This window comes from Hyperoodon ampullatus, assembly GCF_949752795.1.
Source record: "Hyperoodon ampullatus genome assembly, chromosome: 6".
NCBI classification, from domain to species: domain Eukaryota; kingdom Metazoa; phylum Chordata; class Mammalia; order Artiodactyla; family Ziphiidae; genus Hyperoodon; species Hyperoodon ampullatus.
This window is the reverse complement of record NC_136919.1, coordinates 113,255,003-113,324,336: the sequence shown is the minus strand read 5'-3', so window position 1 is coordinate 113,324,336 and position 69,334 is coordinate 113,255,003. Positions and strand designations below refer to the sequence as shown.

The following is a 69,334-nucleotide window of genomic DNA, read 5'->3' as shown; positions in this document are numbered from 1 at the left end:
CGAGTGAAATGGTAGAATATTCTTTAGGAAGGCTCTTGCAGGCTCACATTTGGCCATGAATGGAGACTAAGCTCTGGCCACAGACAGCTGATGTCATTCAGTGTCAGGGACAGCCCTGTAATGTAAAATGTAAGCCATTTCTGTCCCCTCCTCCCCCCTGCTTCTTAGACGAAGATTGACCGACAGATGTCAGACAATCAGCACCAGCACGTGGGGGTCAGCCCTGAGCAATCCCCTAACAAGCCCCAGCAGGAGCTGCTCCTTTTCCCACCACCTTTGCTCCAGGAGGCCGATAGGGGGCTGGAGCCTTAAAAAGCTAACTTTCGCGTCTTGTTATAACCTAGTTAGTGATGGGCATAGTGGCAATCCTTCAGTTCCCCTTCCTAGAGGAATTACTTCCTTAAAGGATCAACCTGGGTCCCTTTACTTTGTGATGTAGATGTCTTCTTGCCTGCTGCATCTTGAATCTTTGGAGTTCTCTTACCTAATGTCTCAAAAAGCAGACAGTACAGGTGCTTTACGTTGCCTAGACTGGCATTTACAGTTCTTAAGGATGAATCGATCTTTTCTTCACAAATCAGAAGAGTGGAGCAGAGACCACTAAAGGTAGAGGATTCTCTGGGTGATCTGAGACGCATTGTTTCTACCTGTCTTACAGAAATCTTTTTTCTGAAAGACTAGTAGCCTATTTCAGGCTGGAGAGAATTGAAATTGACAAGTAACTGCCCAGCCAAAGCTGAGATTTTGTCCAGTAGAATTAATTTAACAATATAGGGGCTTCCCTGGTGGCGCAGTGGTTGGGAGTCCGCCTGCCGGTGCAGGGGACACGGGTTCGTGCCCCGGTCCGGGAGGATCCCGCGTGCCGCGGAGCGGCTGGGCCCGTGAGCCATGGCCGCTGAGCCTGCGCGTCCGGAGCCTGTGCTCCGCAACGGGAGAGGCCACAGCAGTGAGAGCCCCGCGTACCGCAAAAAAAAAAAAAAAAACAATACACACACATCTTGGCACCTCCTTGGACTGAGGGTCACAACCAAAAGGGTGGCTTTGTCCCTCAAAGCTGAGGTTCCTTTCTCTTCCTCCTTAGAGGGCTTCCACGTCATCTCTTGCGTGGCCCCTGACCCTCTCTCCCTGAGAGGGGAACAGCACCAGCGCCTGGGCACACAATTGCACTCAGTTCCTGGCTCAATGGCTGGCAAGGGGACCAGGGCTGGGTCCTTCTGATTCACTCCTGGAGTGGTTTTCCTGCTCCCAGAATGAATCCATCCATTCATCCGAGATTGGAATTCTCAGTGGGGGAAGAGACCAGAGTGACGTAGAGCCGTCATGGGAGGCTGATGCCCAAGGTCAAGTTCACCAAGCACATGGGATATGCCAGCCATCGTCGAATAAGGCCTAGGGGTACGCGGCCCATGGTCCCCAGAGGGTAACCATTGTTCTGGGCTAGGCTGGGCTTTCAAAATGTCACAGTGAGAAATGTCCAGTATTGGTGCCCTTTGCACACTGTGGACTTTGCATGAAGAGTGAGAGGTCTTTGTTCTCTGCTTCCTCAGTGCATGCAGCCCGCCCACCGCCTGTTTGTTTAGTGGGCACTTGCTGCCTTCCTGTACCATCTACTCTTCCATCCGTCCACTGACCTGCTTTTCAGCAAGGTGGCCCAGTGGTGGGCTCTGCTCGGAGGAAGGCATTTGATGTTTACATCTCAGATCACTGATCCACCTCTTGGCCCCGAGCCAAGTGCTGCTTTCTTACCCCTCCTCTTCTGTGTCACCCCCACCGTGTGTGTGTGTGTGTGTGTGTGTGTGTGTGTGTGTTGTGTGTCTTTATTCTGGTGTGGAGGGAGAATTAAATGGAATTAAGGATAGTGACCTGAATCTTGCTTAGCTGTCTCCAGGACCCGTAGCCTTCCTTGGAACCACACACCTTCATCGTGATCTTAGGCTTCCGTGACGAGGAAAAAGGAGCACTGCTGGAGGAAATCATCCTGTACCCAGAGGTTCAGGAGTGTGACTCAGAGGGAAGGAAATTAAAGTCAGTGCAGATGAATTGGTAGCAGTTGGAGTGCTGAGTTCAGGCTCTGGTTCCCTCATTCACAGTGTGGCCTGGTTAGGCACCTGATCTTCCTCTGTCTTGTTTTCTCCAATTATAACATGGAATGGATAAGCTCAGCTGATACTTTGTCACCCAGACCTGTTGTGAAAAGAATGGAAACCCTGCGGATGCTATTTTTTTTTTCTGACTCTTCTGGGCTCTTCTGCCCCTTAAATATTGGTATTCCTCAGGGAACATCTTTTTTCTTTTTTTTTTTTACCCCATTCTCACCACGTATACCCTCCCCATCGTCTTCAGGATAAAGGCCTAACTCTGGGCCGTGGCTTATAAGGCCTAACTCTGGGCCATGGCTTATAAGGCCCTTCTGGATCTGGCTGTACCCCCTTCACTCCTGTGTCTAAGCTTTTCCTGGTCTCTCGTGCCCCTGCTCCTCTGTACGTGCCGTTCCCCTGCCCGAAAGGCCCTTTACTCCCTCACCGCCCCACCCGCCATCCCCCCAGGCCAACATCCACTCATCCTTAGAGAGTCCGGGCAGGCTTCAGCTCCTCTGAGGGTCTTCCCTGAACGGCCCCCCACACCCTGCCAAGCTGAGTGGGGTGCCCCTCCTCTGACCACCGTTAGCATCTGTCCTCGAATTCTTGGCTTACTTTTCAGCCAGCCCACTAGTCCATGAGCTGTTGAAAACGGAGGCTGTCTCTTGGTCACCAGTGTATCCCTAGCACTGTTCCCGGCAATCAGTAAATGTTTACTGAATGTATGAATGAGGACTCTATTCCCATTTACTGACTTGCCTTCACTCCGGAAAAAATTTAAGATAAAAATGTGCAAAAGCTACTGGCCACTTCCTGAAGTGAAGAGCCTCTAAGCGTGCTATTGTTAACATGAAGAAGTGGCTTCCGAGGCTCTCTGAGGCTGTCTCTGTTCTCTGCCCTCCCATCCCCCACCCAAACTCCTTTATTCTCGAGCTCCATGGTGCTCCTCTTGTAGTACTCCCACGCTATCCACGTATCACAAACGTGCGCCTCTCTCCCACGTAAAGTCCAGGATCTACAGCTTCTCCATCTGTGTGTACACATACTGTCTTGCACATAGTGGGTACCTAGTCGGTACTTGTCAAATGAAGTGGATGGAATATAAAGAAGGACGGTAACCTGCTGGATCAGAGGGAACCACCCGTGCAGTTGCAGACATCTTCTCGGTGGAGTCTCTTTTCCCTCTAGCATCACCAGTGCTATCTTACGTTCATACAGTGCTTTTAACTCTGCACAGTACTTTCCCATCCAATCTCTGATATCATCCCCACATCTACCCTTTGAAGTTTGCAGTTCAGGTCCGATTATCTCCCTTTGACAACTTATCCGAATTCACTCACCTGGCAGAACTGGAACTGAAGCCTGCATCTCCTGAGTATTCCCTGTGCTTAAACAGGAACATTAGGAAAGTGGAAGACCATTCCCCAGCTGATTGGATCCCAGAGGAAGGTGTCTGACTTTGCTAGGCCGTATGGACACCACCAGGTTGGTAGTGAATTACAGGAAGTGACCAGTTTTCTCAGGTAAAGTGATAGAGCAAGTACTGTGTCCTGCAGACCTCCAGGTATTCTGGACCATCTCAGCTTCTTCCTATTCTGGGGCCTCCCTGCATGGGGCAGCCTTATCACTTGCTTCTGTGACTTTGGACAGGCCAGGCTCTCCCCAAGCTTCTTCCTCCTGTGTAAAGAGCATAGTAATGCCTAGAAGACAGGGACCCCATGAGGAGCCCATGAGATTCTATATTCAACATTGTTTGGGGAACAAATGTAAAACTCTTCTTTCAGCCGTTTGTAACAAGGGGGGAAGGGCCCTTTTCCCGATTTTGGAGTAGCTGGAAAGAGTCAAGTACCTTGAGTCCCACAGCTTCGCAGTCAAAGGTGTTTTCTTGTATATTATACTTTTAAGTAAATGTGTTGAGGTAGCTTTCAAATTGGCAGTTAAACTATTAAAGTTGTTTTCCCAAAACCATTATTATGGTGGCTAATCTATTAAGTAGAGCCCAGTATAGTTTGTTGCACACAGATAGTGCTCAATGAATCTTTGTTGATCTAATGCATATCGAACAGTTTTTAATGTACAAGGGCCTGTGCTAAACACTGGGAGACATTCAAAATGCTTTAAGAATCCATCCTTGTCTTCGGCCGGTGTATGGAAAGTGCCAGAGGTTCACAAGAATGACAGCAGATCACTAAACGTCCCTGTGGCAGCATCAAGAAAGACTTCAGGGCTTCCCTGGTGGCGCAGTCGTTGAGAGTCTGCCTGCCGATGCAGGGCGCACGGGTTCGTGCCCTGGTCCGGGAAGATCCCACATGCCGCAGAGCGGCTGGGCCCGTGAGCCATGGCCGCTGAGCCTGCGCGTCCGGAGCCTGTGCTCCGCAACGGGAGAGGCCACAACAGTGAGAGGCCCGCGTACCGCAAAAAAAAAAAAAAAAGAAAGACTTCAAGCAGAGGATGTGATTTTAACTGAACCTTGACTTAGTGAGCGTGTCCTGTTGCAGTGGGGAACAGGATTGGGGGGGACGTGCAGGTTAGAAGAATGGTGTGAAAAAGGTGTGTGGAGACAGAATGCATGAAGAGTGTTGGGGGCAGGCAGTCAGGAGGCCAGCTTGGGTTTAGTAAATAGTGATTTGGGTAGAAGCTTCATTGATGAAAGCTGGCCCTCTGGTTGGGGCCATATTGTAAGCACTTTCAGTGCCATGCTGAGGAATTGAAATTGAGCCTAGGCTTCTGAAAATTGAAGGTTTTTGAGCAGGGAAGTGGCAGGGCAAAAGCAATGATTTTTGTCAGGTTAATTTGGCAGCGGTCTGCAGGATAACTCAGAAAAGAGAAAGAATGGAGTTGAGGGCGGGGTACCTTGGACAGTGGCTTCCGAAGTTTTTTGACCACAGCTTGCAGTCAGAAATGCCTTTGATATCAACAGACACACAAACACACACACACACAGAGGAAATAAGTTTCACATTGTATGTGTACAATGCACTCAGATATTTTCTACTATGTTCTATTTTGTTTTTTAAAGAATGACCCACTTCAGTTGATTTCATGACTGATTTTGATAGGTGTTTACAATGGAATGATGTGTAACAGTGTGAATGATCGGGGAGGGGTGGGTGTTCCACACACCCTGGTTTGAAAAACACTTATCTAGGAGTTTATGACACATATTCAGACTAGAAGCTTATACCTGTGACTCCAGCCAGGTGAAGATAGTGTTCTTTATTTGGTTGTTTGTCATTGGTTATAAATAAGGAACACAGACGGGGCGGCTGTAAAGAACGCTGCCTGGTTCTGCATAAGAACTTACTGCATAGATTTGAAAGCCGCCAACCACTTTATTTAGAAAAGAAAACCCAGGTGGACAAAAGCCTAAATCAAGACGTTCCATTTATTAGTAATCAGGGAGAGCCGATTAAACCAACATTAAGAAATGAAATGTCATTTCACAGCCATCAGACTGGCAAAAATGGTAAATTTAGCCTGGCAATGCCAAGTACCTGAGGATGAGGAGCGGTGAGAACTGGCATCCGCTGAGTGGGGTGGCGGGGTGGGGAATTGATGCAACCGCTGGGAGGTTTTGCAGTGCCTCACACCGTCAAAGACGGGCCTGCCCCCCACCCAGAGAAACTTCTGCACCTGTGCAGCAGGAGACCTGAGCAGAAATGTCCGCTGCTTCATTGTTTATACATGTCTAGCCTCTGAAGAATGGGAAAATAAAACACGGTGTCATTACGTAGTGAAATATGCAGTGTCAAAATGAATGAAGTGAGCCATGTGTATCAGCAGGGGCAAATCTCAGAAACATAAGGCCCAACATCAAAGGCTAGTTTGGAAAGGATACATTCAATACTGTACTATTTGTATAAAGTTTAGATCTGTAAATCAACACTGTGTTGTGCTTATGGATTCAAACTTATGAAGCAAAAGTATAGGATTAATAAACACTGAATTCGGGGTAGTGGCTACCTCAAGGATAACAGGAGAGAGGGAAGGAAGGAAACGGGATCAGGCTGGAGCACTCAGGGAGCTTCAGCAGTGTCTGTGCTGGTGTACTGCTTGAAGAGTAAGACCTGAAGCAAGTATGGCTCAGCGTTAGAATGTGACACTGCTAGGTGGTGCGTACATGAGTATTTATTGTACGTGCTCTCCTCTATAATTTTCTGAGTGTTTCCAATATTTCTGTAACTATCGTCATGCCTAGCCTGACCAGTGTCATGGCTAAGGCCGACCGCATAGCAGGAGAATTATTGCCTCCTGTGGCCGAAAGCTGGGGATGACCGAGGCAGGCGGGCCTAGAAGTGGGTTTCCATCCCAGCCCTCCTTCCGCTTCTAGGGGCCAAACCTTCAGCAGAGAAGAGGAAACGGTGGAGTGAAAGCTCTTTTTAAGACTCCTGGTTGCTAAGGGACAGAAGTGAGAATGAGATTAGAGCTGGTGCCTCAGCTGGTCTGGTGCTTCTCAGAGTGTCTGCCCTCAGCCACTGTGAACCCATCAGAGTGGAAGGCAGGCCATAGGCGGCTTCTCTCTGGCTTGTTCAGTAGGCAGGACAAGCCTTTCGCCTCGATGTCTTCTGATTCCCTTTTATAAAACGGGAAAACCGAGTTTCTACCTCTTCTTATCTTAGCAGGTTAGAATGAGAGTAGGTAGTAACTTGTCTGTCAAATATTAGGAGTTTCTGGGCTTCCCTGGTGGTGCAGTGGTTGAGAGTCCGCCTGCCGATGCAGGGGACACGGGTTCGTGCCCCAGTCCGGGAAGATCCCACATGCCGTGGAGCTGCTGGCCCTGTGAGCCATGGCCACTGAGCCTGCGCGTCCGGAGCCTGTGCTCCGCAACGGGAGAGGCCACAAGGGCGAGAGGCCTGTGTACCGCAAAAAAAAAAAAAAAAAAAGGAGTTTCTTAAAGAGCTGCCAAAAAAAAAAAAAAAAATCCAAACCACCTCCCTGAATTGCCTTCCTTCCTCTCTTTTCTTGACCTTTGGATGCTCCATCAGCCTCCAAACTTGTGTCACAAATCCTTTCACTACTCACGAGGAAGTCAGCACTCAATTTAAAGCAAATATATTAACTTGGACCTGGTAGTGGTGATTATGGTAGGGACCACTGCGTGCTCCCCAAACAGAAAACAACCATTTCAGGTTTCCTGACCGTACTTACCTCTGTGTAATTTTGTGCAAGTCCCCCATCTGGGCCTCAGTTTGATCATCATCATCAAAATAACCACCACCATCATCTTTACGACAGATACTCCCAGGCTGCTTACTGTAGGCTGGGAACTGTTTTAAAGATTAAACTCATTTAGCTTTCACAGCGACCCTATAAAATAGGTAGATTATGATCCTATTTTATAGACAGGGAAACTGAGACACAGGAAAATTAGGTAAGTTATCCAAGTGTCAGAGCTGGCAGTTGGCAGAGCCAGATCTTGAACCCAGGCAGCCTGGCTCCACAGTCCACCCCCTCATCCAATGCGCCGTCTCTTGGGTGAAATACGGGAGGGCAGCACTTTGAATGAGCTGACATATCGGAAGCACCTAGCACAGACACTGGCAATAGTAGATGCTCAATAAATGGTCGCTTTAATTGGATGATCTAACTCAACATTCTGTGATTCATTCTGTCTTTCCTTTTCAGAGGTCAGCCCGGGGAGCGTGGGGAAGGAGGGATCACAGCTGAGCTGGGCCATTGTTCTGGTCAAGTAACAAATCAGCCAAGTCACAGAGTCGTGCCTTTTATTTTTAAACACACACATACCTCCTCGGACTGGTGGCAAGCGAGAGTGGTGTTGTCTGTGCTCTGGTTCGGGGTCCAGCTAACTTAGGGAAAGGACTGAGGTGGGGCTGGAGAGGCCACAGTCGTAGGCACTGGAAATGGATCCTTCACAGCTCAGGCCATTTCCCCTTCTGATGGGGTCTCTCACGTCCTTGCTTGGGCTGAACTTTCCTTGGCCCCGGGCATTGTGGCCAGCTGGCCCTTCAGAGAGGATGGGCATCCAACAAGCAGCTGCTCTGCCGGAGCCAGCTGACTCTCCATAAACCCTGCCCTGGCCCGGGCCCACTGTTTTCTCTCTCCGATTGTCAAGGTGGTGGTAGCCTTGGTGGGGCCTCAGACCAGAGAAGGCAGCGACCGGAGGATAGAGTGACAGAAGGATGGGGGAGGAGGGGCTTGTCCTTCCAGCCTGCAGAAGCTGCTGCCTTTCGCCCACCTTCCTGCTCTTGCCGAGACAGTGACTCAGGCCCAGACCACTCCCCGGAGAGCCAGGATTTCAGCCACTATCTGCTGCCTCCTACTCTTTGCTCAGCGCTCCCTTCGTTCTCCCCTCCCTCTCCTCCCCCCACGCCCCACCCCCCAAAACTGTGATCTTTGCCCAGCTGGAGATATCGGGACCATACAGGATGGGGTAGACTGAATCATGCCACCCCCGGGCAAGGCCTCGGCCCCTTCAGGCTCAGTAGAAACAAATTCTGGAGGCCCAGTGAAGGCCAGGGCGGAGGGGGTAGGTTTTAGCTTCTCTAAGCTGTCCTTGGTAATGAAGTGGAGGACTCTCCAAAGAAGGCGGGGCTCGGGGGATCTGCTGGGGTGACCGGGGGATCCCCACCCAGCTGCCATCCGGGCCTGCCTCTCTCTTCTCTGCCTCTGCAGTGGAGGGGGTGGGGAAACAAAAGATTGAGAAACCTAGCAAATCGAAAATGCACAAGAGCTGGTTTTGTAAATAGACATTACCCAAGGGCAGGAGTTTTTGGGGAAAGGTTTTCCTGAGACAGACAGAATTAGCCAACTGGCATCCTGCTGCTAATAGAGATATTTACTGTTTGAAAAAGTGTATGTGTAGCTTTGGAGAACATCCTGTTGGCTTTTCTTTATTGTGAAAGAAAATAGAACCCTTTTTCTTCCCCCGTTTCCCTCTGTACACATAGAACTTTTTTTTTTTTCTTTTTCGAGGTGGGGCATGGTGGGGGTTGAAGAAGGGTAGGGCTGAGAGAAATGTTTTCTCCATTTTGTTGCCGAGACCACAATATCCCTCCTCCTGCCCTCTGGTGCTCATATTTATGGCATGGCGAGCAGAACAAAGTAAAGAATCCTACTCCAGGGGCCGGGAGCTCACAGCCTTCATGATGGTTTCCAGAACGTAGAAGTTCTCTGGGGAGCAAGCCCAGTCTCCTCTCTGGATCTCTACGTACCCACCCGATTCCAGGGGGAGAGCCCTGAGGAAAGCTGTGAGAAGGAGGAGGAACAAAAGTCTGGAAGCCCGGTGAGCGGCCCCTGCCCCGGAGCCCCAGCCGTGCCAGGACAGCACCGCTCTGAGATGCTCTGATACTGGCAGTCTTGCCACACACTTTCCAGAGCAGCTGAGGACGTCCTGAGGACATCACTGTGTTCCTGCGGGGGCCTAGACTGCAGGATGAAGTCAAGAGGTCAAGGAGAAGGAGAGGCAGAAGAGTCAGTTGACGTGCAGTTGCTTTGCTCTTTCGTCTTGCCATCTTCCACCACTTCAGTGGCAGAGAATCCGATCCCTCCATCAGGGCACCTGCCCCAGTTTTCTGGCTCTTTCTCTGGCAGAGTGGAGTATATTTGCTATTTGGCAGCCTGAGAATAAACCCAGGAGACTCTTCTCCTTTCATATTTCCTCTCAGGCTCTTGAAAATGTTTTCCCCTGACCCATACTCTGATAACTTCGCCAGGCTTTACTGCCGGTGCCAAAGGCCAGCTCCGTTCTCTCGGTCTCCACTGAATTTACTTTCCCTTGACCCAGGCTGGTACTTGTAGCTGGTGATGCCTTTTTAGGTTTTATTTTACTCAGGTAAGGATTGGGAGACCAAGGACAATGATATTACCTTTCTTTGTTCTTTATATAGCCTGATCTAAGAGTAGCTTTTTTCAGGAACCCTAAATTAGAGTATGGTATTTGATAGGGCCCCTGGGCCAGTAGACTCATTTTACTCATTCGTTTAATCATCCATTCCCTGCTTACTGTGTGTATGAAGCCAGACTGTAAGCTCCATGAGATCATAGAATGAGTCTGCCTTATTCATCCTGATATCCCTAGAACCTCGTGTAGTGCTAGGCATGAAGGAGGCCCCTAACACATATTTACCGACTGTTCATTCAGTAAAAGGTTGAAAATAGCCTTGTGCCTAGTACAGCACTTGGCAGGAGTTGCAGAGAAGCATAACATTGAGTCCCTACCCCTTTGTGTCATAATCAGAAAGCAAGATGTATGCACATCAAAGTTAATTAACCTGTACCTTTAACCAAGCAGAGCTCACTTCAGTAATGAAAGGATGGCTCAGTCTTAGGACATGTATTCACACAGTTCGTCACAGCACTAGGTCATAGGAGAGCCAACTGGTCCACCAAATGCATGCTGAAAAGGCATTGATGTAATTCAGAAATCCAGTCTTTGTATCTTTCACTAAACTAGAAACAGAAAAATATTTCCTTACCATTAGCCTCCTAAATAAACCAGGAGCCCTCTTCGTATTTTATAGTGCAAGATCAAACTCGAAGTATTCTTACTAAAGTTAAAAACATTTTTCTGCAATTTTTAGCCAATGCCGTAATACAAGACAAAAATAGGTATTAAATATTGGGGGGGGCTTCCCTGGTGGCGCAGTGGTTGAGAGTCCGCCTGCCGATGCAGGGGACACGGGTTCGTGCCCTGGTCTGGGAAGATCCCACATGCCGCGGAGCGGCTGGGCCCGTGAGCCATGGCCGCTGAGCCTGTGCGTCCGGAGCCTGTGCTCCGCAACGGGAGAGGCCACAACAGTGAGAGGCCCGCGTACCGCAAAAAAAAAAAAAAAAAAAAAAAATATTGGGGAAGAAGAGGGAAATTTTACAATTATTTTCAAATGATATCACTGTCTACTTGGAAAACCCAATTAGTTCTTTTTTTTTTCCCCAGCCAAATTTCTTGGGCTATGTAGGTTAGGTGTATAGCTGTGGTGATTGGTTGTGGGGTAAATATTTAACACCCAGTAGCTTTCCTGTGTACTAGGAAGATGAAATGAAAAAGAGAATCCATTTATAGTATAACCAAAAATATAAAATTCCATGGAATGTACCTAAGACGTGTGTAGTGCAAAAAAATTCACAGATAAGTGTTACTTTTGGATGTTAATATTTAACTAAATAAATGTAGAGGACCTATGTGAAAAAAACTCTTAAGACTAAAGGACATAATAAAAAGACTTGAATGACTGGAAAGAAATATTTTGGCCCTGAATGAGCAAACCTAATATTTATAAAGATGTAGGTTCTTCAAAAGTTAATCTATAAATATAATGTATTTTCAGTAACTAATATCCTGACTTGGAAGGGGAAACACAGCAGATGATTTTGAATTTCCTCTTAAATATGAAAACAAAATTAAAATAGCCAAGAAATCACCTGAAAAAGAAATGTAATGAGAAGGGATTTGCTTACTAGGTATCAAGAGCTGTTACAAACCTAAATAATTAAATTTGTGTTATTGGCAAAAGAGTAGATAGATCTATGATATAGAGCGGAAGTATTTAATGCTGATAAAATGATTTTTCAAAGAGATTTTTTTAAATTTATTTATTTATTTTTGCTGCATTGGGTCTTTGTTGCTACACACGGGCTTTCTCTAGTTGCAGTGTGCAGGCTTCTCACTGCAGTGGCTTCTCTTGTTGTGGAGCACAGGCTCTAGGCGGGTGGGGTTCAGTAGTTGTGGCTCGCAGGCTCTAGAGCGCAGGCTCAGTAGTTGTGGCGCACAGGCTTAGTTGCTCCATGGCATGTGGGATCTTCCCGGACCAGGGCTCGAACCCATGTCCCCTGCATTGACAGGCGGATTCTTAACCTCTGCGCCACCAGGGAAGTCCCAAAGATGGATTATTTTTTAAATCATGTTAAAACAACTGGTTAGCCATACACTCAAACTCTACGTGGAGTAAAGATTTAAATATAAAAGACAAACCACTAAAATTCATATGGAAATTCAAGGGACACAGAATAGCCAAAACAATCTTGACAAAGAAGAACAAAGTTGGAGGACTCACACTTCCCAGTCTCATAACTTACTACAAAGCAACAGTAGCTAAGACAGTGTGGGACTAGCAATAAAGATAGATATGTAGATCAATGGAATAGAATTGAGAATCCAAAAATAAACCTTTATACTGACAGTCAGTTGATTTTTAACAAGGATGCCAGTTCAATGGAGAAGGAATAATCTTTTCAACAGATGGTACTGGGATAACTGGATAGTCACATGCAAAAGAATGAAGAAGGATCCTTACCTACACCATATTAAAAAATTAGAAAACACAAAAGGCCACATGTTATACAATTCCATTTATGTGAAATGTCCAGAATAGGCAAATCCATGGAGACCGAAAGTGTCTTTGTACTACACTACAAAATGGTGAATGACTGCTAATAGATATGGGGTTTCCTTTTGGGTGATGAAAATGTTCTAAAATTAGCTAGTGGTGGGAATTCCCTGGCAGTCCAGTGGTTAGGACTCCGCTCTTTCACTGCCAAGGGAGCAGGTTTGATCCCTGGTTGAGGAACTAAGATCCAGCAAGCCACACAGCGTGGCCAAAACAAAATTAGTTGTAGTGATGGTTGCACAACTCTGTGAATACAGCAAAAACACCAAATTGTACACTTTAAAAGGATGAATGTTATGGTATGTGAATTACATCTCATAAAGTTGTTATTTAAAATTAATAAATAAAGCAGTTTCTGAGTAAAGGTGACAAATTGTGGGATTTGTGCAGGAGATAAAACTAGGTGTATATAATAATATAATACATATACATCTATAATGTATAACACATTATACATTATAATGTATAATAATGTACATCTATTTTATCTCCCTCAGAAATCCCACACAAAGCACAGTGAGGTGATTTTTTTTAAGTCATAAACCTACCAATTCAGGGAGAATAGAAGAGACATTGACGACATTTGGGGATTGGAATACAGTTACATGGGGTAACTGACTTGGCAGTTCCCAGAAGGCCAGATCGTGAACTGGCATTTAGGAAAACCAAGAACTTACATCACAGAATCCTCAAAGGTTCAGGAACTGGTGACGCCAGGTACCCCTAGAAGTGGGCTGAAGCCGAACACTCAAAACAGGGGGATTGGTTGAAAGCTGCTTATGAATAAGTTGAGAGTCCTACCATCTCCTCCCCAACGCCATTTCACTGGACACTGTCCCCACCTCACCCTAGCAGAAGAATGAAGGGGCCCCACCCCTGGAGAGTGCGAAGCAGGGAGTTTCTCTACTAGGGCACACAGAGGTGGATTTACTGTGTGAAACTAATGAAGCTTAAGCCTCAGGGCCCCTCGCTTACATGGACCTTGTCCAGGGCCCTAGAAGGAACCCTAGCCATGTGTTCAAATGATCCTGTGTTTCTGTAAAGTTCGAAAATGTATTTATACTGCACTCAGCTAAGAATATCTCTGCCTGCCTTTCCTCCTTTTTTCTTTAATTAATTATTTATTGGAGTATAGTTGATTTACAATGTTGTGTTAGTTTCTGCTGTACAGCAAAGTGAATCAGCTACACGTATACATGTATCCACTCTTTTTTAGATTCTATTCCCATATAGCTCATTACAGAGTACTGAGTAGAGTTCCCTGCGCTATACAATAGGTTCTTATCAGTAACCTATTTTATATACAGTAGTGTGTATATGTCAATCGCAGTCTCCCAATTTATCCCCCCCCCCGCTTTTTCCCCTTGGTAACCATAAGGGTGTTTTCTACATCTGTGACTCAATTTCTGAATTTCTGTTTTGTAAATAGGTTCATTTGTACCATTTTTTTAGATTCCACATATAAGCGATATCATATGACATTGGTCTTTCGCTGTCTGACTACACTCAGTATGACAATCTCTAGGTCCTTCTTTTTCTTCGTTATACTACCCTTCCTGTCAGGCAGCTTTGGAGTAGCCTAGACCCTTTTTTGGGGTGGGACAGGATTGGAGGGGGTTGTTGAATTGGGAGTATGCTGTTTTGACTTCAGTTTGTAAAGACATTTTTGGAAAACATAAAACAAGTGAGAAATTCGAGTCCTGAGTTGGAGACGTACAAAGGATACCTTTTTTGATCATCTTCAAATGTATTTTATAGCTAAGAGAAAAATTGGATAAAAGTAGAACACAAAACAAAAGTGACAAAGGTGAGAATGAAATCAATAGATATTACTCTGAAATCATGTAAAGTGCAACAAAACATTGCCACATTGTACCAAAAGCTAGTAATTCATTAAGAGAGTAAGATCAGTTTTAGATAGAAGTGATGATTATCTGATGATCTAGTTAATGAAGAGGAGGAGCAAATCCCATGAACCTACTGCTAAAACATTTAAATTTCTAGTGGATTTAACATGAAAGACATAACAAAGATAACATAAAACTCATAACCCTCCTACTAGGACATCAGTGACAAACCAGTTACTCTCACTAATTCAGGAAGCATTTAAGATTAGTCATTGTACAAGAAAATTTGAAATGTGGCCTGAAACCTTACAGTTTATTTATGAGAGAAACATGAGATTTTCCCAAATTTTACAACAATCCTAAAGTTTATATTATATTTATATGTTACCAGTAAACTGGAAAAAAAAGCTTTTCTAAACTGTCAGTAATAGAAAACAAATTTCAATCAATGCTACTAGAGAAAAGGCTGAATTATTTGTCTTTTCTCTCTAAGGAAATGATTTATCAACTCTGTGTCACATGAAGAGGCAATCATAGACTATGCAGCCAAAAAAAATGTGGAGAAATAAATTTAAAGGTGTGTCAGGCAGATGATTAATAAAAATATTAGGTTATTCTTGATTTTCTGATGTTCATGTTATTTGTCAGCTTTTATAGCTTGTAATTTATAATGCTCTTTTCTCTGTTTAAATAAACATTCACTTTCAGGCCTATTTTTATATTTGCAGTTTTGTAATCTCTTTTTTTTTTAAAGGGCATGCAAAATTGTGTAAGCTTCAGGCCCACAAAACCCAGATCCGCTTCAAGCACAGGTGAGGGCAGGAGGATGAAGTGGAGTGCTGACACACCCTCTTACACACACACACACACACACACACACACACACACACACACACACACACAGCCTCTTCTACTCAGCTCCCAGAACAGTGAGCTGGGCCTTTATTCCCAGTGCAAGACAGTGGAAGAATCTTCTCTAGGGAATTTTACCTCCCTTGGAGAAAAGAGTACAAACTGGCATCAAGGATCCCCCACAGAACTTCTCAGCCAGATCATCCTACACAATAGACAGACATTATTCATGTACTTACAGCTTCTAGTCAGCCTTTTGGTCCCCAGTCATATATTGGAGAAGACAACCAAGAATTACCACTCATCCAAGTGACATGTTTAATATGAAAAATGGAGACTAAAACAAACAAAAAAAGCAACTTGAAGGGAAACTGAGGCTATAAAGGAAGAAGAAACTTTTTTCAAAGCTATCATTAAGATTTTCAGATAAGGCATCCAAGAAATAAAAACAGGGTACCATTAAAAAAAAAAAGGGACATCCTGAAAATTAAAAAGAGCTGTTGGAAATTAAAAACATGGCAGCAGAAATGAAAAACTCTTTAGAAATATTAAAAGATAAGGAAACATTGAAAATAGAGAAATCAGAGGACCAGCCAAAGAGGGTCAGCATCAGAATTATAAGAATTTCAGAAATAAGAAACAGAGAAAATGGGTGTGGGGGGAGTGGTCAATAGCAACAAAGTTTCCTTTAATCCCAGAACTAAAGATTATAAATTGCCAACGCGAAAGAGTCCTGTGTATCCCCCAGCACAATGGATAAAAACAGACCACGAGGTACATCGTTGTGAAATTTTGCAACATGGGAGACACACATCTGACCCTCGAAGCTGGCATGAAGAAGATAAAAAGCAGGTCACAGGGCTTCCCTGGTGGCGCAGTGGTTGAGAGTCCGCCTGCCGATGCAGGGGACACGGGTTCGTGCCCCGGTCTGGGAAGATCCCACATGCCGCGGAGCGGCTGGGCCCATGAGCCATGGCCGCTGGGCCTGTGTGTCCGGAGCCTGTGCTCCGCAACGGGAAAGGCCACAACAGTGAGAGGCCCACATAACGCAAAAAAAAAAAAAAAAAAAGCAGGTCACATACAAAGGTTGGGAATCAGATGGCTTCAGACTTCACCACCACAGCGGTACTGGGAAATGAGAAGCCAGTGAAACAGTGCCTTTGAGATTCTGGAAGAAATCATGTCCAGCCTATAATTCTATACCCAGTCAAAACTAACTCGTGTGAAGATAGGATAAAAAGGGTTTGGGTTGTGCAGTCTCAAAACTGATCTCCCTCACACTTTTTCTCCAGCCAGATGAGGAGTAAACCAAGAAAGGAGAAGACACGGAATCCAGGCGGAAAAGATCCTAGGAGAGAGGCGGAAGGAATCCCTGTGAGGGTGGTGACGGGAGCCCAGAGTGGAGGCAGCCCGTCCAGACCCGAGCAGGTCCAAGGCTCCAGTAGAGACTGCTTCAGGAAGGGAAAATGATAGGACACCTGATACGCATGAATGTATTGAGAGTAGATGTAGACGACTGAGAGAGGATTAGGGATAAACATCTAGAAGATTAAGCATATGAAAGAAAAGGAAAAATTATTTTTGGGGAAACTTGTGCAGCGTTCTTAGTCCTGTATTGCTGTGGAACAGATTACCCCACAAATCAGTGCCTCCCAACAATAATACCAGTTTCTGATTGTCAGGAATTTGGGAGTGGCTCAGCTGGGGGTTTTGGCTTGGGAACTCCACAGTCTCCTGAAGGTTTGGCTGAAGCTGAACAGTCTGCTGGCTGCCACATGCAGGAAGGAAAACAAACCATGTTCTGTTCCTAATAGTGTATTTCGCATTGCTCTAACCAGATCACAGTATACCTCTATTGAGAAGGCAGAGTTGCAAATGTGCCTTTGGGTAATAGGGGTGAAGACCCAAAAGAGGTGTGTGTTGTTTTTGTTTAGTTAAATCTTCCTCTTCCAAGATAAAAAGTCAGTAGCTAGGGCCTAAAACCTAATCATCACAGGGTGGTAATGCACACATTTTTATTTAAAGATGCAAAGGTACGTATCAAAAACAAAACAAACCCAGCCACGTTAGAAGTGCTCATCACAGGCGATTGAGTTTAGGGGAGCCTAGAACCTAACGTTTTACTTAGCAGACATTGTTGCCTTGTTAAACTATGCACATGTATAACTTTGATAAGAGCAAAACTTAGATTAGTAGAAGGAAATCATAAAAGTAAAAAGTAGGTCTAGGTGAAATTTTTCTGTGTTGGGTTGGAAGAGGCAGGTCTTTCTCAGTATGACACCAAAAGAAGAAATCATAAAGGAAAAAGACAGATTTGGGCAGTTTCACTTCATACTAATTAAAAGCCTCTGAACATTAAAAACACACATGTACAAAATGGAAAGGTAAACGTTAAGACAGGAAAAAAAATCCTGGGACTGGTGGTAAATTATTTCAATCCTTTAAAAAATGTAAACTGTTTCAGTCTGTCTCAGGGGCAATTTGGCAAGCAAATCAAAGCCTTGAACCTGCATGTATCCTTTCACCGAGCAATTCCAATACTAAGAATTTATCCTATGTGACTAATCCTTGATGTGCCCAAAGATTTAGCTGTTGTTTCTTGTTTATATTAGAAGAAAAACTTGAGGCAGTTGAAATGATAACGTAAGCCATGTGGGTTACAAAAAGAAAACTAGTGATACAGTTGATTAATGAAATACTAGGTAGCTGTTAAAAGTCAGGCTGATGAAAACTTGTGTATTGGCATATGAAAGCACTCCTGATATATGTTTCCTTTATTTTTTAAAAGTTGTGTAAATATGCATATGCTTACACTGAAATTTGGGGTATTACTTTTCCTCTGGGGTTTTGTGTATTTGTATCTCTGTGTGTGTGTGTTTGTCCTTTATGGTTTTCCAAGTTTTTGACACTGATCAGGTGTTATTTTTATAGTCAAGGAAAAAACTTAAGGGATTTTTTTTCTTCAGTTTATTTGAGAGGTATGGAAAGTGCAAAAAAGAAAACAGTAAATCATATTCTCACCGCCCGAAATTAGCTACTAACGTGCGGCATATCTGCTTCAGGTTTTTTTCTTTCTGAAAATGTTTAAAATATAATTAACACCAACACATTAACCTTGGTTATCTTTTCAATATGAGACTGAGGGCTATTTTGGAGTTTTTTCTTTTCCTTCTTTTCCTTCTTTTCCTTCTCTGTCTTCTCTCTCCCTCTCTTCTCTCTCTTTTAGGCTTTCTGTACTTCTCAAGTTTTCTCTGATGAGTGTGTTTTACTTTTTAAAGAGATGAACTGTAATCAACTGTAAAAGGTAGAATATTTTAAAATGCCTAATAAAGTCGTAGACATTTTGAAGAAGGTAAGCAAGGTTCAGGAGTCAGAACAGCTTGGATGAAGCCAGGAGAAGGGAAAGGTTCCCTCTGGGTGGGGTGGCCGTATGTCCCAGTTGCCCTGGACAGTCCAAGTTTTATGCCTTTTGTCCTGATGAAATTATTAATGACACGTTGGCACTAAAAAATGGACCTCCCACTTTGGGACAGGAAGTTGTTTATAAGGCGTCTAGATTTGGGGGATAAATGAACAGCCACTTGGCTGAATCAGAGTAGTTGTACTGGGTGAATGGGAAGGGAAACTAAAAGGCGGGGTGAGACCATATTATAGAGGCACAGTGACTGCTGGTTTAGGAAGTTCCTCAACCAGTTCTAGGGCTGGCTCAGGAAATGTACAGGGTAAGCCTGGAGCATCTCATAGTCCAGAAAACAAGGAAGTACTAAACAAAACACACACGCACGCATGCACGCACACACACTGATGTGGGTATGTCAGAAAGACACAGGAGCCAACTGAAGGAGCTCCCAGTGGCCAAAGCTGGAACAGTCTGAGCAACAGGATAAAGTAGGATTGGATTATAACCCATATAAAATAAATATCGACGCATTCATACTGCTATAAGTGACTGAATAAATAGAGAACAGAAATCTCCCATGCAGAATCCCAAATAACTTATGCCAATACTCTGCCCGCAAAAAGGTGGAGTATTACTCCTCATTTCTTAAGTGTGGGCTGTGCCCAGTGGTTTCCTTCCAAAGGGGTAGGGAGGCACAGGGGGGAGGGGGAGGGACCATATGGTGGAGAATCCTGGGAAAGGCTGCTTCAGCCCAGTGACCGAGACTCACATCGGCAGTAGGAAGTCGGGTTGATAGCTCGAACCCTCAGTATCGCTCCTTCCCTCCAGAACCTGTAACCGCCAGTCTAGTCGTGAGAAAAATAGCAGACAAGTCCCAGTTGAGGGACATTTCTATAGAGTACCTGACCAGCACTCCTTAAAACTGTCAAGGTCATCAAAAACAGGGAAAGTCTGAAAAAATATCAAGAGGAGTCTGAGGAGACTTAATGACTAAATGGAATGCGGCAACCTGGCTGGGATCCTGGAACTTAAAGGGAACGTTAGGTGAAAACTAAGGGAATCTGAATAAAGTGTAGACTGTAATATTTCAGGATTGGTTTGCTAATTGTGACAAATATGCCATACAAATATAAGATGTTAATAATAAGGGAAACTGGGTGTGGGATATGTGGAGTTAGGTACTGTCTTTACAATTGTTCTGTACATCTAAAACTTTTCAAATCAAAAGCTACTTTTTTTTTTTTTTAAGACATTCTTCAGGCAGGGAGATGGCTTTTGAAGAGGTGAGGTGAAAACTAATCAGAATCATATGATAAAGTTATAGGTGATTGTCAGTAGCTGCAGTGAGATTACAGAGGCCTGGTTCCTTCTACACAGTTCACACGGCCTCTCATTTGTGCAGAAGCACCCAGTTCAGCACCAGCCTCCTCCTGATAACACGGTCCTCTTTCATTTCCAGTCTTTTAACAATGAGCCCTTTCTAAATTCCATAGTATTTTAAGATTAGTTTTTATTTATTTATTTATTTATTTATTTATTTAATTTTATTTTTGGCTGTGTTGGGTCTTCATTTCTGTGCGTGGGCTTTCTCTAGTTGCGGCGAGCGGGGGCCACTCTTCATCGCAGTGCGTGGGCCTCTCACTGTCGAGACCTCTCTTGTTGTGGAGCACAAGCTCCAGATTTGCAGGCTCAGTAGTTGTGGCTCACGGGCCCAGTTGCTCCGTGGCATGTGGGATCTTCCCAGACCACGGCTCGAACCCGTGTCCCCTGCATTGGCAGGCAGATTCTCAACCACTGCGCCACCAGGGAAGCCCCAGATTAGGTATCTTGACCAGATGATTTTTTTCCTGGTTCCTTCAGATACATATGACATATCTGTGTGAAAGAGTATTAAACTGTGAGTAGTAGAGAGAAAACTGGACAAGAAATCGCAACCCTGATTGTTTGTTCTGGGTCCTGTTGCTGAATGACCCTGGGCTAGTCACCGAACCCCTCCAGATCTGCTTCCTCATCTCCAAAATGAGAGGGTTGAACTGGAAAAATTTCTATGGTAACTTGCAGCTCTAAAAATACTGTGATTCTAAATTAAGATTTAGAGAGAGGCTGTGGCACCACAAATAATGGAATCTAAGTTCCTAATCCCTTTGTAGCTAGTCTGTAGTACTAGACGCCACGTTAGAGTCACTTTGAGGACCGCTCTGAGGGCTCTTTAGAATGCTCATTCCGTTCCCCATGTTCTTGGAATGGAGATTCAGTTTAGAATTCAAGTTTTAGGTAAGCTGAAAGGGCTACCTAGTCCAGCTCCTTTGTTTTATAGTTTGTTTAAGATACTAGTCAGAGGCAGAGACCAGGGTTTCTTTCTTTTTTTTTTTTTTTTTTTGCGGTACGCGGGCCTCTCACTGTTGTGGCCTCTCCCGTTGCGGAGCACAGGCTCCGGACGCGCAGGCTCAGCGGCCATGGCTCACGGGCCCAGCCGCTCCGCGGCATGTGGGATCTTCCCGGACCGGGGCACGAACCCGTGTCCCCTGCATCGGCAGGCGGACTCTCAACCACTGCGCCACCAGGGAAGCCCGAAACCAGGGTTTCTGATTCCTGGTCCAGAGCTTTTTATACGGCAACATGCTTCACACAGAGCAGGATCAGTCTGTTCGCAATGCCACCAGGACCTCATTTGCACTGTCACCAAACTGGTCCTTGCGGGCAGTTGCTCACTGTCCAAAACCATTGTGTCAGTCAACTCGAGTCCCTGATTTGGGCAGAAGTAACTGTGGGTGGTGAGGGGGGACTGAGGCCCTCCTGTCCCCTTAACCCTTCTTCTTCAGGTCTGAGAGAGGGAAATGGCAATTTCATCTTTTCTTTCCTTTTCAATTCCATAGCTTACCTTCCCCTGGTAATTACATAGCCAGAGATTATTTGTTTACAGAAGCCACGTGAATCAGCCAGCCCCCAAAGGGTTAACGCTCCCAAATTACGGGGCTGGGTTAACAATAAACAGGATGTCCTCCAGAAATTAAATTTAAACTGCTGTGACTCAGGCTGGCCCATCCTCTCAACCAGATCGTTGTCTGGGGTTATTATCGGTGGTTAATTATACCGCTGGGCTTAGCAGCAGTGTTGGTCGGTACGGGCCAGGCCCGGGGAGAGGGCGTTGTGGAGGGAGGGGCCTGGTGGAGGGGGTGGGGGGAAGGAGAGCAGTGAGAGTGGGGTCCAACCTGCACCCTCAGGGCTCTTCCCTGAGCTGATCCCAGCCAGGGAAGCTTAACTCACTCCTACCTTGGTGGGAGAAGCCCGCGTTTCTGTAGCTGTGGGGATGCACTGTGGCTTCTTTAATTCTCAGAACTGTAGGATGGTAGAATTGTCAGCGCTTGAAGGAAGCTTCTAGATTACCCAGTTGAACCCTCTTGTTTCACAGAGTAGGAAATTAAGTCCCGGCGCAGTCACTTCCTGGCAGCCTGCTCCTCAGGGGTGGAGGCGGGGTTAGCGCTCAGGGTTTGACTCCTTGACCATGACCTTCCTTCCATTACGCCATGCCTTCTTCCATTTCCTTTCCGAGTGGGGAACGTGAGGTGCAGAGCTTCCCAGCAAGTTCAAGGCAGACTTGAGCTGGATTCAGAGTCTTCTCCAAGCTAGCTTTCTTTAGATGTTGTCAGTTCTCGCGGGAAATAACCCAGCCTGACTGGTCCTCAGTGCCCCTACAATTCGTCATCTCTCCCCAGCCCCACAAGAAGCCCTCCACAGTCTGTCTGTCTATAGAGAAGTAGGGAAGCACCTGCTACAGATGATAGTGGGCTTTGCGGTATCTTTTAAAGGCATGTTTTCAAGGATGATAGCTGTCCAGGTGAGCCTGCAACCTCTGACTTCGCAGCTCCTCAAGACACAAGGTTTGTAGTGACTGTTACTAGTACAGTATCTCACCTTTCCTGCCTTCACCTTTGCCATGTATGTAAACATTACAGAGAAAGATGCTCTGGGGCACCTCCATCTGATTCTGTCCATGGGGGACCGTTCTCCTGGAACCCGGCCTGGTTGCTGATGGTCCTAGACCCGCAGGCACGTGGTACGAGTCCCGGGACTGAGGCACTCCTAGCGGGGGAAGTGGCCATACCTCATCAAGTCTTTTCAGCCACATCCTTCCCCATTTCTCCTAACCTTCCTCTTTGACTCTTTGTCTTACAGGATTCCTTTCAAGATTGGGCAGCCCAAGAAACAGATTGTCCCCAAAACAGTGAGTAACCAGTTCTTTCACTCCGAGACTCACGTGGCCTTTGTGTAGAACCAGAGCTTTGACTCAATGCATCGTGGGGCTGGGAAGGCAGAACCCAGGCCTTATTATTCCCAGTTGTGCTGCTCTAGAACCTCACACAGGTGGGGGCTTATAGGGCCCTCCTATCCTGGGACACTTTCCTCCCTCAGGTCAGCCTGGGCCCCTCCCCTTCCTTGGGCAGGTGGAAGAGGTGGGTTACAAAGTGCGGACAGACACCCTGCTTCTGAACAGCCCAGCACTGGGGTCTGGCGTGACCGTCTGCACTTTCCTAAAAGGGTTCCTGAGACATAGGCTCCCGCCAACGACACGTCCCAGGCCTCTGTCTCCCGCCCCCTCAGGCTGCGTAAAAGGCCAGAAAGCCTCCCTGGGATGTCCAGGTCCCCTTCTCTCTGCTGCTACATTCATTCTTAGCCAGGACCCGGAGCCACTCACCGGGAGGGCATGATTGAATCCTACCCCTTTGTAAGTCCACAGTTTTTATCTCTGTTTTATCGCCACAGTGGAAGAGGAGGAGAATCTAGATTCTCAGAAAGTTAGAACTGTGGGACTTCCCTAGCAGTCCAGTGGTTAGGACTCCACCGCAGGGGGCCCAGGTTCGATCCCTTGTTGGGGAACTAAGGTCCTGCAAGCTACGCAGTGTGGCCGAAAAAAAAAAAGAACTGGAAGCCCTTAGAGATCATCCAGTCCAACCTTCTGAGTTTTCCTGATGAGGAAACCAAGGCCCGTGGAGTTGCTGTGACTTTCTAAGGTCATAAACCTAATTCTGACGGAGCTGGAACTAGAACTCAAGTTCGAGGCTCCGTTTCGTACACTTTCCATAGCTTCACGCGAGCTCACTCGGGCTGTGAAGGTCTCCTGAGGTTTTGGAATTCTAGTCAAGAATGGCCTCTCCACAGGACTTCCCTGGTGGCGCAGGGGTTAAGAATCCGCCTGCCAATGCAGGGGACACGGGTTCGAGCCCTGGTCCGGGAAGATCCCACATGCCGTGGAGCAACTAAGCCCAGGTGCCACAACTACTGAGCCTGCGCTCTAGAGCCCACGAGCCACAACCATTGAGCCCGAGTGCCACAACTACTGAGCCTGCACGCCTAGAGCCCATTCTCCGCAACAAGAGAGGCCCCTGCAATGAGAAGCCCACGCACTGCAACGAAGAGTAGCCCCCGCCTGCCACAACTAGAGAAAGCCCATGTGCAGCAACGAAGACCCAACGCAGCCAAAAATTAATTAATTAATTAGAAAAAAAAGAATGGCCTCTCCAACCCCTCACCCACCAATGTGGGTGAGGCTCTTGAGGGTTTAACGTGAGAGACTATATCTGAAGCTTAGCACTGTCAGCCTGCTGGAGGCCCTGGACTGTCATCCCAGCCGCTTATAAGACAGTTCTTGTCTTATAACCTTGGCCCTCCTTAGCTCCGGACTCTGAACTGGGTTTGGTGGGAGAGGAAGTGCAGCACGCATCTGAGCACTGGCTCCATCTTTGGGAAATCCAAAGTGAGGTCACTTAAAAGGCGATGGGTCCATGTTAAAAGGGCCCTCCCTTTTTTTCAAGCAAAGGCAGGCCAAGGACAGACTCCGAGTTTACCTCCCATGCAGAGGCTGACCAGCTGTGGAGGCTCTCAGCTGAAGCGCAAAGAATCTGGGCGTGCTCCAGCCAGCTACAGGAAGTGGGAAGGTGTGGCTTTGAGTCTCCAGAGTTTAATCCAGGGCAGATCTGAAAGGGAAGTGGTTTTGAGAAGGGTCTTTTATTCCCAGCACTCACTACCAAAAAACAAACAAACAAACAAAAATTTCTCCTAACACCCCAACCTTGATGGAAATAGCCTTTGTTCTCCACGGAAAAGTATAGGGTAGCATGCAGTTTCTAGCTTCCTTGCCAGAATTTGTTGCTGGAAAGGTCTCTAGGTCTTTTACTCGAAGGGGTGGCCAGGACTCCCCGGAGGAAGGGCAGATGGACAGTCTCAGTGCCTATGGATGGGCCCACGGCCTCCCTCTTCCCTTCCTGGCATCCGTCGTGTTTGGGATGGAATTGTAGCCCTCTAACACCTGGCATCAGCTCCTCCAGACAGACTGGGCATCAAGGAGTGGTTAAGAAACTGGATTTGGAAGGTCCCCTGCCTGGATTCCCATCCTGGCCCTGCCACGTGTTGTCCGTGACCTCTAGCAAGTTCCTTACCCTCCCTGAGCCCTCATTTTCTCCTTTGTGAAGTGAGGATGATACTACTAGCTCCTATGTCATTGATGTAAGTGTTATGCATCTTACATGAGGTAATGCATATGAAGCACTTAGAACAGTGCCTGGCACATAGTGAGCCCTCAGTAAATATTAACTGCATTATGAGACGATAGCTGATTTGACTCTTAATAAACCACCAAGGACCCAGCCTGTCCCAAGCAGCTGGATTCCCCAGTACAATGAAATGGTAGGCTGGGCCTTTGATCTCTCACAAGGAATAGAGTCCTTTGCTTCCTCAACTCCCCAGAGGCACTGAAGCCTATGTAGCAAGACCCTACCTCTTCGCAGTCTCCCTCCCCTCCCCCGCACAAGCCCCCTCCTGGCCCCCAAACAGGCCGAGGCTGTGCAGTTGTCTCAGCATCTCTGGCAGCTGCCCCCGAATAGGGGTGACGCACTCTATTTTTCCTGTCCAGGCACTCTCGGGGCGGGGAGCAGATGTGGCTGTCTGGGTTATTGGAAGTCGTGGCACCCCTGTCATGGGAAGAAAAGCTCATGTTATCTTCAGGGAGTTTCAGGAGGTTTTTGGCTCAAGGCACCCAACCGTCAGACACAAAGAAAGCATTGTGCGTTTGCCCTCCCCATTCTGCTGTGCCCAGGTTATTAATACAGATTCCAGTATTGTCATGGCTTTGGCTGGAAGGGCGTGTTCTCTGCAGGGGCTGATCACTGGGGCTGAAATGGAAGGACAAACACTCCCCCACTTCCCAGTCCTAACCTTCTGCTTAGTCCCCTCCTGCTGCCCCAGCCCATAAAGGAGCTGGAGCATCTTGGTACGGCAAAGAGAAGCTGTACCTCCCTCTGCAACCGGCATGATGGAAGACTTCGCACATTGAAGCGCAAGGGTTTCCCTGGGTCTCGCACACACCTAGATTCCCAGCTAGGCAGGCACTCTGGAAGGTCAAGGCAGATGGGAGTCCCGGCAGGTCGCGCCTTCACCTGAGAATGGTTTTCACGTGCAAAGTGGAGAGACCCTTTGTAACAAACCAAAGGCAGGCCGCTCTCCACCCTGAGCCGCCCTGGAAGAGGAGCTTCTCAGAAGGCACAGGGCTCCCTCTGCCTCAGGTCCAGTCTGGCTCAGCTTAGCCCCGGGATCAGAGCCTGGCCCTGCCTGCTGGCCTCCCTCTTCCCTTCACCATGAGTGTGAGTGGGTGGGAACTCAGCCCACTATTCACTTAACAGCCACCGAGCTCCTGCCGTGTGGCAGCCTGACCTAGGCCCTGGGGACAAGCGGTGAGCAGCACGGCCCCTCCTGCCACCCTGAGCCTCCGAGAATGTAGGGGTTGCTGAGGCAGTCTCCGTGCTTGAGCCTCCCTGCACTGACCTCGCCAGCCTGACCCAGCCCACCCTGACCTGCCGAGAGTCGTGCACATGTGTTTACACTTGCATTGTTGACTGGGGTCCAGTTGCCTTTATTGGCAAAGGCATCAAGCATCCAAAGATGTTCAGATCTTTTGTATTTGGCTCCTTCCCTCTGCACGGATATACCTTGGAACGAGACTCCAGTGTGTCCCTTGATTCCCTCAGCCGTTGTCTGAGGGCCTAGAATCCCGGTGCTGTGCCTCTCAGATCTTTCCCCTGGGGAGGAGAGAGACCTCAGGAGCAGTGAGCTGTGGAAGCAACCCCCGCGGGCTACCGACAAAGGAGGTGAAGCGTTCTTGACCTTCTCTTAGGCTGTCAGATGGCCTTGAGCTGGGACAGCAGAAGACTCAAGCTCGCACCCCGACACACTTCTCCGCTTCCAGCGTGAGACCCCGAGTTTCTCCTCAGCCGCTTGGAAACCTGCGGTCCTTCTCTGTGCACGTCCCAGCAGTGGCAGCCCGGGAGACCAGGTGTTCCCTGACATCCCACACGGCTCGCTGGGGATTGCGCAAGAGAGCGAGGGAGCCTGGCCCTCGCCTCCCCTCTCGCCGCGCCCACCCCCACCCCAGGGCACCTGTTCTCTGCTCTTGGTCTTCAGGAGACCTGGACCCTGGCCAAGGCATCCTTAATTTCAACTTCATCTTTTCGGCAGAAAAAATACTTGTGCGACTTAAAGACTCAGCTTAGCTGTCACATCCTACAAAGTTAAGAAAGGAAAGGAGACGTGTCCAGCGGAGGGAGGCCCCTCTGTGGCCCCAGGCCCAGGGCCCAGGCTTCACCTCACCTGCCAGCTGACTGAGTGGGCTGTGCCAGAGGGTCACAGACCAGTCTGCCTCCTCAGACCCCCGGTCCTCTCACCGCCCCAGTGGAGGGGAGAGGGAGACCCCGTGTGTAAGCCGGCCGCTGTGCTCTGTGCTCCACACATACTGCTCGTTAATCCTCCAAACAAGCCAGCAAGGCTGATGCTGTCAGTCCACTGCCTTGTCAGCCACCTGAAATTCCCATGGGCTGAGACCAAGGGAAACTGTCCCATTTTATTAGAAAAGAAACCGAGGCTCAAAATGTTGGAAATGTTTCTAAAGCTCCTCATCTAGTATCAGAGTTCATATCTTCTGTCTGCTCGCGCCCCTCCACCGCCTTCCCCCGGGCGCTGTTGAAAACAGGACTAGACTAACTTCGGTACAGACTCCAAAGGGCAGGGCGAGGCCTGTTTGCTCCAGAACAAATCTCCCATCCACGGTCACACCAGCAGCTGTTCAGACCTTCAGCTAAGACTCTGATTCCTGTCCAGCTACAAATCCCCCGACTTAGGGAGCACTTTAAACTTTATCAGGCACATGCACTTTAGCAGGAGTGAATTATGAATTTTTTCTTGAGAGAATCTTTTGGTGGGTCATACGAAAGGTGATGATGAAAATGTTGGGTTCCCAGATGGAGAAAGAGTGGGTGTGTTGAAAAGAGAGGGAAAGACTGTAGGGCAGGAGGCTAGGGCACCAGTGATTGATGATTGATTGATTGATTGATTTTGCTGCACCACGTGGCTTTGGGATCTTCGTTCTGGGACCAGGGATTGAACCCGGGCCCTCGTCTGTGAGAATGTGGAGTCCTAACCACTGGACTGACAGGGAATTCCCAGTGATGAACTTTACTTCACAACTTTGTGGAAGGTCCCAGATGCTAGGATCATAATGTAAGGGGAAGACCATGTGTTTCTGCTTCTAAGTTTTACAGTTCAAATGAGGAAGGCGAGCCATCTCCATGCAAGAGAGCCCCATTGTCAAGCCCTGAGGTCGGATGCTAAGTAGGGCCTCTGCGTCAGGCCTCACTGGGCCCTTCCTTGCCCTCCGTGGGGCTCCCTGCAGCCCCCTGTCACGTGTGTTTGTTCTTTTGATCTCCCGACCAGGGCCCGTGTCTGTTTTGGGGTTTTTTTAATTATTTATTTTTGGCTGTGTTGGGTCTTCGTTGCTGCACGCAGGCTTTCTCTAGTTGCAGCCAGCGGGGGCTACTCTTCATTGTGGCGTGTGGGCTTCTCATTGCGGTGGCTTCTCTTGTTGTGGAGCACGGGCTGTAGGTGCGCAGGCTTCAGTAGTTGTGGCACGCGGGCTCAGTAGTTGTGGCTCGCGGGCTTAGTTGCTTCGAGGCACTTGGGATCTTCCCGGACCAGGGCTCAAACCCGTGTCCCCTGCATTGGCCAATGGGGTTTTAGAAGACTACTGGTGAGGCGCAGCGGGGCTTTGATGATCACTGCAAATTCACACTCCTTCACCTCCAGCCTGTGGTAGGATTTACGGCTCTCCCTGGCGGGAGTCTCCGGGCAGCCGCCAGGAAGGTGCTCTCATAGGTCATGGCTTTAGTTCATCAGCCAGAGCGTTTCCCCCTTAGGTAGAATGACGGTAAAGGGCACAGGCCTGGAAACCAGGCCGCCTGGCCCGTGTTCAGACCCCAGGCGTGCCGCTTACTAGTGGTGTGACCTTGCTCAGGTGACTACCACTCTGTCCCAGTGACCTCAGTGCGGTGAGGGCCGTCAGCGCACCTGCCTGCCAGGTGAGTGATGGAGGAGAAGCCGGTCATGGGGGCGTGTGGTGCCTCAACAAGGCACGCAGGGAGCTGTTCGGCCTCCTCGGAAGAGGACAAAGCGGAGGCGGGGGCTCCATCCTCCTATCGGCCCTCAGACACCAGGACTCCCCAGACCACTCTCCTGTGACTGTTGCCTGGGCCCCACTTTACAGATGGGGAGATTCAGGCCCTAGAAGTGCAAGTGACTTTCCTGGCTTCACCTGCCCCCTAGGCCGAAGAACTGGGGTCAGGACGCATACCCACTCGGTCTAAATATCAGGGAAATCTGATAACTCATCCAGAATTTAGAGGGCCTTGCCTGAGTCGATAATCATATCTGTGATGGCTGCATCCCAGCGCACAGAGCGGGGATACCTGGTCTTTCCTGATCCACCCTGAACGCAGCAGGTTCTGGACCTGTGAGGAAACCAGGACCAGGAGGGGAGGGGAGCCATTCCAGCCCCAGAGCTGCTGAGCAGCAGGGACAGGACCGGACTCCAACCCGCCCGCTTTCCTCCGCGCCCTGCCTCTTCCCCGATGATGAGTTTCCATCACACTCTGAGCCCCTTACCCAGACCCCGCAGGGGAGGGGAGGGAGCCCAGCCCAGCCTCGCTCCCTGCGGTGGAAGAACAGAGCCAGCCGGGATCCACTGGTACCTGCCTGGCTGGCCCGTCTGGGAGGGGCGTCCTTTGACCTAAATCAAACACTTACTTGATTTGGGAACACAGGGCTTCTGTGTCATGAACGGTGTGCTGGTGCTTGTGTGGACTGGATGGTGGTGTTTTCTGCAGAAGCGGGTGCGGGGAGGGCGTGGAGGGAGTCTCGTAGGTGACAGCTTTTCTCCAGCCTGCTGTCATTTCCTCCAGTGATGGAGTTATCGCTTCCCTTACAGGTGGAAAGAGACTTTGAAAGGGAGTATGGAAAACTGCAGCAGTGAGTGTCCACCCCCAGAAGGGAGGGCAGGGAGGGGGCTGCTCCGAGGAGGAAAAGAGCCTTCTGCCCGGGCTGCCTCGTCCGCTCACCCTGGGAGTCCAGGGCAGCTCAGTTCACCACCTGCCAGAAATTCTCCCCCGGGGTGGTGGCTCTGTGACAGTCGTGAACTCGTAGCCTTTGGGTGCCTCACGCCAGGCTCGCGGTGGCTCTTCATTCAGTGGGGACATCCGCGCAGAGCAGGCCCTTCCTCCTCCTGGCAGGCGACCTGAGTGTCGCGTGGGGCTCGGCTCAGGGGGACGGGCAGGACGGGGGCAGAAGCAGGTGGGTGATGCCAGGTGCCCAGGCCCATGCCCCTGCCTTGCAGGCTGGAGGAGCAGACCAAGCGGCTGCAGAAGGACATGAAGAAGAGCACGGACGCCGACCTGGGTAGGCGCCCGTCCCCATGCCCGGCCTGGACGGGGGAGGGGCAGAGGTGGACGCCCTCCTCGCTCAGGCCCTTTGGGGCCGGCTTAGAAGGAAGTGCCCTTAGTAGGCGCCCCGCAGATGTCCCTGAGAAGCGGCTTGAGGTCACCCTTCACTTAGCAGATCACCACTCCCTGCTTCCCCTGGGGCAGCAGCAGCCACCACTGGCGGGTGGAGGGCAGCTCCCGTGGTCTGCGCCCCAGAGCCTCCGGCCAGTGCTCCTCCAGAGGATGGCGGGGGCTGGGGGGCGGGTGGGTCTGGCCACGACCGCCCCTGCTTCTGACCCCGGCGTCTCCAGACTGTGGCAGAGCACGGGTCTGATGTGCAGTCTGTCCGTTATTTGTTTTGTAGTTAGTTCTGAGTTGCCTGGATTCCATCTTTTGTTGTGGCGCCCGCTGTCTTTCTAGTAGGAAAATGCCGTGGCCTGTGCTTCTCTTCCTTGCTGCTTTTCCACACAGCTGCACTCTCAGAGCGTGAACGGAAGGGATAGAACGTCAGGGATCCATGAACTGGAGTCTGGCTGTAGAGAGAGTAGGTTTTTAACAAAGAAATCAGGACAAACGGGTGACCCCTGGCACCTAGGATTTCTGGCCGCTTCTGGCCCGAGTCAGACGTGGAGTCTGGGCAGCGGAAGCCCTCCTGAAACAGTGGTGCCCTCCCCCACCCCAAAGCCTGCATCCCCCAGTCCAGGCCAGAGAGCCTCGCACACCGTTGGCTGGTGCATCAGAGTCAGTGAGGGCCCGCTGCAGTGTGGGTCGCCCGGCCCACCCCGAGACTCTCTGATTCATCAGGTCTGGGTGAGGCTTGGGGACCCCACTTTGAGAACCACTGCTCCACACGGTCAGGGGGAATCAAATTACACATTTCCTGGTCTTGGAAACTCCTGAGCTGCTGCCTGGACGGGATCTCACATCCAAAGCTGTGGGTCCAAAATAAGATCAAGTAGGCATGACCAGACCCTGCCAGGTCCTTGTCGACCCCTGCACTCCCAGGTTGTGTTAGGGCTCTAGAGACCCACGTGGGGTCCAAGACTCTTGGGCTCCCTAAGGTACGAAGCCCACCAGCCTCCCGGTTTGTGCTGGGCTGGCCATGCCCCTCCCCTGTCCCTGTAGAGGTAGAACAAGGGATGTGAGCTGCTCCAGAGGAGAGTGGAGGCCACGGCGCGCTGCTCCGTTCATGCAGGCCGGTGATGCCTCGGGGTGGGGCTCCCGGACGAAGGGCCGCCCCACAGACTCTCGCCATTCATTGACTTCAGATGGTTCTAGCAAAGAGACATCGGCGTGGAGATGTGGAGGCGTTAGGAAAGAAAAGGAAAATTGGGAAGAAAGTCTTCCCTCCCAACCCCTGACTTTTGGGGGGTTTTCCCCTCAACTATTAAAAAAAAATTAGGAGAAGAAATTTTTCAAAAACATTTCCAGTGGGGCTTCCCTGGTGGCGCAGTGGTTGGGAGTCCACCTGCCGATGCAGGGGACACGGGTTCGTGCCCCGATCCCGGAAGATCCCACATGCCGCGAAGCGGCTGGGCCCGCGAGCCATGGCCGCGGAGCCTGTGCGTCCGGAGCCTGTGCTCCGCAACGGGAGAGGCCACAGCAGTGAGAGGCCCGCGTACAGCAAAAAAAAAAAAAAAAATTTCCAGTTTTGTCCTTGTTTTCTATCTTTTAATTACGCAGTCTGTGACTGTTTCATAATCCAGCCAAGTTACACGTGAGTTTGCTCCTAAGCCTACAAAGTCACTTTACTTTTTTTTAAGAGGGTTTTTTCCCTCCGTTGCTTCAACATCTCTGGGAAGTTTACATTTCCAGTCTTCTCTCATATTTTGCCCTTTTGCTAGGGGACTGCAGCACACCCCCAGATTCAAGAGAAATCAAGGTATATAACACTTAGTAGTGTGCTCTGGTTTCATTGGCAGCATTTTTTTTTTTTCTGCACGCTTTATGCAGTAATGGCGTGTCTTACAGTTAATAGCATCTTAAATTTAATGACATAAAATAATAAGAAACAGATCAAAAACACGTTTTCCCGTGAGCCCCTGAAACTGGTACAGACACTGTGGGGCAAGCAAGGCCCTTCTCCAGCCTTTCCTGCCCCTCTAGGATTTCGTTTGCTGGTAATGGAGGCCTGAAAACTCTCAGGGGACCAAGAACTCCAAAGCTGCCAACAGGTTGCCTCGCCACACCAAATCCGGCCTAGTTTTGTCAATAAAGTTTTATTGGAACACACCCATTCTTTGGGTGTCATCTATGGCAAAGTTGAGTTATTGAAAGCCTAAAATCTTATCTCTAGCTGTACAGTAGGTTTGCCTCTCTGGTGTAGATACCATGCTACTCTTTCTGTGAGGGAGCCCCAAACCAAGCTTCACATCTAAACCGCCTGGAGAATTTTTTTTTTTAATGCATATTCCTGGATTCCAGGCTTACTGAAATAAATCTTTGGAGCTAGAAATACGTATTTCTTACAGCTTCCCACCCAGATGATTCTGATATAATCCAGAGTTTGGAAAATAAGTCATTGCAACCGGTAAATCTGCTCAAAAGAATTACCCAGAGCAGTATCAGGAATGCCCATTACACCATAAGGACTGGTGTCTTGTGCCTCTGGGGTACTGTGTAGTTTATGGCCTGTGGCCATGGATGGAGGTCGTCCGGGTGCAGGCCTCTGGCCCCTAGGACGACAGGGAGTCCTGAGGACAAGACCTTGAAGCCTGCCCTGTCATTGGTTCACTGAGCTTTGACTTCTTACAGCCATGTCCAAGTCCGCTGTGAAGATATCCTTGGACTTGCTCTCCAATCCCCTCTGCGAGCAAGACCAGGACTTTCTGAACATGGTGACAGCCCTGGACACGGCCATGAAGCGGATGGATGCCTTCAACCAGGAAAAGGTGACTGGGGTCTTGGTCTCCCCCTCCCCGAGGCTTCTGTCTGGGTGGAGCGCTGCATGGAGTCCTTAGCGGGGCTTGGTCTCCTCTCTGGACACCTGAGTGTCCCAGCCCTGTGAGCTCTCCCCTGGCCGCCCTGCCCCCGCACCGGCTGCTTTCCGTGGCTCCCACGAGCTCACGTCCCTCACATGGGGCCACGAGGGAGACTCAGGCCGGCTCTGCCCACCCACGCCTGTAGCCCCTCAGACTTGCCCGCCCAGCCTCCTCACTGAGCAAGGCCATGGTCGGCTTCACAGGATGAGAACTGACCCGGGACAAGGCCAGTGCGCCTTGTCACCCTTCAGGCTCCCCGGTTGTCATCTCTGCCTCGCTCCAGCGGCAGTTAGGGGTGCCTCCCTGCCTGGGGTTCTCGGGGTACCCCTGTCCTGCTCCCTTTCTCTTCTCAGGAACTTGGAGCCTCCCCTTTTGGGAAGAGTCTGGCTTCCCCAAGTTATTTTTGGTTTTTTTTTTTTTAATTTATTTTTGGCTGCGTCGGGTCTTCGTTGCTGCTTGCGGGCTTTCTCCAGTTGTGGCGAGCGAGGGCCACTCTTCGTTGCGGTGCGCAGGCTTCTCATTGCGGTGGCTTCTCGTTGCGGAGCACAGGCTCTAGGCACGTGGGCCTCAGTAGTTGTGGCACGCGAGCTCAGTAGTTGTGGCTTGCAAGCTCTAGAGCGCAGGCTCAGTAGTTGTGGTGCACGGGCTTAGTTACTCCGCAGCATGTGGGATCTTCCCGGACCAGGGCTCAAACCCGTGTCCCCTGCATTGGCGGGCAGGTTCTTAACCCCTGCACCACCAGGGAAGCCCTGGCTTGCCCCCAATTTTGACACCATCGGGTTTTTCTTTTGACAGGTGAACCAGATACAAAAGACTGTGATTGAGCCCTTAAAAAAGTGAGTAAAGGTCATCGGGGGGACCACAGGCCTGAGGGCAGTTGCTGGAAAGGCAGGTCAACCAGCCACTTGGGGACCGAATATCATTTCTGGCAGCCTGTCCCCAGACTCACATGGGGTGGAAGGAACCTCCAGGGGACACCGGCTCCCTGATCTGTGGCCCTGGGGTTGACACTCGCAGTAGCTCCAGAGCACCCGCCTGGCCAGGCACGCTCAGTGGTGGCAGGGCCTGTCTGATCCTCCACGGTGGCCAGCCGGCACTCCTGTGGTCATTCTGCCATTGCCCCTTTGTTCCTGACCGAGAACCAGTGGGACCAGAGCTTGTGGAGTTAAGCTAGCAGAGATCTTGGCCGGGCCTCCACGGAGATGAGTGAGGCCTTTCATCTCGCTCAGCCGGGTTGGGAGACGCAGCTGCCTGGCGCACTCCGCTTTTGAAGCAGTGGGGTGGTGGGTGGGGGGCTGGCCGCACACGGGGAAGGGTGCTGCAGCGGGGTCCCGCCTGGGAAGGTCCCCCGATTCATGACCTGCCAGGGTCAGAAATTCTTCTGTGAGACTCATCTTCTGTCCAGCAGGCTCTGGTCAGTGATCAGACAGGCCTATTCCCCGGGTCCCCTAGGGGGGCGGCGCTGGGCGGGAGACAGGCAGGAACGTTGCCTTGAAGCTCCCGAATCACTTCATCTTCCTCCCTGGCCTCTCCCAGCTCGGCTCAGGCCTAGAGAGGCTCCCGCTCCAGCCCAGCAGCTGCATTTTATTACCTCTTCCGTGGTGGTCCCTGGCAGTTGCCTCACCAGGACCTGGGTAATGAGGCTGTGCTAATTACCATGAGGCCTGGATCAGGGCCCGGAGGGCGATGAAGAGAGCAGGTTTTGATCCTCTGGCCCCTGGCGTTCAGGTTGTTGAGCTCTTGTTCCCTGTTCAGGTCCAAGGGGTGGGGTTAGGCAAAGCTCTTTCTAAGCTGGGCTGTCTGGAGGCTCAGCCGCGGAGGGCAGGCAGAACCTGGCCCGCAGGGATTTCTCCCCGCTCCTGCCCCTGTCCCCACCACCACCCCGTCCCCAGCCCCTGCTCGGCCCCAGGTCGCAGGGTCACGCGAGGAGCAGGGTGCTGAGCAGGCCAGTGGCTCAGGAGGGAGCGTCGGAAGGAGCTCCGCTGCCTGTAGCTCTGTGACCCCGTCTCCAGGCCTGAGGGTTCAGAGCTGGGTGGGAAGGACCCCGGGCCGAGCTGACCGTGCCCACGGGGGTCCCAGGGGCTGCCACGGAGGCTGCCGTGCACACCCACGGCTGGCAGAGCTAGGCAGGGGACACCGGCCCAGAGAACTGGGGACTGACTTCCCGCCTTGATTTCACCACCACCGAGGCGGGCTTGAAATCTGATGCCTGGCTTCTGGAGCCCAAATGGAGAGAAATCCCGGCTGCTTCCCACCACTCCAGCCGCGCACCACCTGCCAGGAAGGTGGGTGAGCGGCCGAGGGGGTGGCCACCGTCTCCTCAGCAGATCCGCTGACCTCTGCCCGAGCCCCCCCAGGCCTGCCTGCCCGCCTGCCCGGCTGGCTTCTTTGTGTCCCGTGGCCGACATGCGATCTCCCCCAACCACATAAACCCGGCACTGCCTGTTGCCGCCTCTTGCCAGGAGAGAAGCTCCCAGGGACCCCAGCACCGGAAACAGGAAGCTGCAGCTTTCCTGTCCTCTGATGAGGAACATCGCCACATGGCCACCCCGCCGCCCCCGGCCTCCCCCCCGGGGGCTCGGCCTCTAATCCCCCAGTCTCTGGGCCGTGTTCACAGGGTGGGATGGGGATGCTTTCAATTTCCCTTTCCTGGTGGGTGGAAGATGCCGGCTGTGTGGGCGCAGATTGAGGAATGGCAGGCATGCCCCACCTCCCAGCCAGCCTCCCTCCCTCCCTCCCCCTTTCTCTCCGCCTCTCCCTGCGTCTTCACCCCACGAGGAGCCGTTTGCTGCCCCACGTTAGGACAGGCAAGAAACGGGCAGAGCTTCGGGAGCGCCTGGGGTAGGCCCCGCCCTGTCCTCCCTTCTCTGCGATTCAAACTTTAGGAGCTCGGGATGTAGCGCGGAAGCCATGCGGCGTCCCCTGAGAAACGGACCAGAATGATAACCGCCGAGGTGGGGCGGTGCAGTGGAGTGGGGAGAGCCCTGGACAGGCCAGGCCTGTGCCTCCAAGTCTCTTCCCCTTCTGCGGAAGCAGGAACGGAGCTGAACTCTCGAAATGGCAGAGCCGGGCACTCCCCTGAGCAGAGAGGGAGGTATCGTGGGCTGGAGTGGTGCTGTATGTGGAGGGCAGAGTCCCTCCTGGGGTCCTAGCCCAGGGACTCCCATGTGCCCCTCACCACTAATTATCAGGGGGACGCCGGGCACTGAGCAGAGAGGCTCTGGGCCCGCAGCCTTGCTCCTTCGTGGCAGCCCCATAAAAGTGCAGGCTTGGTGCCCCAGGGAGAGCCGGATCACCCCATCCTTGTCAGGTCAAGTCAGCAGGTACCCTGTCGGGTCCCAGGGGCATGTCTGGAAGGGGCCCGGCCTCTGGGGACCAAACTATGCTTGTCCTTGCCTCCCTGCAGCTTCCCTGCCCTGACGAGAAGGTAGGGGCAGCCCTAAAACACCCCACACGAGGAGGGGTGTCTGCTGCCAGGAGCCCCTTTCCCCAAACAGCACCCTGGTGTTTATACCCCCCGGCACGTGGAGTTGGCAGAGTTCCTCCTGTTCCTTCTAAGTGGAAAACGAGGCGGTGTGGCCTCAGTGGGGCAGTGACCTGAGCCAGGGATTACAGAGTTCTGGTCCCCGCCCCCCTTTTGTCAGCTACCTCCGATTACACTCTCTGATCTCCCCTGCCTGACCTTAGCTTCCCTGCTTTACTGTGAGAAGGGCGTGACACCTACCCCGGCGGTCCCGAGGCCCAGGGCCCAAGGAGTCACGTCCCTCGGCAGCAGCGGACATCAAGCTGAGCCCTCCATGGCCTCTGGGTTCAGCTGAGGGTGCTGTCTGCCTGGGAGGTGGAAGTCGGCGTGCTGAAGAAAGTTTCCCTGGGGCCTCACAGAGCAGCCGCTTCCTCCCCCCAGAGGATACGTGGCCTTGCTTCCGGAAGGCTGAAGGTAGTGTCCTGGGGACACACCCGTCCCCTGAGGTCGCCTGGAAATCGGTCAGCCCTGGATCCATGCCTTCTCCCCCTCGGCTCAGGACCTGCCGTGGGGCTGGATTTCTGCATCCTCTGTAGGCCAGCCCAGTCCCAGCATGTTGTAGTCAGCCTTGCCGTTGTATCCCCGACCCTGGCCCTGGAGATGAAGCCCAGTGCACTTTATGGGGGGGGGAAGGGGGTTATGAGCACTGGTCCAAGTGCTGCTGGGGTCAGAGTATCGAGAGCTGCTTGACCGCCCGCGGGATGACGCCCGTGCTGAGCTGTAGAACGCCCCGCACATCCCGTCCTTACTCGTGCCGCCCTCCTCCCCCAGGACGTGGGCTGCAGGGGGAGGTGGCGTGGCGGCTTCCCAGGCCCAGGTGCACCTGCTCCCCTGAGCCACATGCCTCTCCGCCGGGAGGGGGAGGGGCTCACCCGGCATCCGAGACCCCGTCGTGGCACTGCCTGAGGCAAAAGCAGTGAAGTGAGTCCAGCCCCCCCGGAGGGTCTCAGCCGTCCCAGGCGTGTTCAGCCCTACCCCAGGGGGACCTTGTGTCCTGGGGGTGGCTGGTCCAGTTTGCAGAGCACCGAGTAGGCCTGCGTCCTCTGCCCGGCAGAGCAGTCATTCAGGTGTTGATTTGATTGCAGTGTATAGGGGCCTGCGACTGAGGCTTCGGACAAGCGTGGGTGGTCTGGCCCACGTTAGCATCTCCAGCTACGTAGTGAGCCCATAACGGACACCCAGAAAGTGAGAAGAATCCGCTTTAGTGGCCTTTCTATCTGTTTCCTCAAACTCTGCTACCTGGGCCTCTAGCTTTGTTTGGGGCATTCTGCGTCAGTCAAGTTCCTATCCTCTGTTCTCTGGCAGAGGTATTCATTACTCTTACGTCACGTGGACTCTTGATTTGTTGACGCTTTTTCCTGCCCCATCTTTCATCTTCTCTGAGTTGCTCTGGGAAGAACCGACTCTGCTTCTGGTCCTGGGTCTCCCTCTGTGTGCTTCGCAACCCCCCCGAATAACCACTGCGCCGTCACCTCGGCTTGAGGCCGGGGCTCCACCGGCCACTCCGGGCTCCCAGCTGCGAGGGAGACGCTCCAGCCCCTCAGGCTTTGTGTGCAAGGAAGCTGCCCCATCTTCTGTCCAGTTCCAGAAAACCTGCTTGCAGGCTGGCCCGGCCTCCTCCCACACGCGTCCGTCAAGGGGAATGCAGCATTCCTGCCTGGGCTGCGGTCCTGCCCTGGGTCCACCCCGAGACTGTGCTGCCTCTCCCAGTCAAAGGGGATCCTAGTCACAAAGACTATGCCCACGGTGCCAAAACTGCCAGAGCCTCTGCTGCTGCGCTCTCTGAACAGCCACCCTAGCACTGCCCTGTGGTTCTTTTAGTCCAGGTCGGGCAGGAAGAGCTCCTTCAGTCGTTTTCCTCAAACACTTGGTTTGACGGTTTGGCCGTTTCAACAGGAGAACATGAGGATTCCTGTTTTTCCGGCAGAGTTGGTAGAAAAGGCTGGGAGTAGCTTGTCGTCATTTTATTGGAGTACAGTCAATTTACAAGGTTGTCTTAGTTTCGGGTGTACAGCAAAGTGATTCCGTTTTTTATATATAGTTGTAGGTATATATATACATGTATATACCTGTATATATATGTATATATACAGGTGTGTATACATGCGTATGTATATGTGTATGTGTGTATATATATGTATTTTTCAGATTCTTTTCTGTTACAGGTGATTATAAGATACCGAATATAGTTCCCTGTGCTATATAGTAGGACCTTGGTGTTCATCTGTTTTATATACAGCAGTGTGTACCTGTTAATCCCAAACTCCTAATTTATCATTTATCCCTCCCCCACTCCTTGCCCCTTTGGTGACCGCAAGTTTGCTTTCTATGTCTGGGAGTCTGTTTCTGTTTTGTAAATAAGTTCATTTGTGTCATATTTTAGATTCTACATAGAAGCGATATCATATGATACTTGTCTTTATGTCTGGCTTACTTCACTTAGTATCATAATCTGTAGGTCCATCCATCTTGCTGCAATGGCATCACTTCCCTCGTTGTTAATGGCTGAGTAATATGGGAGTAGGTTTCGGTTGCAGGTCTGTCACCTGCTGTTGGCAGCATGAGGTGGTAGGGAGGTGCCAGAGGGAGAGCTGGGACACTTGAGTTATCTGCTGGACCGTCACTACCTAATTGTGACCTTGGACAAGTCATGTCGTCTCCCTGGTCTCCGTTTTTTCACTTTTTTAATGGCAGATGTTGGACAGAAGCTTGACCTCCCAGCTTTTCTGATACCAGCCCTCAGAGCGGCTGCCCTTGGCCTAGCTCCCGGAGCACCCCTGGGTCCGGGCGCACTCCCAAGGGGTGCTGCCTCCATCTGCTCAAATGGCTTCCTGAGCTCTGTCCACCCCTGTTCCTTCGTGATTGTCCAGAGAGCTCTCCTGGCTCTGCTAGCTCATCTGTCTTTTGTTTCTTCTGAGATGCCTGATGCTAATTAATAGAACCTGAATCTTTTTGTACCGGGTCAAAAAAAAAAAGACTCCAAGGAGTCTTCAGCTCCTCCATGCTGTAGCACAGGTCTCTGAAATGTGGGGTGGGGGCTAAAGGGCAGTGGCAGCATCAGTGGCATCATGCATTCATGACCTGCTGAGTCTTACCCAGGTCAACAGAGCGGCCCTTACCCTGTCTTCCTTCCCCTGGCCTTACCCCAAGGCGACATTCTCAGCCTGTGCCCCACCAAGGCCAGGGCCCCGTCTATCCCGTTCACAGCAAGATCCCCAAGACCTAGAACAGAGTCTGGCGCTTGGTAGGCGCTCGATACGTATTTTTGAATGAGTGATGAGTTGCCAGCAGCCTGCAGCTCCAAGAACAGGCCCGTCTCCAACCCACTGCGTCCGGCAGGTTTGGCAGTGTCTTCCCGAGCCTCAACATGGCCGTGAAACGGCGGGAGCAGGCCTTGCAAGACTACAGGAGGTTGCAGGCCAAGGTGGAGAAGTACGAGGAGAAGGAGAAGACAGGGCCAGTGCTGGCCAAACTCCACCAGGTACCGGGGAGAAGGGGCTGGAGCTGGACAGGGGGCCACGTGGTCCCACCAAGCAGGTTCCTCCTTCACCCAAGACATCAGATGTCCTGACCCGCCCCCCATACACACACACACACAGCACCTCCACCACCCCCCATGCCCCAGTCAGGAAGCTGGATGAGCCAGCAAGAGCTGTGCCACCCAGGGTCTTGCTCCTCAGGCCCGAGAAGAGCTGCGGCCCGTGCGGGATGACTTTGAGGCCAAGAACAAGCAGCTCCTGGATGAGATGCCGCGGTTCTACAACAGCCGACTGGACTACTTCCAGCCCAGCTTTGAGTCCCTGATCCGAGCACAGGTGAGGCCGCTGCCACCCCGCGTGATGGCCCAGCACTTCTTCCCTCGGGAGGCAGTCGCGGGCTTTGGAGACCCATCTCATGCCAGCCCCGCCCTGCTCTGCTCTCCACTCTGGAAGCGGGGCTCAGCCACTCTCTGCCCCCAGCCCTGCCCCCGAGGGAGGAATGCAGGGCGCCCCCCCCCCCCCGGTTGTTGGCTGGAATTCCCGTTTCAGTCCCTCCGTTGCTCTTTGGTTAATCCCAACTTTCGCATGTGCAAGAGTTCTTCGCTGAAGTTCTCTCTCTCCTCGAGCAGCAAGAGGAAACCAGGCTGCACCTCTAGCGCCTCACCCTGATGGGCAGGTCGCTTGCCTGGTGGGCCCAGGTCAGGGACGGGGGCCACAGGTGAGGGCCTTTTTCCGAGGACTCTGCACCCCCTGCCCTCCCTAGTTAGTCCTTCTCTTTTGGTGGAAGACTACGGGGTGTCTTGACTTTTAGCAACCCTTGGAGGGGTCCCTAAAACCCGGCGAGAGCCATGTGCAGGGCCCCCGCCTGGGCGCCAGGCCGTGGTGCACCTTCCAGCGGAAAGGCAGGCCTGCTTGGGTTGGGCGCATGTGGACGTGCACCGCGGTAGCACCGGGGCCGAGACCCCATGCCTCCTGCTACTCAGGGGTGTAAAGACAAAGCGTGGCTCCTGCCCTCCTTCCCCTCCCCCATGTCCTTCAAGCCCTTAGCAGGGAGTATTCTCCCCATCTGTAAAAGAGAAAAGGTTGAGGTGCCAAAACCAAGAGGTCTTCTCCACGTGGGAAACACACACCCCACCCCACCCCACCCCACCCCCGCCAGGTGGCTGCAGGTGCTCAGCATTCTACCACCTTCCCCACCGGGTAACAAAGCTGAAGGCTCAACATGTCCCCATCTGCCTCCAGCCCGCCTCGGTGCTGGGCCTGAGTGTCTGGCGCCCTCCAGTGGGCACTCTCGTTCTTGCAGAGTCCACAATCACAGATAACTCAGGGAAAGCCTGATTCCTGCCTCCCAGCCTGTGTCTTCCGAGAACACCAAACCCCATGGGAATCATGGGATCCAGACACTTGGGATCGGGACCCCTGAGCAGGATTAATGTTGGATCCGGGACTTGTCAGTGACCGTGTCCCCAGGGGCTCAGGGAAAACGAGGCAGAGAGCTACGTGCATAGGGACGTGGAAGGTTCCCACGCTTGCCCCCAGAGCACTGCCCCTGGCGGTGCGGGCTTCCTTTCAGCAGCTTCGCCCTGGGCCGGGGACGGTGGGTTTCAGGAGACCTGTGACTTCCCTGTCCTGTGCCGCTGCTCCCAGACCCGCAGCCACCTGCCCTGCCCCCTCCACCCTGTTGCTCGCAGGAGACAGCTCCCGGCTGCCCAGGTTGGGAGCCAGGGATACCCTGTAACCAGGCAGCGGGGTGGCGGAGGGTTGTTTACTGCCTCGTCAGCGCCAGCCTCCCCCTCCCGCGGCTGCTGCTGCCATTAGTCACTGGAGAAGTGAGCATTCCTAGTGACTCAGCCTGCGCGGTGCGGCTCAGGGCAGGGAGCTGTGGGGGTGGGGGGGCCATCCCGCTCCCCCCCCCAGCACTAGCCTGGGCCCATCCCCTCAGGTGACGACCCTGTTTGGAGACCTTGATTTAGCTCCCCGTCAGCCCAGCTGCGGGAGTGTGGAAGACATGGCCTGGCCTGGCCAGTAACGGCCCTCCAGGTTGCTAGAGAAGAGTTCCTTCTCCCCAGAGACAACTCGGAGCTGGAGACGGTAACACGCAGGGGTGTTTGAGTGGTGTGGCACACTTTCTTGAAAGTACGTGACTTCATTTGGTCGTGAGGTGGAGACTGAGGCAGAAATGGTCCCTGCCCTCCTCCCCTGGGCCTGCTCGGCCCTCAGCCACCTGAGGGCTGCCCATGGGTCCCCCCATTCCTCGGCCCGCCCCCGCCTCGTTCCTGTGCGCCTCTCCCATCCCACCTCTGGTGTCTGTGCAGAGGGAAACATGGAAGTGAGCCCGGCCTCGGGGCCCTGCTTTCCTGGCTCTGCAGCTAAGGCCGTGATTGGCGGTGGGATGAGCTGGGAAGGGACGGAGGCTAGAACCGTGTCCCCTCTCTCACCTTTACTTCTGAGGCTGGCCCAGGGCTCTGGGAGCTGCTGTGCCTTCTCCCACGGATGAGAGCTTCTCCTAGCTTCTGTAAAGCAGTTAGCCCCTGGTCACAGGGCCTGACTCACTGGCGCCCCCAGGACCCGCCGAGGACCCACACCCCCCCCCAGCCCTTCCCCCTCAGCTGCCTGAAGAGCTCGAAGGCAGAGGCCCCCTCCCCGCCCCGCCCCTCACCAAGGACCCGTCGCTCCCTCTGCCACCCAGGCAGCGGGCAGTGAATGTTCCTGAAGGACCCGGGTCTGTGGTTGCCACGCAGCTCAAGGGGAGGGGCGGCGGTGGAGGGAGAGTGGAGTCCAGCCCTGCGCTCCGCTTCCCACAGGCTCCGGCCCTCCGCCCACCCACCCGCCGGGCCCCGGGGGCTGGTACCCTGGAGCCCCCACCGCTCACCTCCTCCCGTTCCCACCCCAGGTCGCGTACTACTCGGAAATGCACAAGATCTTCGGAGACCTGACCCAGCAGCTTGCCCAGCCCGGCCGTCCTGACGAGCAGCGGGAGCGGGAGAACGAGGCCAGACTGAGCGAGCTCAGAGCCCTCTCCATCGTGGCCGATGACTGAGCCCGGCCCTCGAAGGCTCTGGAACACGAGTCGGCCTCTCTAGCCTACGCTTCACGAGCTCAGGCTCGGGCGTCAGGCAGCAAAGGGCCCTTGCCTGGGAGGACAGGGCTAGCGGCACTCCTGCTGCACCACCCCAGCCCTTGGGAATGAGCCTGGCACCAGGAGCCCCGAGCAGGCTCTCGCCTCCCCACTCGTAGCAAGAACCCACAGACAGGTAAGCAGTGTAGACTGTCTTAGTCCCTAAAGAACCGTCCAAAGTGCATCCTGGCCTAGGGCCAGAGCCTGGGCTCTTGTCTGCTCCCTTGAGGTCTTAGCCTGGCTTGCACGGTTGGGATCACGTCTACCTCCAAAAGGGCCACCCTGGGGAGTCACCCACCCTCGCTGCCTTTTCACCTCAGACTCGCCTTTTCTGGGAGAGGCCTCGACACTGCCCTGGGCAACGTGAAAGCCCCGGTCTCCCAGCCGCAACGGGCGCCTCACCCCAGCCTCTCGGCAAGACAGCGGCCGGCTCTGCCCACTTCTAGGCTTTGGGTCGGTCAACTGCAGGGCAGAGCCCCAAGTCTTGCAGCTTCCCTAGGAAGCTGGGACTCAACGCGTGTCAACAGCCTACCCCACAAAATGTCACAGACCGAGTCACAGGCCTCAGAGCCACAACAGTGGGTTTATGTCTCACCTGATGATTTGGGATTTTATTTTTCCAAGTAAAAAGTTTTCAATAAAATGTCCGTATATTGTTGTGCCGTAACTAGAGAGAGGAGGGGAGGAGCCACCCCGAGTCCTTCCCAGACCCCGCGGCAGCCCCTCTCCTGAGCAGCAGGCAGCAGAGCCCAGAGCTGCACCGCCCGCCCCCCCCCACCTGGAGGTGACACCTGCATGGAGGAGAGACTGCGCTGAGGGTTGGGAGGAGGGCGGAGCACAGGCAGACCCAGAAGAGGAGCGAGGGGAGAGTTACGAGGACACTTTGTTTTGACTTTGGTTTATTTAAAAAACAAAAAGCCAAAAAAAAAAAACCAAAACAGAACACTTTATATACAAAGTCAAACTGAAACCACGGATTATGGAAAGAGGCGAGACTTATGGGGAACAGGGAAAAGGCTGGGCCAGAGCCAATACCACATTCTGAACACGGGGAGCCAGGGAAAAGAGGTGCTGGTTTCTTCTGGCAAGTCTGGGGTGGCTGGAACAGTGTTCACTGCCGAACACTGCCCACCGCTACACGCTCGCTAGCACTGACTGACTCTGTTCCTGCAATGGCCGCGGGAGACCCTTCCCCCCAGAACCTGCTCCTGAAACCTGGCAGGATTTGTGCCATCCGGAGGAAGGGGCTCTTACCCCCAGCCAGCTTCCGCGTCTGTTTCTTCAGTTTATTGGCATCAGACCTTATGACAGACTCAAAAAGCCTTTTCCTCCCCTGTCTTATTCTAAACCGGAAGAGGACAGGAGAAAGCACAAGACGAAAGGGCCCCAGGAGGAATCCCAAGGTAGAGGGCAAAATGACATTCGAGGGGTGCAGAAGATGTTGGATTTAGTTGCAAGTGGAACCGGCTTCCTCACTCACCCGTCCCACACGGCACAGACAGACCCCACCCTGACGGCCTGAGCTCCTCTACAGAGGCCGAGCGCAGGGGTCAGTCACCCCTGCCTATGGCTCCCAGGTCCTGCTCCAGCTTCCTTCTAGAACCAAAAGGGCTCTAACTTCAGCAGGCTCCATCGCTGACCTCACAGGATGGCAGCTCCTGCACCAGGCCCCTCAGTTGCTAGGTGCTGGCTCCTCCTTCTCTACCCAGCTGTCTGCCTGTTTGAAACAGATGTCACGAGAATCAGGACTCAGAGGAAGGGCCGAGATCCGAGGACTACTGAGCACTTCCTCCTGGGAGACTCCAGCGTGCCAGCTGCTGACTGATCGATTCCGTAAGAAACTAGGAAGGAGGCGGAGGCGAGGCGAACCTGGGCCCGGCCCCGTGCCGGCTGCCCTGACCCAGCCTCCCCGCCCGGCGGCCGGCTCTCCCAGGAGGCTCACCTTTTCAACCATCCGCTGCACCTCAAGCTGCAGGGGGGTCAGGCGCCTTCGGAACTCCTGTAGCAGCCGCTGAAGCTGGTGCTTCTGTCGCTCCGCCGTCCGGGCCGTATCCTCAGCCTCAGCCAGCCGGGTTCTCAGCTCCTGCATTTCTGCGGCCAGCGTCTTATTCGTCACTTCAGTGGCTGAGAAGCGGTTATGGCTCTCCTCTGGCGGGGGAAGACAGGAAAGACTGCCAAGCTAAGGAGGGGAGTGTAGGGCCAGAGGCCTGGAGGCTGAGGGGCGGGCCTCCCGCTCGGCTCCTCGCGTCTGCGCCCGGCCGTGACAGGTCCCCGCGCGGCCAGCCACTCACCCAGCTTCAGCTCCAGTGTGTGAATCTTGTTCTCCAGGTAGAGCCGCCCGCTGTCCTGCTGCTCCGCACGCTGCAGCAGGTTCCCCACGTTGATGAGGCTGCCGTTGTGGGACACCAGGCCCTTGTGCTCCACAGGGGCGGCGCCCGGCTTGGCACTCTTCCCAGGAGGAGGTAGCAGGTCCAGGTTTCCTAGAAGGGCCGTGAAAAGACTCAGGGACGGTCCCGGGAGAAAGCAGCCTGCTCCGCCGTCCCCAGAAGGCCGCAGAGCACAGTACGCACCGAAGAGCACCTCCTCAGAGAGCCCCCCGTCCGGGCCCTCCGGGCGGCTGTACTGAAGGCTCCGATACTGGCAGATGTTCTGGGCCACCACCCTGCTGACCAGCTGTTTGGCCTGTAGGAAGCACACACCCAAGATGCCCACGGATGAGAAGGTGCAAGTCCCCCCACAATGGCGTGCAAGAACCTAGAACCACAGCATCCCGAGCCGCGCATGCACACGAGGATGTCGGGCGAGGCATCTCAGAGAGGCCTAGGGCGGGGCATGAGAAAGCACCTGCTCTGCGCTGAGCCGGAGCCCAAGGGTAAGCAGGATCCTCTCCAAGTCTCGCCGATGCAAGTAGCCACACCAGTTGGCATCAAAGAAGACAAAAGCAAGAAGACAGTCCAGAGGGAGCACAGGAGAGGGGTCCAGCTCCTTGGGCTAAAAGAGAAACAAGGAAGAACAGGATTTACAAACAGGTCCCTTGATGCTAAATCACCCAGGACGAAGCCCTTATAAAATCAAGCCGCTTGATATTTAAAATGGATGACCAACAAGGACCTACTGTATATAGCACAGGGAATTCTGCTCAATGTTATGTGGCAGCCTGGATGGGAGGGGAGTTTGGGGGAGCATGGATACATGTACATGAATGGCTGAGTCCCTTTGCTGTGCACCTGAAACTACCACAACATTGATAATTGGCTATACTCCAACATAAAAAGAAAAGTTAAAAAAAAAAAAAAAAATCAAGCAGCTTGGCTGACACACTCACTCACACCCTTCCAGTTAGTTAGAGACCTGACCCTGGGCCAGGCAAGTCCCTTGGCCTGTAACCAAAGGCCTCTTTGGGGCATTTTCGCCCCAGGGGCTGTCACACACAGAGGAACCTTGGGTGCTCCCAGGTCAGACAGCTCGCTCAGATCCGCCCTGACGGAGATACCGAAGTGCTCTCCTGGATCCTACGAGCATGCCATCCCGTAAGCCAAGAACCACCTTTCGTCTTTCGTCAATCAGAAGATGCCAGAGGTCATTCAGGAAAAGCACCCCTTTCCCAGGAGTGAGTCAGAGGCCTTGCTAAGCTTCCCTGTCACTGAGAGCCGGAGAGGCACAGAGGTCTCACCATGTCCTGAAGGGATGAGAACTCCATCTCTGACTGATTCGAGGCAACCGACCGGACCTCGGAATCCTCCAGCTTGGCTCCTGCTACAGAAAGGTGAACTTGGAGCTGGGAGCACACAGGCCCGGACTGGCTCCGCACACAGCCAGGACGGGAGCCACAGAGCCAGCGAGGACGCCGCCACCCGGGGCAGGCGCCAGACATACCGAACTCCTCCTCCCCATCGTCCCTCAGCAGCAGCAGTTCGGGGTCCAGGGCCATCTCGCAGAGGTCCTCGGACACCTCGCCCCGGGGTTTCTCTTCTTCCTCTCCCCCAGAAGATGGGGGTTTGGGCAAAAGCCCGTCTTCCTTCTAGGAGAAGCAGACCAAGATGATGAGAGGAACTGCCCCTGTGACTAACCAACAATAACAACGGTTAACATCTGTGCGTCAGCCGTGCTCAGGCACCGCGCCGAAGGCGCATACGCAACGTCTCATTTAACATACTTCGTTACATGGGGGTCACAGAGCAGACCGGGGCGAGCTCCAGACACCTGGGACTTTCCTCAAGAGTCAATCTCAGTCCCGTAAGAAATGTGTTTACTTGACAGCATTTAGGCAAGAAGACCCACGTGCTTTAGAAATGTTCAAGAAAATGCAGTTCTAGTTAACCGTCAGGTGATCAGAACACCTGTACCGTCAAAGCATTCCTATTAATGGGGACTTCCGTGCTGCCGTGTCAACCACGCCTCCCTTCGCTGCTCCAGGCCCGCCTCCCTTCTCCCAGGTACACCAACCACCTCCGGGCTGCGTGGCCACGTGGGAGAGTTAAGCGCCCCGCACCTGAGTCACACCAGGGTCACAGAGCATGCGCGCAGCGAGCGAGGGGTGATGAGAGGAGACCCCTAAGGCACTCCGAGCAGCGCTGGTGCCAGACAGCGCCCCAGTTCTGTAAAGCATTACCATGTGCAGCCCCAGTGCCCGTGCACGGGGGCAGAGGTACTCACCGGCGGGGCATCTGACTCGGCAGCTGTGCCCTCACTCTGTACCTCATCCTTGGACTCCTTGGCCTCCTCCTTGACCGCTTCTTCCTCCTTGGCCGCCTCCTCCTTCTCAGGTTCAGGTGCGGCCACGACCTTTTCAGGAAGGCTCAGCAGCATCTTATAAATCCTATAGCCAAAATCCCTCTGCAGCATCTCCAGAAACAGCTCAGCCAACACCATCACCTGGTGGAAGAGGCAACAAGGGGTCACGGGCATCAAAAAATGGGGTGTTCCAAACCCCGCCATCCTATACGCCCTGCCCCACAGCCCCCAGACTCCTACACCTACCTCAAAAGAGATCCTTTCTTTTGGCCTCCGGTCCTCCACGATACTATGGATGGACAGATTTACACAGCTGGGGCGTGCCATGACAGCAGGTTCTAGAGGGGGTGGAGGGGCCTCTGGGAGATCGGTGTCCATTTCCTGCTGTGCAGTGACCTCTGGATTCTCTGCATTCTGTTTAGAGGTGTCTGCTGCCTGCTCTGATGCATCAGCTGCCTGTTCTGTAGGCTCTGTTTCCTGTGACGAAAAGTCAAGAGCTATGACCATCTGGGTCCAGGGGTTAGGGCCCCTAATTTCCCCACGTGTTCGTAAGGCTCGGCCTCACCACTGGCACCTCCTGGGGCGGGGGAGCTGCCTCTGCAGCTTTCTGCTGGCACAGGGCCTCCCACTCTTCCAAAGTAGGCATGATGGTCCAGATGTCCGGCAGGTACACCACCACGGTCTGGAGCCGCCTCGGGGGTCCCAGCTGCAGGTACTGAAACTCAGCAAAGCGCCACCTGCTCACAGCAAAAGGAAAAACGCAGTACTGACCCATGACATTCATGAGGGCTTCAGTTTCCAATCAGCATTTAATGAACACATACTGTGTGCCAAGCTCTGACAGTACAGAAAGAAAAGATATAGACCAAGTCCTCAAGAAACGGTTAGTCAGTGGGGAGAAACAAGTGAGCAGACAATTACTATCCGAGGTGCCATGGCAACAAGAAGGAGCACGGAATGTGGCTGTGGGGCCACATCTGACGAGCCTTGGAGGGTCAGCTGGCCTTCAACACACTTACACACCCCTCACCATGCTCACGACCACTGCGAGGGCTGGAGGGGGTGTGTGGTCAGCAGGGACTAGGGAACAGACGGGAACTAACAGGTCAGAAAGGCCCAGCAGAAGCCTGGCTCCCTACAGGGTCTCGCCAGCTCACTGGGCAGCCACAGACAACAGGTCAGGCAGCCACTCACCACTTGGTGCAGGCACTCAAGTCGATGCCAGTCTGGGCTTGCGCGCAGCGGATGGCAGTGCGGACGAGCACCTGCGGGTCGCCCTTGGGGTCGAGGCCGTCCAGAGAAGGAGACCACTCGCCCCCCACCAACACTACCTCCTCTTCTTTCTGGCCCAGCAAAAACTGCAGAAAGAGACCAGGGGTAAGAAATGAAAAACCAATCACGTGGGTCTCCCACAGGGAGGCAACCTGCCACCAGTGGGGAACAAAGGGTCCGCCACACTGGGGGCGGGAGGGGTATCTCTACCCATGAATGTGAACCCCACATAATTCTGATAAGAAAGAACATCTCTCAGCCATGCTGTCCTCCTGGTAAAACGACTGGTATCTCAGCCCCGAAACCCCGTTTCTATGAGTTCCTGAGCAGGAGCTGAGCTGACAGGAACTGAACATCATCAATGAGTGAGTCTTGCCTCCTGGGCTCCAGCTCTTACTTTAATTTGCTTCAGAGGATGTTCTGGCGTCTCCCTTGGCTCAGCCATGTCATCCACGAAGAGCATGCAACAACGATACAATTCCTCCAACCCCGGGGAAGAGAGCAGCAGTACCTGGTAGGGACGGCACAAAGGGGACACTCGAGAGCTTTCTCAGCCTCCAGCAACAGGACAAAGAGGCAGGAGCCCAGCCAACTCACCTTGGAACTGTAAGCAGGGTCACTGTCTGTGGGCGTGGGCTCAGCACCAGCGTCTGGAGCTGGCAACTTCTCAGAAGATGCCTGGATGCGGCTTGGATGATGGAGGGAAAAGGGCTGGCTCAGAGGGAAGGCCGACAGCCAGCTCAGATGCACAGCCAGAAAATCTGAGGGAACCAGCAGGGTGCGGTAACGGCGCTGGAGTTCTAAGAAGTCACAGGTGGAGCTATGGGAAGAAAGCAGGGAATTTCAGATTGAGCAAAGACTAAATTATTTTTAAAACTAGAACCATAAAAGACTTGAAAGAAAAAGGGAGCAGATTATTTTATAATCTGAGAAAAGAAGAGCTTTCTAAGTAAGACACTTCTGAAAAGATAAAAATGGATCAGACTTGACCACTAAAATGTTACAACCTCTAGTGGCAAAATAAAGTCAGTCTGGGGAAGGAAAAAAAAAAAGACATCTGCAATATGTGACAGAGAAAAGGGTCACTGTCTTATATAAAAGGAACCCACAAGTCACTAACAAAGTTCACAAGTCTAAGAGAAAACTGGAAAAACTGACAGCAACAGATAACTCAGAAAAAGAAATGAGACTTAGAAGCTCATGAAAACATGCTCAATCTCACTCATAATTAAACTCAAATCAGGGTATCACTTTTCACCTATCAGACTGACAAAGATCACAAAGCTGGATAACACAGTGTTGGCAAAGGCTGGGGGTGCAAGAACCTCACACCTCGTGTGAGAACGTAAACCGATACCGCCTCTGTGAGAGGCCTGGCAATATCTGTCAAGGCTGACAGACCTGTGAGCCAGCTACTCCCTTTCTAGGAATTGAAATGCTTGCACCTGTCCACGCAGATGTATAGAGAAGGGTGTTTATTATTACAACAATGTTTAGGATAATTAAAGACTAAAAATGGAGAACTGGTTAAATAAATTCTGGTCCATCCATTTAGTAGAATGCTGTGCAGTTGCTGAAAAGAATGAGATCAGTCTAATAAACTTTAACGTAGAATAAATTCCAAGACAAGTGAAAAAGCAAAGTGCTGAACAGTATGTACAATAGGTTTCCAGTTGTGTTTTAGGAAAAAAACCACAGCTGTGTGTGTGTGGCTAATTGTTAGCAGTCATGTTCTGACCACATGAGGAGGCTCTATATTCACCCCTCCAGTGGTGATGATGTGGGGACCAGTATCTCATCAGATTAACCTTGGGAGGCAGGTGGGTCAGCGTGGAGAATAAGAGGCCCTGCCTGGGCCTGGGGAGAGGAAGCGGTGACAAGGGAAGAGCAGTGGCAGCCCTCCTTCCCTGCCACCTTGAGGAGGAGGTGCCAGGAGGCTGCCCTCACCTCAGCTCGGACGTAGGTGGACTTGGTTTTGGGGCCTTATCTCTAACACAGCAGCTGCAGCCCTGCATCTCCCCTGCTAGATGGAATCTGGAATTGCTCGTCTACCTCTCAGTCCATCAGTTTCTACGTGTGAGAAGTAAGCTTGTGGGCCAGCGACCTCATACATGCTGCAGCACTTAAAAACTAATTTAGAGCTTCCCTGGGAAACCAGTCCCAGGGTTCCTATGACCCACAGTTTCTACCTGACTTACAACTGGTACTGGGCACCTGGATTTTGATTGATAAGCCTTAATGATAGCCTGGCATAACAATTTCTGGTGATCAAATCATAAAGTTCTATCAGGGGTACCTATGTCAGTGGTGCTATGCTGGTCAGAACTTGAGATTTTGAAGTAAAAAATCTGTCACAATAAAAAACAAAAATGAAACAAAAAGGTCATGAGCGCGCACACACACGCATGCGTGCGCACACACACACACGCGCACGCACACACACACACACTCTTACTCCCAGGCTATATCTCGCTTACACGAGAAACTGTTACCAGCTACAAGTCTCAGCCCCCACCCCAGCCTCGCCACTCACCTGTCCACAGTGTAGGGAGTGAGATGGACTCGGTAAGGAGGCAGGTCATGCCTTGGTTTCTTAGCACCCCAAGGCTCTCCACCAGCGCGCTGTTTGCGTTTCTTGGAGTCATAGTCATCGCTGGAGGTTGATCCATTACCAGAAGGAAGAGACCACACTGTTACATACGGATTCAGTACATACTGGCCTAAAAAGAACTGGAAACAATCTGAATCCCCAACTTTAAAGATAAAGAAGCCATGCTAACGGTCATATAAGAGTGTTATAAAAGACATTAAGATGGATATTTAAATGCTTTTAATAACACAAAACCATTCATGTTAAACAAAAAGAATTATATGGAACACTATATATACAGTAGTGCCTCAAATGTGCCCAAAAAGCTTTAAAAAGAAATAAAATATTAATGGTGGATACCTCTGACAGATAAAGGTGATGAATAATTTTCTTATATTTAATATAATTTTTTTGAAATGAGAAAAAGAATTTAACTGATTATTTTTTTTTACCGAGATATATATACATATGGCACCATGCTACGGGTTCTGTCAAGTTTCATTAAAAGAGACAGTTCTGGGGCTTCCCTGGTGGCGCAGTGGTTGAGAGTCCGCCTGCCGATGCAAGGGACGCGGGTTCCTGCCCTGGTCTGGGAGGATCCCACATGCCGCGAAGCGGCTGGGCCCGTGAGCCATGGCCGCTGAGCCTGCGCGTCCGGAGCCTGTGCTCCGCAATGGGAGAGGCCACAACAGTGAGAGGCCCGCGTACCGCAAAAAAAAAAAAAAAAAAAAAAAAAAAAGAGACAGTTCTGGTAAAAACCCTTAACACTACACATTAGAGTCATAAAAATACTGAAACCCTTTGATCCAGTAATTTCACTCTTAAAAATGTATCTCGGGCCTCCCTGGTGGCGCAGTGGTTGAGAGTCCGCCTGCCGATGCAGGGGATACGGGTTCGTGCCCCGGTCTGGGAGGATCCCATATGCCGCGGAGCGGCTGGGCCCGTGAGCCATGGCTGCTGAGCCTGCGCATCCGGAGCCTGTGCTCCGCAACGGGAGAGGCCACAACAGTGAGAGGCCCGCGTACCACAAAAAAAAAAAAAAAAAAAAAAAAAAAAAAAAAAAAAAAAAAAAATGTATCCCAAGGAAGTTAATTCAGAAGAAGAAAAGAGGTTATATATATAGTAGAAAAAATTCAAGCCAAGTAAGAAAACCACGTGTGGGACTTCCCTGGTGGCGCCGTGGTTAAGAATCCTCCTGCCAATACAGGGGACACGGCTTCGAGCCCTGGTCCGGGAAGATCCCACATGCCGCGGAGCAATTAAGCCCGTCTGCCACAACTACTGAGCCTGCGCTCTAGAGCCCGCGTGCCACGACTACTGAAGCCCCTGTGCCTAGAGCCCGTGCTCTGCAACAAGAGAAGCCACCGCAATGAAAAGTCCGCGCACCGCAATGAGGAGTAGCCCCCGCTTGCCGCAACTAGAGAAAGCTCGCACGCAGCAACGAAGACCCAGCACAGCCAAAAATAAAATAAATAAATAAATTTATATAAAAAAAAAAAACCACATGTGTATCTAGCAATCCTGAATTTTCATAGTAAATAAGTACAGTAATCATACAGCCATGAAAACAATTATGAGGATTACAGTGCAATATGGAACAGATGTTCGATAACAACGTATAAAAAAATCTGAACTCAAAGATTTAAATTATAAAAAGTATGTATATATATATAGATAAAGACTAGAAAAGAACACGGGGGGGAAAAAGTGGCAGAAAGTAAATTTGCTTTTCAAAATTATTTTCTAAAGGTCTTTAAGAATGGCTACCTTGGGGATGGGGGGAAGATAAGGGTAAGAGATTAAGAGGTACAAACTACTAGGTACAAAATAAATAAGATACAAAGGCGTAATGCACAGCACAGGGAATATAGCCAACATTTTATAACTTTAAATGGAGTACAACTGCTATGTTGTACACCTGGAACTAATACAATATTGTAAATCAACTATACTTTAAAAGTTTTTAAATGGCTACCTTTAAAGGGAAAGAGGGAATGATATATTTTTATAGTATTTTTAACTTTATATAATAGCATGTACTACTTTATACATTTTTGTAATAAATCACTTAGTATAGTATCACTATGTTATGGGGGCAATAAAAAAAATAATAGAAGAGAAAAAACCTTTAGACCACCATAAAATGCCATACTGATAAGGGGAAAAAACCCCATGTCTCACAAGGGAAATAAAATCAATTGTCAATTCTTCGTGCTGAGGTAATGCTGAGTTGATTGTATTTACCAGAAGGTGTCTACGCTCTCCCTTTAGACCTGCCTGGGTTGTTTCCCTAGTCATTACACCCCTGAGTAACAAACCTGATTATATTTAACACGAAGTTTTTCTTCTTTTCTCATATTCCTGCCTGGGTAATTTCCTTGTTCATAGCATCTCCCTCCAAAAGCTGCCTTCTGATCTTGCCCTTGTGGGATGTCAGTGCCTCTGTGTCTCTAACAGAAGAACTGTCCAGAGTCATTTTGACAACCCTCTTCAGCTCACCCATGACTGAAGTGAACTCTTCAGCAAATGCTGTCAACCTCAAGTTAAAGTGGATGTTCCACTGAATCCTCTAAACTCGACGAGCAGTTTTCTCCCCTTATTGTGAATTGCCAGGAACAGGTTATAAGGCATGACCAGTGGAAGCCATCTCCGTAACCTCAGCAGGATACTGAGATGGTATATCCAGCTGGATAGCCCTGGTCAAAAACCGCAGTAGTTCAGCATTAGCAATCCAAAGGAGACGCTGTTTCCTGCCTCCCAAAACCTGAAGTTCAAAGTAAAACCTGGTTTCCAGTCAGACGCTAACATGGGTGACTCCATTATAAATTGTTGTTCCCCCTCAGGGTGACCTCATTCCTACTGCCCCCTTTGCAGAATGACTGCAAATTCTCTCTACTGACTGACGATAATATCTCCCTCCCAATGGTCATGTCTCCTTTCTCGAGAAGCCATGACACTGAAGCATTATGGCCAAAGTAACAGAACATAGGTCTTGCACGGGGCTTGGCATGTCCAGGACAATCAAATGCAACTGGCTATATAGAAAGGCTGGAAGTGAACCTAAAGCAGAAAGTCAATAGCAGCCACTGATTTTCACCCAGGCTACATTATCCCTGAGGGCACCTGCTGTGATTTTGAATGAAGCATTTAATAAACTCACAGAATGAGAGGTGGAAAGTCCTTGGAAATTCTGAAGACCAAGAAGATGGGTGTATGCAAAACGTATACCAGTAACTTGAGAATGAAAGAGTGTTGCAAGCAGAGACACTGTGGAAAACAATCCCACACAATCAAAGCTTTCCCGCCTCCTTAGTGTTCACGTGACCTATCCCGAGGGAACAAACAGTAGCTTCAGCACAGAGACTAGCTACATCACTTTGCCTGAACTGTTTCTCTGAGGAACTCCATGCTCCTTTTACATGTTCTCAGTGGACTGCATTCTCAGCCCTTACCATGTAATAATCTACTGGCCTCTGGGAATAGGGGGCTGTTTCCTTCTCAGAACAGTTCTTATTTCAGAAGAGAACTAGAACATGAGAACACTTTCTAGAGTGATGGAAATGTTCTATATCTTAATAGGGGTGAGAGTCACACAGGATTTTCCATTTGTCAAAACTGTCCATCTAAGATTTGTGCACATCAACCTAAATAAATTCTACCTTAAAAAAAAAAAATCAAGTACAAGGCAGGGAGTCGATGAAAAAGAATGGCAGATACGGATACTTGTTTAAGCTGGGTGATGGGTATATGAAGGTTCATCATCCTTTTTTACTTACTATGCTTATACTTGAAATTTTCATAATAAAAAATTAAAATGAAGACGGACAGAACTAGAAAAAGTCTTTAAAAGCAAACTAGTCTAGAGCGTAAGCCCTAGGGATATAAACAAAAGCTTTTAGGGAGAGAGTGAGGCAGGATAAGGAACACGTGAGGCAGAGAGAACGGGCAGCGTGCTCCTCCTGGCGGCCCCCAACGCTCACAGATGATACAGGATGGCCTGGGACGCCCCAAAGGCCCAAATCCACCACGCCTGCTCCACACAAGGCCATGTCTGCATGTCCACGGCACAGACCTGGATTTCTGGGCAGAGTGCAACACACACAGTCTATCACACCACTGAACTAACTGTACAGGGTAATTAAAGAAACACATTCTATACTAAGAATTAAATTATGCACTGGAGGAAACTAAAAGACAAAACAAACACACAAACATAAAAAAACAGAAACAGACTCACAGGTATAGAGAACATACTGGTGGTCACTAGAGGGGAGGAGGTCGGGGGGAATGGGCAAAATAGGTGAAAAGGTATTAAGAGGTACAAACTTCCAGTTATAAAGCAAGTCATGGGGATACAGCACAGAGAACATACTCAATAACATAGTAATAACTGTATGGTGACAGATGGTAACTAGCTCTTGTGGTGATCACCTCGTAATATATAAAAATATCCAATCTACTGGTATAATATTGTAAACTATGCTTCAATTTAAAAAATACACTACAAAGTTACTTTTTTTGGACAATTACTATTTTCTTGATAGTTTTGATTCTTGGTGTCTCAATCTTATGCACGAGAAATAAAAAGGAAAATTATATATTAAAAAAATTCAATGTGATACTTTGAAAAATGAATTACACCAAATCCCTACTTGCTGAACCAGCTGATGAAGTTCTGATATTTGTATATACGTCTCAATGTATCAGCCTATTTCAGGGTAAAGGGACTAGGATCTAGCTGTAGAAAGAGAATGTTATTGTCAACAGGTGGCAAAAAAAAAAAAAAAAAAAAAAAGGGACATTCTCTTAGAGGCAAATAAAATAAAACACCTTTCCTTTCTTGCTCGATCATCCTCTTACCTTCGGCCTGGATCCAATCGGCCATGAGGGCCCCGAGCAGGAAATCTGTTCAGGTGGCTCAGATGAAGTGTGTGGGATGTTTGGAAGAGACTCAGAGCTGCAGAAAGGAAATGGCTGGTGACTCAAAACCCCTAAATATTTGCCCAGCTTTCCTGTACCTTTCTTCCAGTGCGTGAAATACCCACATCTATTCTGAGAGCAGCAACCTAACAGTTACAAGTCCATTCATCCCGAGTACCCCATAAAGCCACAGCCCCAATATCCATGCCACTGGTACTCACGCTTCTGAGGAAAGAGTGGGGGAATCCGGTGAGGCTGGAAGATCAGCTGGGGCTGGGCTCCCAGAATCCCTTGCTTCTGGCCCAGGGCTGCCACATGTAGAAGGGGAGGTGCTGGGGACTTCAGTAGGGGCTGCAGGACAGTAACCAGGAAATTCAGGGCATCCCATAGCTGACCTGTGCACTACCTTGGAAAGATGCAGCCCCAACCCCTTGATCAAAGTAAGGTTCCCTCCCACCCCTTTCCAATAAACATGCCAAGGAGAGATGAATACCTGGTTGGAGAGCGTTTGCACCTTGACAGCATTCCAGGGCACTGCCTGGCCTGGGTTGTATGCAGCCTTCACCAGCACCTTCTCACCCAGCTGGGGCAGCCGGCCCTTCACCACACTGCCAGCACACAAGCCAGGAGACCCAGTCAGGAGAGAAACCCTGGCCAAGCCACCCTGACTGTCCCTATGAGGCCCCTGCCATCAAGATTTCCCACACCTTGCATGACAACAGCAAAGCAATGGCATTACAGGGGACCCACCAGCATGGTGACAGAACTGAATGCAATAAGCATTTCCAGAGGGGATCAGCCTCAAGCCTACCTTAGCTGAAAAAAGACCTCTTCATCCACCACCCCAAAGTAGTCATGCAAACTGGTAACAATGCCAGTGAAGACCCGCTGCTTCTCTCCACCCTATAAGAGAAGAGTGCAGTTTAAAGGGAATAGGGAGCATGTGTCCATGCTCTGCCATTAGCATCTCATGTTCATCCACCCCGCCCCACCCCCAGCTCAATCAGAGTACTGCACAGATTCCCATGGAAGGAAGCATACATATAAAAGGAAGCATATGTACAGTGGACATAATCAATCTACTGGGGGTGGGGAGTCATGCTGATTCTTGGGTCATAAGCTTCTTCTAGGATTTCCAGTTCTTTAATTCCAAGAAGCACCCTAGAGATCTCCCTAGAGCCAGAACCTAGGACTCCCCAGTCCCAGATGTCTAGTCGCCTCTGGACTGGCCGAGGACAGGAGCGTCAGGAAGGATGAACACTGTGATGTAAGATTGAAAGCCTCGGGCAACCATGCATGCTGGGGAAGTCCCGAAACTCACTAGATAGGATGCCCAACCTACCTGAAGGTGCCTGGCATTTTGGGACAGGTCTGTGGCCACAGGAGGAGTGAGCAAACCAGGAGGAGGACCCAGAAGAGATGTTGAAGCTGCGCCTATTGGAACACAGAAGCGATCCAGAAACTGCACCTACCGTCTTAAGCACTAGATTCAGCTAGAGGAAACGGTAAACCCAAAGAGCAAAGTGGATCCAAGCATGTCCCACACAGGGTCTCGCCGACAACTACTGTGGTCATGTTTTTTTCCTGAGAAAAGTCAGCAGCAAATTGCACTCCACCAGGGAAACCCCAAAAGCCACACTGTGAAAGACTAACTCCAAAACACACACTTCCCAGTACTAGGCCAGGTAGAGATAAAGGTGATCACCTGAGAAGTTGCGTCCCCCAGGTAGTGGGTTGATCCGCTGGCGCTTAAACTGGGACATTGGGAATGCTGTCCTCTTTCAGAGTCTTGGGGGAAAACCTTCAATCAGAAAAGAAATGAATTAACAGCTCATAGGGAAATTTTCCATCTACCCCAAAAAAGGAACTAAGGACCTTAAGGAAAATGGACAGATGGATACTGAGAATGAAAGGAGGAGACGGATGGTGAGAATATGAAAAGGAGCAGGAACTGGAGAAATTACAATGTTCCAGTCGGCCCTCACAATAATCTAGCGGTGGGTGATACTGTTATGCTCTTTCAACGAAAAGAAAACTGAAGCTCGGAGGGACTGAGACTTGCCCGAGGCCACATAACCAGGTAGGTACAAAACTAGGACTCACACCCAGATCTCCCGACAACTTAGATCTCCTCTCACTATGCCACGCCACCCTCAGATGGCTGGGGAGAGTGGAGGGTTGGAAAGAACCCCGATGACATTCATTCATTCAATGCATCCGCCAAAGAGCTCCACGCAAGGCCCGGAAAAATGGAGGAGGCTGCTGCCGGAGAGGAGATGGTGTGGGCCCTCTCCCCGGAAGCCCGGCCCGTTGTTCCCCGGACGGGCGGGTGGGAAGACAGCTCCGTGGCACGGCCGAACGCGAATCCGGCTGCGCGCCCGCCCTCTTGCTCCCGCACTCCCCGGCCCTCGGCTCCCGCCTCAGCAGCCGCCGGCGCCGAGTCTCCCGGGGCGGGCCGCGGCCAGGCCACCGTGGGAGGACGAAGGCGCGCAGCTTCTCCTCCTCCCGCCCGCCCCCAGGGCCGAGACCGTTGCCAGGGAGACGGAACTTGCAGGCCGAAGGGGGGCTCGGCCCGTTCCGCGCCCGGCTCATCTTCGAGGCCCGGCCCTCGCAGCCCCTCGGCCAGGGGAGGGGCGAAGAGGCAGAAGGGCGGCGGAAGGCCCCCCAACCCACCTGCGGGCCAGGGCCGCGACACCGGGGGGACAAAGACACCCGGAACCACCAGAGCCGCTGCTGCTGCCGCCACCGGAAGCGCCTCTACGGAAGCGCGACCACTGGTCGGAAGCTGCCTCTCTCCCGGATATGGTCCCTCCCTCCTCTCCACTGACCTGTCCCTTCCCCCACCCCGGCCTGCCATCCCGCTCCAACTGGGGAGCGGAAGTGCGCTTTCCCCGATCGGATGCGCGTTAGGAAGCCGCGCCTCAGTGGTGTCCTCTCTTACGTGTCCCATTAGAAAAGCAGGCTTCGGAGAATTGGTTCCTGGTCCCAAGACTGCTGGAGCTGGAGCCCCAAACATAAGGGAGCACCTGTGCCTCATTCTGGCAGATCCCAAGACCGCAGCAGCAAGAGAACCAGCTGACTGGAGGAGGAGGAGGAGAACCAGCTGACCTCCTCCCGACTGAAGGAGGAGAATGCATGATCAGTGGCCATTTCCAGAAGACATCCCTGTGTCTGATTCAACCATCCCTAGCCCTACCCTTCTGTTGACGGCACACCCCTCCACACACACCTCCTGGGTACCTGCAGGAGACTAAACTTTCCCCCTTTCTCATTTAACAAAGAGCTAGGAACCTAATAGGCTATGTAGTAAGATAAACCTCCACAATATTTAGGTATACATTTACAAAGAGTTCGTTCTCACAGTCATTTCCTTTAGTCCTCACATCAACCCTTGGGGGATAAGGAGGTCAGGAATTAGTGTCCTAATTCTCAGCTATGAAACCTGAGCGACTTCAATGAAATGACTTGCTCAAAGTCTTGCCGCTAATCACTGGCCATTTTAGTCCCCATTAGCAATCCCAGTTCCCCTCTTACCCTCTGACCCATCACCCTCCAGTCTAGCCTCCCTCCAACACCCTTTCCTATTCATTTAACATTCACCAAGCGCTTTGAGACAGTTTAATCTCACTTTACCCTCAAAACAAGCCTGTGAGGTAGGTAGGACAGGCATCATTATACCATTTGGGAGATTAAGTGGGAAGCTATGGCTCAGAATAGTTAAGGGATTTTTGTCAAGGTCTAAAAGCTAGTATGGACCTCTGGTTTCAGCTGTGACATGGAAAGGCTAGTAAGGAGTAAAGCAGCTGAGAATAGACCTTGAAGATTACTCTGCTGTTCCTCATGTTGTCCTTGACTCCCATCCCTGGTGCAGTCTTCAGGCAAGATTCAATGCAGAGGCAGCCAAGAGAGCATGCTTCTCTGTCCTGGGGCTGCCCATGCAAGTATGAGGAGGAAGGGAGGACTCCAGATCAGTAACTGCCCGCTCAGGAGTGAAGGTCAAGTCCATCGTTCTGCAGTTACCTCACCCTGAAGACTGACTCTTTGAGTGCATGATTCCAGAGAGATGGTTGGATTCAGCCAGTTCACAACACTGACAGTCCCACAGTCCCCAGCGACACGCTGGGCCCCAACAGATCACCACGCCAAACGCACTCCATGGACGCCAGATGAATCAGTAAGTTCACATTGCCTAAGCCCAGGGATTTCTGGCAACCAGGGAGGAGCCCGAGAGCTGCTGCGCCTTGGGGCCTCTCAGGGACCCAGGGTTCCTTGGCTGCTCAGAGGAGAAAGACTCAGCCCTTGCCTCAGAGAGAAAACTGAGCGTCAACAGCTTTTCCTGGCAGTGCCCAGAAGCAGCAACAGGGCAGAGGGCGAGGAAGAAGGTTTCACTGCACTCCCCCCAGCTGGGGTTACATCCCTGCACCAGGAAGTCTCAGCATACAGTAAGGTTTTTTGCTCGTTGCTTCTTAACCACTTATGGTGGTATAAAGGTCTTCTGGAGGGTTCGGCCTGGAGGCCTTTCAGGGAGGTCCCTTGATGCGATCCTGTGGAGAAAGAAAGGAGGCGCTAGGCTAGGAGGAAGAAACAAAGGTAACGATGGCCCCAGAGTTGACCAAGCATGGTGGGAGCCCTGGGGATATTAATTGACAGGGATAATCCCCCCTGGAGAATTATTCAGTCAGGACCCCTACCCCCCAAGCCCCGGCATCCACTGTGGCATCCTGTGTGCCCTACCTGGCTTTCCTGGGGAAACCCAGGGAGGTGACCTAAGTTTCAGCTTTGAGGGGTGAGGGCTTGCTGGGCTTACGTGAGGATTTCCCATCTTTTGGTCCTGGCTCTGCCACTGACTCACCGTGTGGCCTCGGGAAGATGACTTCCCTCCCCAGCCCAGTCCTCAGCCTCCTCACCCATAAACGGGGTGCTTTAACCACTTTCCGTTTCTTCCAGCACCCTCTCCAAGACTACGTCTCTCAAATTTTGCAGGGACGAAGATAACAACTGACAGCACAATCTTGGCATCCTAGCTCATCAGGCTCCTCCCTCTGCCCTGGGCTGGGCCACAGGACTCACCTGGGGGCAGAGCCATCAGGAGGGGCAGCGGCTTCAGCAGGTCGAGGGCTCCTCCACCGGATCCGGTTGAGCAGGACCTTGACCTTGTTCCAGTGGGAGAGATCCCGCTGAGCAGAGGGTGAGAGGGTCACCCAGGGCCCCTCCCCAAAACGTACCCCTGACCAAGCTCCCAGAGATAGCTGTCAGCACAGCCAGGGCAAATCACCTGTTCCAAACAGGAACCCTCTCATTTTCTAGCACACATCCCAACCACCCCCGACCTCCACCGCATCCTGTCACCTGCCCCCACGTACATCCCTCACCTACCCTGTGCCCCTGGGAGGATGGAAAGGTGTGAGCTGGCTCTGCCAGGGCCTCTGACAGCCTGGAAGGGCTGGCGCTGGGCACCCCTACCTTTGGGGGTGAAGCTGTTCTTGCTCCTTTGGAAAGAGAATCCAGTTACCCAAGGCCAGGAACAGGAAGGCACTCGTCAAGCCCAGAGCTCAGGGGGTCTGCCTGTGGGGACCTGGGCAGGCAAGATACAGACGGAGACACAACTGCGCCTCACCTGTCTCCTCTGTCTGGCTGAGCCACTCCCACTGCCCGTGTACCTCACTGCCCGGGGCGTGAGAGGGTGGAGGTGAAGGCGCCAGGGCCGGCTCCTCCTCTTTAGGATCCTGTGCACAGGAGAGACAGGCTTTCAGGGCCTGGCTAGAGGGCTGAGGCTGTTCTGAAGGGAGTCCTGGTTCCAGGGGTCCCCCCCATCCTCTTCATCCCCCACTTACCTGCCTGCCCGCTGGCCCGACTGCCCACAGCTCACTCACCCCAGGGGCCCTCTGAGTCTGCAGCTGCAGGCAGAGCTGCTGCAGCCTCGCCATCTGCTCCAGCACCAGGCACAGGTGTTCCAGGTAGCGAAGACCCTGCCCTGGGAGGCAGGCCCAGGCTTCAGGCCCCAAGCCCCCCACCTGTGGGACGTAGTGAGGCAGGGGAGAATTCTGAACTCAACCAGACTCACACCCTAAGGGGCCAGCAGATGGGGGCAGGATGAGTGAGAGGAGGGACGCACCCCCAGCTGGCCTCCCAGTGCCCAGCCAGGCAAAGTGCCAGGCAGGCCCTGGACCTGCCCACCTCCACACAGCTGGGGGCGGGGTGAGGTAAGACGTTCTCACACAACCCATCAGTGAGGGGTAAGGAAAGCCCCACCCCAAGAGAGCTCCAGGGAGAAGAAGTTGGGGGGCGGGGCCTCTCCATCCCACGCTTGAGAGTTGGCACTCACCACCTCTGCTTCTTCCAGGCCTGCCTCTAGGTCACTCTCTGCCTCGGTGGCCTCCTGTCCTCCTGCTCCAAAAAGGGGCATTTCATACTCAGGGTTGCTTGGCGGCTTTGGGCAGCGGTAGTGTGACAAGCTGGCAGAGGAAGCCGGGAGCTGGCGGGACCGCTCCAGCACCTGCTCCAGCTTACGGCTGGCTAGAAGCCGGCTTAGGCGGGCAGGAGGCTCCATGGCACCCAGGGCCAGGGGCTCAGCGCTCCGCATGGGCTCAGAGTTCAGAGAGTCTTGAGAAAGGCCCGGTGAGGTGGCTAGGGACCTGTCCCCAACCGCCATCTCCACTCCTGAGTCCTGGGAGGCCAGTTTGAGAAGCGGCACCTGCCTCCCAGGTGCTCTCAGCCGGCCATGCCCCTTGCAGGAGTCTGCCGACCACCCTGGAGCGGCATCCGTGATCCGTCTGTAGGTGCTGGTGACTCCAGGCACTACACAACCACGTGCCAGGTCCTCACCAGCCCCATCTGCAAGGAGAGTCAGTCATCAGGCTGGGCAGGCTGCCCCAACACCCCCGACATTCCTGGCAGCTGGTGACATTCCCTGAGGAGGAGTGTCCTGGGGCAGAGGTGACAGGAGGAGACTGGTCGGCCACAGCCCCGCCCAGATCTCTCTCCAACCCCGGCTGGGAGATGTTAGAATGGGGTTCCCTTTACAAAAGTAGTTGTTAGTGATATCTGCCTTGGAGGGGTGAGCACTTTTTCTTCCAGGGAGCCCTCGTGCTCCAGCCCCTGAGCTTGGTCTAAGACCTCTGAGCCATAACTGGGGAGCGGTAGCCTCTTCAACTGCTCCCCATGGGGAAGTATGACTGTGCCCCAGCCTCAGGGAGAGGGGGAAGGGCGCAAAGAGGGAAGCCGGGGCGCAAACTGGCATCAGGATGCAAAAGGAAGTCCGTCCTGGAATTCCTGGGGGGAGCTGGGTAGTAAAAATAACAATCGCTATAACCATTGCGGACTTTTGTTCTTTTAAGTGAGAAACAGAAGGTTTTGGAGAGTTGAAAAGGAAAAATTTAAACGGAGGAAAGGGAACCAGGCGGGCAGGAGGAGAAGCAGCGTGATCGCCCATCCGCTGTCCTCTCCTACAGCTCTCCTGGCCTGTGCCAGGCTCTCCTGCGATCTGGGTGCCCCGATTGTAAGGATGCAGAAACGGAGGCTGGAGACGATGGAGGGCCGCCTTCGTCTCCCTGCCCGCCACGCGGGAGAGCTGGAACGGGATGCCAAACCAGGCCCCTCTGGGCAGGGAAGTCGACCAGGAAGTCCACCCCTGCGCGGCTCCTCTGGAAAGGGGTCCGCCGCCGCGGAGAGAGATTTTCGCAACTGCGGGCTGGGGCAGGGGCCGGTCAGAGGAGGATCCAGACAGGGAATTAGAGGGGAGTGGGCCCGGAGGAAATGGGATGGAGGTGGCGGTCGGTTTAACGCCAGAAGCCAGAGGGTCTCCAACGGGCAAGGCGCGATCCCCCGGCCCTTCCTAAGGGAAGCAGAGAGGAGGGTGCAGCGAAGTCGGGCGGGCTGTGCCGGGTGGGGCGAGGAGCGCAGACAGGGGCCCGGGCGCGGGAGTCGGCTCCAGGCCAAAGGTCCCGGCCGGCCCCGGGGTGGGCGACTCACCCCGGCCGCCCAGCGGCTCCACGGCGAAGACGCGCCGCCGGCCCAGCATGGCCCCAGTCCCGTCCCCAACACGGCGCCCCGGCCGTGGCCGCTGCAGCCGGACGGAGCGATCCCGGCCGGCGTCCCCGCGCCGCTGTCGGGTGCGCGTCCGGACCTGGCTGGGCGAGGCCCCCGGACACTCCCTGCGGGGATGGGGGAGGGACGGCGGGAGGGGTGCGCAGGTGTGCGGGCGCTCGGAGAGGGGCCGCGGGGGCGGGGCCTGGTCCCACCCACCCCCCCCGCCCCCAGTGCCCGCGGGGCGCGGCCCCCGATCTGCGGTCCTTCGGGCCCCGGGCGGCCCCTCACGGCCGGCCCCGGACGGCCGGCGCCGGACGTGGAGCGGGGAGCCCTGCCCGGAGACGCCGTCTGGTTCGTGGCGCGGGGTCACCCCGCCCTCGGTTTCCAAGCGGGGTCTGTCTTCCTGCCGCCGAAATGAACCCGGGCGGGGATGGGGGGCGGCGGCGACCGGACGCGACCGCGGAAGGAAATGGAGCCGCACGTGCAGGCGGAGGGAAGAGAGCGGACCTGGACACCGGCGAACCCGCGCTCCCAGCTGTGTGCCTTGGGGCAAGTCACTCAGGCTCTCAGAAACCTGGCGCGATCAAAGGGGGAAGTGACTCCCGGCTCAGGAAGATCCTTTCCAACAACTGCAGAGCGCCTTGGGTTCTGGGCTAGATCTGAACCCCCTCCTCGTCCCACATCTCTTCCTCACCCGGGTACCCTAAAGCTGGGGGCTGGCGCGGGGGGAGGGGGCTTCAGGATCCGGGGAAGCGAAACAGGGGGGACAGGAGGGCAAGCCTGAGGTGCTGGAAGTGTAAATGCTCTCCGGTCCCCGCCCCCAAACTCTTTGGGTCCGTGGGATTCCACCCCCCAAGCACCCTGAAAGGGGGCTGGGAGCCCAGGCAGACACTGACGGTGAGACAGCCTGGTGACCAGATGGGATGGTGGCCTCTAAGGAAACCTCAGCCTCCTGAGGAAGGCGACCACCAGGCTGGAAAACTCCCAGCAGGACCTAAATTCCCTGGAGGGAGATAAGGGAGCTGGCGGACGTGCAAACTTGCACCTGAGCCTCTGGGGGAGGGGGCCGGAGCTGGAGCTGGAGGCGTTGGGAGCAAGTGGTTATTAGATGGGAGGGAGAAGACAGTCTGCCCACCTCCAGCTCCCTCCTTCCCTTCCGCCTGCACCCTACGCAGGAGCCGTCAGCAATCAGAGCCCCGAACTACAACATTCTAACTTCTGGGAAACAGGCCTGCAGCTAAGCCCGGGGAAGAATGGGAGCCTCTCCTAACACCTTGATTTTTCAGGCCAACCTCTTCCCTGCTAGCTGCGGCTTCTCTGGGTTGCCCCCTCCCAACCCTACCCTCCTGGAAAGCACCGCCCCCCGCCCCCCCCCCCTTCCTCTTTCCCAGGTGCAGAGAGGGAAACCTGGGCCTGGGGGAACTGCTTTACCCAAGTCCAACAGCCCGTGAAGATCCCACGCCAGGCCTCCCTGGGCAGGAGAGGAGGAGGGCTGGCCATCAGGTGGCTTCCTCCCTCCGAAGTCAGAGGATGGGGAGGTAAAGTGAGGGAACCTTTGCCAGATCTTGTCCTGAATTTGGAGAATGTAGGGCCAGATTCCAAGCCATCTCCGTGGTGACTCTGGGGCAGGAATGCATCTGGAGCAGGAAGCCCAGCCAGCAGGAATGCAGTGTCTCGGCACGAGGCTCTGTGTGGGCTCACACCACACACAGAACACACACACACACACACACACACTAGGCACACTCCCCTCCAGGCCATTCTCCCCTCTCCATGCAGATATGCCAGAATCTTCAGGGCGGCTGGGATCCCTCGCAGTTGAGGGCCAACATGTTGCCTTCCCATCTGCCTTCTGCTGCCCTGACTGTGGCAAGCCCCAGGCCCGGAGCTGGGCCAGGCCTTTACCGCCCAGAGGGCTGTTTCTCCTTCACCCCACCTTCTATGGGAGGAGAATCATCTCCCTTTGAGTGATGCTTCAAGGAATGGACCCCCTTGCTGCCCACCTGAGGGGTGAGCAGCTACTGTGAGCTCCTGAGACACATGGTAGCCCAGCAGAGTCATCCTTCAGGCTGAGGCCAGGGATGCTCGATGCCTCCCAGCCTCCACGGGGAAATCCCAGCTTCAGGAAGCACATTTCCTGCCAGCTCAGCACTGAGCTAGGCCCTGTGCGAGGAAGGGCAAAGCCAAGAGCCTAGGGCAGCTCCTGCCAGATTAGAGATGGCTGGAAGCTGAGGTGACCTCCCTTATGGCCTGGAAGGGAAGGGCAAGAGACCCCAGGGCAAATCAGAAACCCAGGAGTCAGGCTTCTGGCTCACCCTTTGCCCCCTCTCCTTACTGCTAGGAGCTCTCAGACCAGCGGCTTAGCCTCCCTGTCGTCGCTTTCTTCATCTATACAACAAGCACGACAACAGTGTCTACTTCAGAATGATGAGGATTGGAGTTTAAAGCACTTTAGAATTACCTATTGGTGTCACTTTGGGAAAGTCATTTTCTCATCTCCAATAGAAGGCTGTATCAGAGGCTCTCTCAGGTCGCTTCTAACTCGAATCTGTCATCATTTCTGAAGTTATTCCCCCAAATGAAGAAAAAGTAAAGAGGGCACAGCACTGGACAAAGAACAGCCGCATGTTTGGGCGGTGCCCCCTCCCCACCCCAGCACGTCTGGGTCAAAGGGGGTGGGTGTACCCAGCTGGGCAGAGACCAAAGGCTGCTCCCAACCTTCTCTGCTGACAAATGAGATGGACTAATAACTCCGTCTTCCGAAGAAGTTCACCCCCAAGCTCGGCCTCCTTGTGTGGCTGCAGGGAGCTCTGATGCTGAAACCCTCTGGCCCCGGGGAGGAGAGCTGGCTGACACAGAGAGGTGGATTGTAGCTTGAACCCCCGTCCACTCTTCGAAAGGCATTCAACAGCTCACTGGCCTACCCATTTCCCCTGGGCCTCCACTCCCCCTTTGTTCTCCATTCCTTAGAGCACAGCTAGCCCAGCATGGTTTGTTACAGGTGAAGATCTGACCATATTAAGATTCTAACACACCCTTTTCCCACCTGTCACTTACCTGTGAAAATTTTTCAGTGTCCCCAGAGCCGCAAGGAGAAATTCAAACCATATCTTACAACATCCGAGGCTCCCATCTTCCTTTCCAATCAAACCATATCTCACAACATTCAAGGCTCCCATCTTCCTTTCCAATCTTATCTCAGTGTCGCTTTCAGCCGCTGCCCTAAGCTGATCAGGCCACCTGCACTCACCCCCTCACTCTGCACGTCTGTCCTCCATCTGTGTGTGTCCTGTTCTTCCTCTCGCACCCACGGCCCCTGCCCTGAACTCTCAGGGCGCTCCTGTCTGTTCCGCACGAGTTCTTTACGCTCACTACCATGTAACATTATTTCATGCATGCCATCTCCGTTGCTGCCACTTGACTATTATCTTTAGGAACGCCAGAAAAGTGCTGTATCTCTGTACTCCCACTGTGCCAGGACCTGAGAATTTACAGAGGAGTGAATCCCCTTTTGTGAGCATTCTCCCGGCCAAGGGCTACCCCTGACACTAGGTGGCGCCAAGGAGCTCATCCCACGTGGGACCAGACAGTTCCATCCCACTTGGGACCAGACAGTTCTGGCCTGACAACTCCTGAGCCGCAGACAGCCTTGATCTTCCCTACGAACATAAAGACAGCCATCCAGGCAAAAGGTGAGACAATTATACCAAGGTGTAAATTACATCAAGGTGCCTGGGGAGGCAATACACACAGTCTCTGCCAAGATTCCTTCCCAAAAGAGCCAGATAGCACAAAGCACCCTCTGAAGCCCAGCTTTGATCTTTTCCCTCAGGCTGAGTGGGCAATAAGGTAGGCCTAGAGCACCCAGCAGCACCCATGCACCTTTCTGAAGTGTCCTCTGGGATTAGGACTGGGAGTGATGGGTGAATCAAGCCAAAGATCTGGCAGAGGACCACTGCCCCCTGCCTAGCAGCAGCTTTCAAATCAACCACCAGCGAAGCCAGCTGGGGCTCCCGGGGAACGGGCAGGCAGACCAACCCTGGCTTGGAGGGTGGTGGTCCTCAGGGTAGGGGCGCTGCAGGGTTGTCCCTCCCAGGGAAAGCTAACTCACAGCCCCGTCCAAGGTTAAGCTTTCTCAAATGGGCGCAGACAGCCTCAGGCAAGCACAGGAGGTTCTTTAGATGTTGCCCCCTCTCTGGCCCACTGAGCTCCCCTGGGTGCGTCAGCAGGGCAAGCAGCCTCCATACCAAGTAGAGCAAGGGGCACAGAGCGCCAGCGCAGATACTGTCTCACGGAGACGGGCCTGGGCAGGAGCCTGCTTCCTGTTTGCTGCCAGCCCTCTAGCATCCCTTCCCCTCTCGGGCTCCCAGTGAG

General features: G+C 52.3%; 3 protein-coding genes across 3 annotated transcripts; 1 reads left to right on the top strand and 2 right to left on the bottom strand.

The window, feature by feature from the left end:
- Nucleotides 1-22,703: 22,703 nt before the first annotated feature.
- On the top strand, nt 22,704-44,059 carry BIN3 (bridging integrator 3). Its single transcript, XM_079706771.1, has 8 exons — nt 22,704-22,745; nt 29,826-29,866; nt 30,231-30,292; nt 33,070-33,206; nt 34,092-34,132; nt 40,159-40,300; nt 40,500-40,634; nt 43,192-44,059. Exons 3-8 carry the CDS (start codon nt 30,265-30,267, stop codon nt 43,336-43,338), a joined length of 630 nt encoding a protein of 209 aa, XP_079562897.1. The 5' UTR covers nt 22,704-22,745; nt 29,826-29,866; nt 30,231-30,264; the 3' UTR covers nt 43,339-44,059.
- A 239-nt stretch (nt 44,060-44,298) lies between these two features.
- Nucleotides 44,299-59,648, bottom strand: CCAR2 (cell cycle and apoptosis regulator 2). Its single transcript, XM_079706770.1, has 21 exons — nt 59,606-59,648; nt 58,638-58,733; nt 58,275-58,366; nt 57,744-57,835; nt 57,426-57,540; nt 57,154-57,283; nt 56,873-56,969; nt 51,956-52,075; nt 50,020-50,242; nt 49,820-49,933; nt 49,345-49,508; nt 48,716-48,887; nt 48,397-48,627; nt 48,073-48,291; nt 47,293-47,437; nt 47,090-47,169; nt 46,261-46,407; nt 45,987-46,098; nt 45,708-45,896; nt 45,359-45,564; nt 44,299-45,133 (listed from the first exon to the last, which is right to left on the bottom strand). The coding sequence occupies exons 2-21, from the start codon at nt 58,693-58,695 to the stop codon at nt 45,089-45,091; spliced, it is 2,751 nt and encodes a 916-aa protein (XP_079562896.1). The 5' UTR covers nt 58,696-58,733; nt 59,606-59,648; the 3' UTR covers nt 44,299-45,088.
- Nucleotides 59,649-61,364: 1,716 nt separating this feature from the next.
- On the bottom strand, nt 61,365-64,952 carry LOC307054690 (uncharacterized protein C8orf58; the record flags this gene model as incomplete). The annotated part of the gene is given in 8 exon segments (XM_079706535.1): nt 61,365-61,406; nt 61,410-61,476; nt 62,003-62,109; nt 62,309-62,421; nt 62,550-62,658; nt 62,806-62,946; nt 63,261-63,766; nt 64,904-64,952. Coding segments are annotated over 8 exon segments (1,134 nt in total).
- Nucleotides 64,953-69,334: the final 4,382 nt, after the last annotated feature.

Coding starts and splice junctions, on each gene's coding strand:
- BIN3 (XM_079706771.1), top strand. CDS start 30,265: ATGAAGAAGAGCACGGACGCCGACCTGG. Junction 33,207..34,091: donor ATGCCTTCAACCAGGAAAAG/GTGACTGGGGTC, acceptor TTCTTTTGACAG/GTGAACCAGATACAAAAGAC. Junction 34,133..40,158: donor GTGATTGAGCCCTTAAAAAA/GTGAGTAAAGGT, acceptor TGCGTCCGGCAG/GTTTGGCAGTGTCTTCCCGA.
- CCAR2 (XM_079706770.1), bottom strand. CDS start 58,695: ATGTCCCAGTTTAAGCGCCAGCGGATCAACCCACTACCTGGGGGACGC. Junction 57,541..57,743: donor GAGGTCTTTTTTCAGCTAAG/GTAGGCTTGAGG, acceptor GTGTGCTGGCAG/TGTGGTGAAGGGCCGGCTGC. Junction 49,934..50,019: donor ACCCTGCTTACAGTTCCAAG/GTGAGTTGGCTG, acceptor CGTCCCTACCAG/GTACTGCTGCTCTCTTCCCC.